We start from the raw sequence: 72,089 nt of genomic DNA, 5'->3' as shown, positions 1-72,089 counted from the left end.
CACTGTGACATCCACCTTCCTGATTCGCTGGCGTTGGTCATGTGACGCGACTGCTGAAAAACGGCGCAGACTTCCGCCTTGTATCACCTTTCATTAAAGAGTATAAAAGTATGAAAATACTGCAAATACTGATGTAAATACTGCCCATTGTGTAGTTATGATTGTCTTTAGGCTTGCCATCCTTCCACTTGCAAGTGGTAAGTGACGCGCATGCCCGATATGCACTGGGATCACACACACAGCGGCTCAGTCCCGAATCACTGCTCGTGCGCTTCACTCGCGCGCTCTGTGAGCTGCGCAGGGTCGGAGTGCGCACCCTCCAGAGGGCACTCGCTGTTCAGGGTGGAGTGATTTGGAGTGCATGATGCCTGCGGAGCCGAGCGTATCCGTGTATTGGCGTTGCTGTGTGCACGCGAATCGTGTATTGGCATTGCTGTGTGCACGCGAATCGTTTTAAAAACGTCAATCTGATGATCCGCTGATACGGTCTAATGTAAACCCCACCTAAAATGGGGCAGTCGAGCAGGAACGTTAGTCCAACACAGTAGCAGAGACGCTTTTCACATAAAGGCAGCAACAGCCACCGTCACATGGTGCAGGTGGAGTCTTGTTCTCGGACTTGACTCGGATCAATAGTGGACTCGAGTCGAAATTTTCTTTAATGACTTGGACTTGAACACTGGGGACTCGAGACTGGACTCGGACTCAAGGTTTAGTGACACGACTACAACACTGGCTACTAACCAGGAGGGTGAAGGTCATAACCTGCTTCGTTCCAAGGAACATGACACCAACCTTGGAACTGTTTGCTCGTGCAGCATCAGGGCGTGGCGTGCCACATGATCTCACAGACACTCATGTTTGACTAATGTCACTGTAATTGACAGAGGAGAGAGAGCAGGCCGACACCCTTCCCTCCCTCCCTGAGAGCATGGCCAATTTTGCTCTCTCCATCTCCTGGCCACAGATTGCTATTGCAACATCAGGATCAAACTCGCGATCTCTGGATGCTTCTCTGTTGCGCCATTCTGCAGATGTCTTTCTTTAACAAATAAATGTTTTCTCTATAAACTCCGCTAAATGGTGCTTCTTCATTCCATTTCCAACATTTTGGTCGTCTTTCTTTTCGAATTCCCATCTGACTCGTAGTTTTCCGACAGAGAGATAAAAACGGGCTCCCGAGGCCAAGCGGAGGCACTGGAGGAGGAAGACGTCCTTGGGCTCCACTGCTGGAGAACGATGGACAGGAAACACCTGTGATGTGACATTTACAGGATGATCTTACAAAAAATGACAGTTCATTTAAGATTAATACCGTGGCCCTCAAGATGTCTACACACACACTCGCTTCCATTCTCTCTCTCTCTCTCTCTCTCTCTCTCTCTCTCTCTCTCTCATACACACACACAAGCTCCATCTCAAAGGAATTCAAGTGCTCCATGTCAAAGAGTGGAGGCTGCAGGACCTCGGCTTTCATCCTTGTCTTTGGTGTAAGTTTAACCTTCGGGCAAAGTGTCTGTGGTTTTCATGCGGCACTCGACATCTCTCGAGAGCTGTCAGAAACACCCACAGTGATCTCCAGCACTTCAGTGGTCACATGTGTGTGCGCGCGCGCGTGTGTGTTTATGTTAATGTCAGAGTTGCCCTGCCCTTTCCTGAAATTCTCATTTGGTCAAAAGGTGTTGCAATGATATGATATCATTTTTATGGTAACAACCTACCAAGGGGCGTGTACAATGGATACACCGCTTAAACAGATTAAAAAAATGTGTAAATGTTGATATGGTGAAGTTTTCCATCGCAGCGCTTGAAGTTTTCAGACATTTCCGAATGCCTTCAGTATGGAGGAGGTTGTCTTTGTGCTTTTATTCAAAAAAGAGAGAGAGAGAGACCCTGTGTCTGAAATCGCTCCCAACTCACTATATAATGCACTATATGGTGAGGACGCCATTTTGTCGTGCTGTCCGAAATGATAGTGAGGATTATTTACACCCTACACTACCGTTCAAAAGTTTGGGGTCACCCAGACAATTTTGTGTTTTCCATGAAAAGTCACACTTTTATTTACCACCATAAGTTGTAAAATGAATAGAAAATATAGTCGAGACATTTTTCTGGCCATTTTGAGCATTTAATCGACCCCGCAAATGTGATGCTCCAGAAACTCAGGCTACATCTACACGACAACGGTAACGAGATGTTATTTAAAAATATATCGCGTCCAAATGGGCAACGATCAGTAAAATATCAGGTCCATATGGCAACGCAACGCTTGCTGAAAACGATGCAATATACATGCCACACCTCTAGGGGCACTGTAAGACGGTCCCTTCGGAGACACCAGAACAATAGAAGAAGTAAGGACGCATGCGCATAAACTATTATGCGCGAGACTTCATATTAGCCACAAAGTCAGGAAAATCTGTTCGTAAAATTACATTATAATGACCAAATACAAAGAAAAGTATTTTTCCAGTCTCACCTGTGAAAGGTAATCCCATGTGATCTCATTTGGACGGCAAACCTGTTGGTACAGTTAAACGCAGCTAATCTTTATTCTCCGCTTTGACCTATCCAATATGGCAGCGAGGATGATGTATGATTCTACGCGGAAGGCGGCGTCTTTAATGGTCCGGAATAAATTGAATGCTACACGTTGATGGATTAATTTGTTGTTTCTCACCTGTGAAAGGTAATCCCATGTGATCTCGTTTGGACGGTAAACCTGTTGGTACAGTTAAACGCAGCACATGAATCTTTATTCTCCGCTTTGACCTATCCAATATGGCGGCGAGAATGACGTATGATTCTACGCGGCAGGCGGCGTCTTTAATGGTCCGGAATTAATTGAATGCTACACGTTGATGGATTAATTTGCTCTTCTACGCCCTTTTTGAGGAATGTATTGTAGGACTTAAACCATCATCTGAAGAGGTGAGATCGCTCCTTTTTTTCCCTATTTTTGCTGGCGGGATTGACTCTGCCCTAAGGGCAGAGTCTCTCTCTCTCTCTCTCTCTCTCTCACTTTGCACCATTACACAATAAATATTCACAGTGAAAATATTTTGTAAGCGCATTTCATGAACCAAGTTATAGGATTTGTTGACAACTCGCATCGAGTTCGTTACACTTCTACCCGGCGTGAAGCACTCACAGTCATGTGGTTGTGACGTCATCGTAAACAAATCCGTTCTACTCATCCAGACGACTTCGCAACGGCAACGTTGCCAGATCTTTCCACTCTGGAACCCGTTCTCAAAAAGATTGCGTTTTGGGCACCCAAAACGCCGGTGCCATGTGGATGCCAGGCCTAAACGATAAACAATTGTATCGGAGTCACCTGAATCCGTTGCCGTGTGGACAGGGCCTCAATCTGCTCAAAGGAAGGTCAGTTTTATAGCTTCTCTAAAGAGCTCAACTGTTCTCAGCTGTGCTAACATGATTGTACAAGGGTTTTCTAATCATCCATTAGCCTTCTGAGGCAATGAGCAAACACATTGTACCATTAGAACACTGGAGTGAGAGTTGCTGGAAATGGGCCTCTATACACCTATGGAGATATTGCACCAAAAACCACACATTTGCAGCTAGAATAGTCATTTACCACATTAGCAATGTATAGAGTGGATTTCTGATTAGTTTAAAGTGATCTTCATTGAAAAGAACAGTGCTTTTCTTTCAAAAATAAGGACATTTCAAAGTGACCCCAAACTTTTGAACGGTAGTGTATATAGTGCACTCAAAGTATGCAACGATGGTCACTAACCAAAGCAATCTATCCCATCATGTATTGCCGTCACGCTGAAAGAAATCAAATTAAAAGTCTCAAATGTGATTTAATAAAAGGCAGCAGCAAAGAAGAAAGTATTCAGCCTTGATTTTAAAAAACCCTGAAAGCTGCAGGTACTTTGTATTGATTAATGTCGGAAATGCGCTCAGTATAATATGGATTTATTACAAAAACACACGCCTGTATTTATTATTTTAAAAACCCACCAGCCGACTGATCTGGCACGTTTTAATTGTGCGACAGTAATGACGTAAATACCAGCGTGACAGATTAGTGTCCGAAAGCGTTTTTTTTTTTTTTCATTTTACCAATGACCTCACGATGTAGTCCTCAATAGAGTAATTCCCTACCGGTATATAGGGAGTAGTGAACGAGTGAGCGATTTCAGACGCAGGGAGAAAGAGAGAGTGAGAAAGAGAGCCTTGTGATGGAACAACTGTTTATAGCTGCTGTAGCATAAGTGATAACAGGAGCTCGCTCCACAACATTACTACACGTACAGGCCTGTGGAAAAGTCTTACACTACGTTCAGACTGCAACCTGAAACGACCCATATCCGATTTGTTGTGAAATCCGATTTTTTTGTTAGGCCGTTCACATTACCAATTATATGAGACTTGTATGCGATCACCAATATGAACGGAAAACGACCCAAAAGTGTCCCGCATGCGCAAATTGACATGTAATAAGCACATCTACGTAATACGTAAACAAAAAAAAGCGCACTCTTCAAGTTTAATGATTTGTTTGTTTAATTATCTGGTTAGTGTTAAAGTGTGAGGTCTCGTGTGTGTTTTTGTTTCTGAACTGAAATGAAAACGTGTAGCCTGGTAGCGAGGGTTGACTCCTAAATGTCTCTCTAATTTCTATATAAGTGCACTACATGTTACTAGGAAGTAATGGATTTTTAAACTCTATATAGTGCACTCGAGCTTCAGTAGGCAGTCATTTGGGACACGGCCGCTGTATTACCAAACTCTTAATTCAGGCTTAATAATTTGCACATATTTATTTCGTCATATTAATAAACTTTTTCTACATTTTTATAAATATTTATTTAGATTGTTTATAGCCAGCTGAATTCTGCAACTTCTCTCAGCGCTGGCTCAAGGTGCAGAAACACCAGTGCAGTTTGCTATGGAGATGAGGCGAGACCTGGCGATGTGGTTTTTGTGGCGGCGGCGGAACTCACACAATAATCTGATTAATGCGGGCAGCAGACTAATGAGACCGAAGGTGTCAAATTACTGGAAATTTCCAGAACAATCTTATAATCTTGTAATACAGGATGGTTTAAGTTATAAATCAGTTATAGAAACTGTTTTATTTAATCAGGCTAACAGATCAACATCCAGGTCCCTACCAAATCCACCATTAGCTTGATCAATTCTATAAAAGTCTATTTAAATTCTGAAAACTGTACAAATGTTGTTGTTTTCCACCAAAGAGGCGGGATTAGCCAACGCAGAATAGTGACGTTTGTCTCTTGTTGATGACGTGTAGGTCGCATGAATGCGACCTGTCCGGTCAGACTGCAGTCGCATGTGAAAATAACAGATATGCATCGGAATTAGGACCACATATCCAAGTGGCCTGGGTCGCATGTGAAAAAATCGGATCTGTGTCGCTCAGATTGTCAATAACAAATCGGATACAGGTCGCATATGGGCAAAAAAATCGGATATGGGTCGTTTCAGGGTGCCGTCTGAACGTAGTCTAAGGCACTTGTAAAGAAATGCTGTCGACCAAGAATAGTTTAAAAAATAATGAAATGAAATGTTTCAACATTACAATAATCAGTAAGCCATAATAAATATAACAAAGTCAGTATTTGGTGTGAGACGAAATTCCCTTTGGTTTAGTCTCCGGTACAGTGAGTGCAGTTTTATGCGGAAATGAGCTGTAGGTTTTACTGAACATCTCACAGAACCAGCCACAGTTCTTCTGCACACTTTTGCTGTGTTCACACTTATACCGGTACGAAAGTGGTATAACTGTATCGATACAAAGTATACCGGTACAGTTTAGTGCATCTGTCCACACTAGCGAGAAATGTTTGCGGTTTTCTTTCACGGTAGTTGAAATGCGTGTGCGCGAAATGTTTCCGTGGTTACCGAGTAACTTCCTTCCGAGAATATGGCGGATGAAACAACGTGTGTGTGCTTTTTGTTGTCAATGTACAGTCTGTATTTCTGGTGGTCGTTTATTCAGTCGAATTGTATAAAACGCGTGAGGCAGTTGAGAAAGAAACAAAGAAAACGAATCTCCCTTTCTCCCCCCTCACTTTCTCCCTCTTTTCTTCTCTTCCCCTCCCTTTCTCTCCCTTTTCCCCTCTTCCTCCTTTCTTCCTCCCTCTTTCCCCCTCCCTCCCCCTCTCCCTTTCTCCCCCCTTTCTTTGCTCCATGTAGCTCCACGGTCATTTTGAGCCATTTTGACGTTTTATTTGCAGCTGGAAAGCACGTGCGTATTGTATTGTATGAATAACCCGGAAGACGTAGGAATGGTTCATTGCGCATGCGCATTATATTTGTATCGATACAGAACCGCTTCATCTGTCCACACTACAGCGAAGCGCTACAGTACCGATACCGGTACGAAACCCATACATTTGCGGGTTTCGTACTGATACAGTTATACCGCTACAGTACCGGTATGGACCCTTTTCACGTGACGTCACGACAAACGCGGCCGCCATTTTGGACATGTACTACCAGTAGTTTACCACAGCCAGCATTGAGGAACGGCAGCAAAGAAAGTGTTTATTTTCAGCAAGACTTCCATCATGCCACTATATTGTTGTGCACCTGGATGTAGTAACCGTCAACAAACAAGGCAAGGGTTATCGTTTTATCGGATCCCAGTAGATGCTGACCGACGGAGAAGATGGATAGCGGCATACCAGCGCTTGTGTAGTGACCACTTTGTTGGAGGTAAGACGAATAAAATTAGCCAGAAAAGGCATTACATTGCTGTTAACATTCCATTCTAGTTTACTGTAATTATGATCTGGCAGCTATTTACACCGGATCCAGTGTAAATAGCTGCCGGAGCCAACGTCCGAGGTTCCGGAGCGCGCTAGCTCGCGGCCGGCCTGAGCGCGCTCCGGCAAGCTCGGACGTTGGCTCCGGCAGCTATTTACACTGGATCCGGTGTAAATAGCTGCCAGATCATAATTACAGTAAACTAGTAAATACAGTTTTCTGCATCTCGCTCCTTTTTCTTTTATGTTTGTCGCCTTCCTCGCATTCAAACCAATTCGAGCCGAAGTCCACTACATGTCCAAAATGGCGGTCGCGTTCACGAAGGTCACGTGACTGAAAAGGGTCTATAGTTGCTAGTGTGGACAGGTGTTGCGGTACGAAAGTAGTTTCGTATCGGTACAAAATCCCTAGTGTGGACAGGGTATTTGTCACACTCGCTTCATTTTGCGCCAAAATTTTTCCATTCGCCTTCATTATGTTTTCTTTTTTAACCTGGAAAGTGCTCTCTTATGGATGTAATATGCTGCTCAGAGACAAACTTTTTTTTTTTTTTCCTGGAACATTTAATTTTGTGCTGGGGGAAAAAACAACGACGACGAACGTTTGGAACTCAACAAAATTGTTTTTGTAATGTTTTGACTCGATAATGTAGAAGTCATAAAATGGAAGTCTATAACAAGGGTGCCTCAGACTTTTGCACAGTACTGTAACCATAAATGGATAAAAAGTAAAAAAGAAAGCTTTGGGAACTTGTTGTGGTGGAAGAGGAATGTTTTCAGGACGTGCTGTTGGAGGAAAATAATGAACCGTAACTCATCACACCATCACACTTCATCATACCAACCAGTTGTCGATCACAGGCATGCGCTCTTATTGTCGCACCTTTTCGAGCTTGAGGTGCTTTGCCAGTTATGCCAGTCGCTGCTTTTCTCATTACAACCAGTGGGGGAAAAAAAGAGTAGTGAAAGGAATTAGATTGTCAGTGTGGCTCACGTTCGGGCAAAACACAGCCTCATCCAACCTGCATCCCAGACGCTCAGGGTCATTTCACTCACCGTAAACCTGTCATGTCTGATGAGGGTTCAGCAGCTGCATCTCTCTCTCTCTCTCTCTCTCGCTCTCTCTCTCTCTCTCTTTCTCAGCTAGCGGGTGATTGATGAGAGGCTCATCCTCACGTATTCCTCTGTTTCTCTCTCATTCCCGCACCCTGACAGCTCCATCACCCCGCAGACATTCAGGATCATTTGAGCGGCTTCCTCATTTGCCACAAGGAAGACATCCGCAGCGCCGTCACCCCCCAACATCACGGAGAAGCGGAGCGGAGAACGACATCCCACAAACCTTGACCGTGAAACTGTCACCGTTCATTAGGAACCTTATGAAACAAAATGCTTGTAAAAATGTAATGCAAAAGCAAGGCACCTACGATTGACATTCTCTTTCCAAATATTCAGCTGGGCTGTTCATACAAGACGCAACACTCCTAACTTCGAATATAAGGAATCATTTTTATCACACTATCATTGTGTAACAGTTTTAAAGGAGCCATTTGTGATTTTTTTTTTTTTTTTTTTTTTTTAATAGGTGGTGAGATGAAAACATTGACAAATCCGACTTTATGTTCTCAGTAGAAATTGCTGATTTGAGTTGCTTTTGAAGGAAAGGGATGGGGCGGGGCTTATTTCTGGCCCAGAAAAATGTCAGGTAGAAAAAAAAAAAGCGCCAGATCCGTTCCATATCAATATTGTGAATTGGTGTTTTTCTGTGGTGTCTTTTCAAGTATATGATTATTCCAGGTCGAGGATCACTTTTAAATATTACCAATTGAAGCTTTAAGTTTTCTGAACGTTTTCATCATCGAACTACTACTTTTAAAGTATTGCTTGTTATCAATCCACAAATACCTTGTTTATTTTTAATGTCGTGATGCACTAATGACGTTCAATACGTACAGTATCTTGTCCAAACAGTTAACCGTCTCAGAAGGTATCCTTGGCAATCGCAGTTATTTGCTCTTCGTGCACACCTTCACTTCGCTAAGGAATACATCAAGTTACTATGGCGACGTATCTTCAGATCTTTCACAAATAAAAGGACCAGGTTAATCATTGTGTCATCGTTTCTATATCGAGTATCTCATCTTTTTTGATGCAGGTCAAAGAATTGTGTGATTAGCGAGTTAGCGAATGCCGTGTGTGTTTTACGCAACAGAACAAAACTACTGGAGTAGAGTGAAGTTCAAATCTGTTTTGGACGTTACTTCATCACAATCACCAATTCTCTTTCCGATAAAAGCGTTCTATAAAGTGCTTTCGGTTTTCCAGTGTGTGGAATACGGAATCGGAGACAGCGTATCGTACGTTCAGTTCCGTTCCCATACAAGTGTGGTTGAGTCTTTCTGCATCTGTAACTTACTTTAGGCAGAGATTTAAAAAAGGAAACCTGAAACCCAGGTTGAATTGTCTGTGGTGAGGGAAAAAGTCCATCAGTGGCTCCACGAGGCACTTGATCTCCCAGTTAATGTGTTTGGCTGCAATTAGCAGCATTAGCATCTTCTGAAATCACCCCCTAACCGCTTTAAGACATAATTACCAACCATCCCTCTCACACTAGAGGCTGAAAGAAAAGAATAATAGTCTCGCAGTTTGCAAGTGTATTGTCAGTGAACAACCTCATTATGGTCGTTGCTTATGGGTCCATCGCCCCATGGTGAGCTTTTTAAACTGAGGAAATCTAACAATATTGCTCTTCCTTCTGGCGTCCATTTTTCACCGGATCTTCACAGGAAGGATCTCAAGCAAAATGTCTCTAATTATCTCAAGTCCCCTTTTCCTCCGCACGGAGTTCCAAAAAACACAGCACCACCACCACGCGTGCTCCGTTCCCGATGTCCCCGCGGCAGACGCAACATATGCCAGTCAATATAGCAGCACGATTCCTTCTCATCAGAGCCAGGCGCTGGCTAATTACCCAAACCAACTGGAACCGGCACACGGAATGAGCTTTAATGAAGAAATGAGAAATTTCCAACCTCATCAGCTTTCGTCCGCACTCGTGATCCCTCCGCCTGCGTGATGGACTTGGAGCTTTGCGGGCCCATTATTTTCTGGGAAGAGTTGAGGTTTTTCTGGATAATATTCCATCAGATGGATGAAAGCATGGACAAAATGTCTGCAGCAGAGGACTGGGAGCAGGTGATGGCCTTGTTTGTGGCCTTGTTTGTGTGGGTTTTTTTTTTTCTTTTTGGCCTCGTTTGTTCTGATAGCAGCTGTTATACTTCGCTAATGAACTTGATATTAGCTTGAAGCAGTTGTCCAGGATGGCTAATGGAACAAGAGTGGAAGTGAAGACATTTATGCACACACACACACAGTTTGTAAATATAATTAGTCAGCAGGCACGAGCCTGTCCTGGACATGCCTGAAAGCGTTGGAGCATCATGGCAAAGGCTATTTAAAACATGGAGGGTTTTTATGACGATCTCTGCATTTATACTCGGAAACACTTTCAGCACGCATCTCAGCCTGCCTCACCGACCTGTCAACATGGATGAAGGAACACCACCTACAGTTGAACCTATCCAAGACCGAACTCCTTGTGATTCCAGCTAAAGAGTCAATTCGTCACAACATCAACCTCCAGATGGGCTCTACCACTGTGGCCCCAAAGTCGCTAAAAACCTTGGTGTTATGATCGATGACCATCTGTCATTCTCCAACCATATTGCATCAGTCGCCCGGACCTGCCGATTTGTGCTGTACAACATACAGAAAATCAGACCTTACCTGACCCAACATTCAGCACAACTATTGGTTCAGGCCATGGTCATCTCCCGCCTGGACTACTGCAACTCCCTCCTAGCTGGTCTACCTGCTTGTGCAATAAAACCACTGCAGATGGTTCAGAACGCTGCAGCACGTTTGGTATTCACTCAACCCAAAAGGGCTCATGTTACTCCTCTATTTATCCAGTTGCATTGGCTGCCAGTGGCGGCCCGGATCAAGTACAAGGCTCTGACCCTTGCCTACAAAACCATCTCAGGAACAGCCCCAGCTTATCTGAAGGAAATGCTAAGGCCGTATGTTCCTGCCAGAGAGCTGCGTTCCTCCAACACAAACCGACTAGCAGTGGCCACTGCTCGCTCCAAGCGATCCCAGGCAAAACTGTTCTCGGTAATAGTCCCTCAGGGTTGGAACAAACTTCCAGAAGCAACTAGACTAGCATCATCTCTTTTAACCTTCAAGAAGCATGTAAAGACTCTCCTCTTTCATGACTATTTACTGCACTGATGCCTGAGCTGGCCCAGACCCGGGGTAGACTCTTAGGCACGTTGTGCGGTGTGTTTGTGTAAGTGTCTGTCTTTCTGTCTTGTCTTACTTGACCCTGCGCTAAAGTACTTTAAAAAAAAAAACTATTAACCCCAGTTGGCAATTACACCTATTGTTCTGTATATTTCCTGTGCACATTGTATCTGCAAGTGTTATATGCTATGTTTATGTCCTCTATTGTAAGTCGCTTTGGATAAAAGCATCTGCCAAATGTAAACAAGGTTCTGACCCGAGCCGTCCTGTGTCAATGGGCTGGTACTCTCAAGAGGACGCTCTTCCCTTGAAGGTTCTCTTGTAGAACCCTCCAGCAATGTGTTCACCAAAAGAATGTTTCAGGAACCCTTTGGGAACTCGTTTTTGACTCCCAAGTACCAAGTCAGTTGAGCTGAATTTTGAAGGTTCTCGGTGATGAGAAGAAAATAATCAATCATTTGGAGTTTATACTCCACAATTCCCCAATTCATACATTCATGCTTCAGAAAAAAACAATGTTTCTTCATGGGTTCTTCAAGGGTTCATTGGATAATTTAAAAGTTCCTAGCTTTCAGTTTGGGTTCCTACTGAGAACCCTGTCTCAGGAAAGCACACTGTTCGAGTGTTCTACAGAGAACCAAATCTCAAGACAGGAAAATAATCGACGACGGTGTTGTGACCTGACGTGAAGCAGAGTTTCTGTAACTACCCTAAAGTTCATTATTTTCCAGAACATTCTGATTCTACCGTACCATGTACCTCTTATAGCACCACAGTTTATGCCACCAATTGCATCTGTGAATCACAATAGTTTCTGTAGGTCCTCTTTACAGTCGTTTCCTCACACATCCTTGCGCTTCTTCTTCTTCTTCTTCTTCTTCTTCTTCTTCTTCTTCTCAAAGTTAATAAAACAAACAAAAATGCAGCTTGACATGTTACCGAAAAACCTCAAAGTATAAACCATCCTGAAGACTTTCCCATGTCGGAAAAGTGAAAGTTTCAGCTTTATCTCGGACTGTTACAAAGGGCTGGCACTGGAGACTCCTTCCACAAAAGTTTTATAAACATCGCTTTTCAGAAAACTTCGCCACATGGATGATTCCACATGATTTATGTCAGGTATCCACTGTTAAAAAGTTAACATAGAAACTGTAAGTTAATCACATGACCCATTAATACAACCCGTGACTTGCCTTAGAGCTAGAGGTACTGTTACAGGAAATGAATCAACCCCTTCTGACCAATCACGTTTGAGAATTCAGCATGATGTAATCAGTGTGTCTTATATGACCATACGATATGAGAACTACTGTACGACTCCACTGAAACCGTGTGTCCATCTGACGGGAAGTTATTTTATTTGCCCCCCACTCCCACCCCATGAGCCTCATCAGTTTGTTTGTCCAACCTCGAGGTGTGTAACCATGCCAGCTGTGTGTACGTGTGTGTGTGTGTGCGCATGCCAGTACCTGCCACACCTCTCTCTCTCTCCTCATCATCATGCACTTGCACCATATGGCGCTGGTGAAGCCACGTCCCGGCTGAGTTTTTTTTCTCCGGAAGGCCGGACGGATCTTGGGCCATCAGGAGTCAGCGCTCTGCTCTCCACTGACCCCTGCTTTGATTTCCAATATGTCCTACCACACGGACAGATGGTGGCGGAGTAAACGTTTCCTCAGCCGGGCGCTTTGGGCATGCAGGGTCCAACTCGGGCACAAATTGGAGGATAATCTAATAGAATATTTGATACGCCTGTGCTGGGCAGGAACAGGGAAAGGTGCCATGGTTAATGTCGCTGTGTTTGACCGGTGGTCCCACTTCTCCTTTCACACTTTCCTCCATTGCTTCCTTTCATCCCATCCTCATCTCATCCTCTGCTTGATGTCTCAGTGTATATATTCATTTCGTACTCAATGTTTGTCGCAGTTTATCTCTCTTTTAGTCTCATCCACGATCTGTCGTATTTAAACACCTGCATGGTGTTTGTCACTTTGCTTGCTGTGTCTCTTTTTCATCCTGAACTCAATCCCTTTTGTTTTAGTCTCGTACTACTTCATCTGCATCTTCACCATGTCTTTTTTTTTCTCCCTGTTTCTCCAAACAGGTCACAGCGCAAACATCCCGAGGGTCCTGTGGGTTCTCCAGGTTCCTCCTACCTCTCATGCCAGTAAGTGGATTGATGATTTAAAATGTCCCCTGTGACTGACTGAGTGTCATCATGTTTGATGGACTGGTGTCCCATCCGGGGTGGATTCTCACTTCATGCCCAGTGTTTTCTGAGATCAGGATCAATGCGATGAGTGCAAGTAGTTCAGTTTTAACTTCATACAGCTAATTATGTGTGTGTGTGTGTGTGAGGGAGAGAAACTTATATATTGATATCTTTTTATAGTTAGAAGATCTTATAGTCATTACTCTATTTGATAAGTCTTACTTCTGTTCTGTTTTACGAACTCAGAAGTAAAACATGTCTGACTTGGACCCTGATATCTTCTGTACAATGGTGTATTGAGGGCTGCTGTAGGAATAAAAAGCCCAGAGCTGGGGGAGGGGGGGTAATATTCCGAATTTCTGAATTAAAGTCGTAGATTTACAAGGAAAAATTCAGATATTCTCTGAGATTGTCAAATCATAAATTTGGAAGAAAAAAAGGAGAAATTTATGAGGAAAAAAGTGACAAGTTTGCAAGGAACAAAGTGACAAATTTACGAGAAAAAAAGGAAAAAAATACGAGAAAAAAGAAATTTTATGAGGAAAAAAGGGAGAAATTTATGAGAAAAAAGGGAGAAATGTATGAGGAAAAAGAGAGAAATTTACAAGGAAAAAGCTACAAATTTACGAGGAAAAAAGGGAGAAATTTATGAGAAAAAAGGGAGAAATTTACAAGGAAAAGTTACAAATTTATGAGGAAAAAAGGGAGAAATTTATGAGGAAAAAGGGAGAAATTTATGAGGAAAAAGGGAGAAATTTACGAGGAAAAAAGGGAGAAATTTATAAGAAAAAAGGGAGAAATGTATGAGGAAAAAGGGAGAAATTTACAAGGAAAAAGCTACAAATTTACGAGGAAAAAAGGGGGAAATTTATGAGAAAAAAGGGAGAAATTTACAAGGAAAAGTTACAAATTTATGAGGAAAAAAGGGAGAAATTTATGAGGAAAAAGGGAGAAATTTATGAGGAAAAAGGGAGAAATTTATGAGAAAAAAGGGAGAAATTTACAAGGAAAAAGCTACAAATTTATGAGGAAAAAAGGGAGAAATTTACAAGGAAAAGCTACAAATTTATGAGGAAAAAAGGGAGAAATTTATGAGGAAAAAGGGAGAAATTTATGAGGAAAAGAAGTGACAAGTTTGTGAAGAACAAAGTGACAAATTTACAAGAAAAAAAGGAAAAAAATTACAAGAAAAAAGGAGAAATTTCTGAGGAAGAGGGAGAAATTTACGAGGAAAAAGTGACACATTTACGAGGAAAAAAGGATAAATTTACCAGGAAAAAGTGACTTCATGGTCTAATGTCTTACATGTAATAGAATAAAATTTCCTTCTGAGAAACATTGGATAACATCGTCTTTAGTAAGATATTTTTACACACACACACACACACACACACACACACACACACACCCCTCACTTGTCTTATGCATCTATCACTGTGATAATCTGTATTTTTTGTTTCATCCTGATACGCGTGTGTGTGGGGGGGTTCTCTTGGCCAACAGGAAGTGAGGTCACACACACATCTGAGGCTCCAGGTGTGTCTCTATGGTGTGTGTGTGTGTGTGTGTGTGTGTGTGTGTGTGTGTCAGAGCCAAAAGTGACAGGAGGATCGTAAGGTGGCTGGTGAGAGTGTAATGTAACTCCTTCACTCCCCCCCCCCCCCCCCCCCCCACACACACACACACACACACACACAGCTGTAAATTCTCATTGCAGTAGCAGGGCGTCTTCATGAATTATGCAGCTTGAGTAAACGTACATGCTCCAGGGTTGCCGAGGAGACGACTTTCTGCCCCACAGGCACACGAACACACAGCCAAGTGTCCACTCTCTACCGACCTTCTCTAACCTCACACACACACACACACACACACACACACACACACACACACACACATATATATAAACACACACTCCTCTTTCTCATCAGGGTTTGGGTTTTTCATTGCACTCTGACATCACAGCAGTGTCCTTGGTGGTGTGTGTGTGTGTGTGTGTGTGTGTGTGTGTGTGTGTGTACAAATGTACAATATTTATACTGTGATTTTTAAAGCTTTTAACCAAAATAGTGTAAATGTATGACTTAAGAGCATTGTACATAAAATAAACGTACAGAGCTGGAAAAAACTCAGAATTTCTGAGATTACAGTTGTTAATTTATAGGAAATTTTTATCTCACAAAGGTCACAAGTTTACAAGAAACAAAGTTACTACTACATCCAGAAAGTAAAAACATCATGACACACAAACTTCAATCCCTGGAATGAGTTCAGCGTCATGAAAACGCCATGCCGAAGCCACAACACACTCCGACTTGTTTACGTGGTTTCTGGCACCCTGTTAAAGTTGATATTCACAAAAGTACCAGATGTTCCCTTGGGTGTGGATTATCTCGCATTTCTTGACACGTCCTCAGATAAATAAGCCAATTTTTTTAAACGTTTCCAAGTTTACTCTTTTCCAAAATTCGAATGTTTAGTCAAGAAAAATTAAAGGAGCGGTTTGTACAATTTTGAGCCATGTGCAATTCCAGGGAAGCTCATCAGGGAGAGCTGTGACAGCAAACCCAAACCTGAGACTTCAGTTTATTTGAGTTAACAGTGAGGTTTATATTTATCACACTTAGGAATGTTGAACGTGTTTTATTAACTACATTGCTGCGTGAGTGACGTGACGTGACTTGGAGTCTCATCTCATTATCTGTAGCCGCTTTATCCTGTTCTGCAGGCGAGCTGGAGCCTATCCCAGCTGACTACGGGTGAAAGGCGGGGTACACCCTGGACAAGTCGCCAGGTCATCACAGGGCTGACACATAGACACAGACAACCATTCACACTCACATTCACACCTACGCTCAATTTAGAGTCACCAGTTAACCTAACCTGCATGTCTTTGGACTGTGGGGGAAACCGGAGCACCCGGAGGAAACCCACGCGGACACGGGGAGAACATGCAAACTCCGCACAGAAAGGCCCTCGCCGGCCACGGGGCTCGAACCCGGACCTTCTTGCTGTGAGGCGACAGCGCTAACCACTACACCCCCGTGCCGCCGTGACTTGGAGTTCTGCGGAAAAAAAGATCAGCATGTAGTTCAACATAATTTGAGAAAATCGGAGCGTTAAAAACACTACAGGTCACAAAATTGTAGGTTTTTCTTCTTTCTCAGTGAAGAAACTCAGAGTGTACATCGATTTGCGTATCTGTGGCCGTCTATAAGCAACACGGCCTTCCTTCTGAGTGGCTTTGAGGCCTTTAATATGTTTACTGGTGAAAACGCACATATGAATTATCATTTTTTATTTGGAAAAATCTCTTTTTTAGAATATTGGATGTTGTCGCTGCAGCGTGGAAGTGGTTAAAAAGTAAACGTGTAAAGTGGGTTTGTTTTGTTAACCCCGCCGACAGTAGTCGGAGGGGTTATTATTTTCACCTGCATCAGTCTGTGTGTGTGTGTGTGTGTGTATCTGTCTGTCTGTCTGTGTGTCTGCAAGATATCTCAAGAACCAATGGATCGATTTGGACCAAATTTTGTACGTGTTGCCAATCACCCAGGAAGGAAACCATTAAATTTTGGAGGTCAAAGGTCAAGGTCATGGCAGAACTTCGAAATTTTCGCCCAATGTATTTTAATAGGGAAAAGGCGGGGTTTGCACTCGTTAGAGTGTCCCTGTCTAGTTTAATTTGAGTTTCGTGTTTCAGGCTCTCGAGTGGACATGTGACGAAGGGGAAAAAAAGGTGCTTTTAAAAGCATTTCAAAGCGAAATGGAAGAAAAATGCACTTTTGTCCGGTCTACTTCCTGTTAGCTGTGATTGCAAGAGATATTTGGATTTGGAGTGTCTATGTGGTTATAATACATGACACAGATAGACATCTTGTACAGAAGTATCCGGAACGTTCTCATAAATAGGACAGTGTCTCCGGTCAGTCACCAGGCTCGAGGCGGAGCTCTCCGTACGTCCTGATGTGCACTGCGGATTGGGATTGGGACGCTGTCCTACTTGGACTAATGGTCTAAAAAGACTCTGCTTCACTATGACAATGTTAGAGCGCTCTTAAACGCAGGCTGTCCATCATCTCTCAGGAATTTATATTCTTGGATGTCTCGCGAGTCCGTTTTCTTTAACACGTCATTTTCACATTCCTCTATTTTTTTTTCTTATATCAGCCATTATATTACTGTATATTTATGTATTTTTAACCAACCCTATAGCTCAGTCGTTTCTTTCGGAATGCCTCTAATGTGATTATAGGGATGACGAATGACTCTCCAGATGCCAAATTAAATGCATTTTGTATGTTTCTGAATTTAATTACATGCTCTTTGCAGTCCATCCATGCCATCTGTTTCCTTTAACTCCAAGAGAATGAGAGAATATTTCAGAAAAAAATGTATCTAGCAAAGGATTTGTTTCTGTAAATTGGCCCCCACAAGGGCAAACCGAGTAATTCTTACAATTTTCTCCTCTAAATGTTGACACAAATTATTATAATCGGAGGGGAAAAGTTGCCCGTTTTAGTTAACATGCAGATTTATGTCGACACGATGGTCTGCTGAAGTGTCGGCTATGACAACATGCATGTAAGCTTTCTCTCCTCTCTCTCGCTCACTCTCTCAAACACACACATGCAGGAGGATTCACACTGAGCCGTAGCTAAATAAAAGGGATTATTCACGCTTTCCCTGTCACCCTTTGCTACCAACTGTGGAAATCCTTAGAGCAACTTTGGAGTAAATTTATTAATATAATTTACATAAAAGTGAGCGGCGCTGCAGCTCTAAAATAAGGGGCCGTGGCAGAACCCATGTGTTAAACCCGGCAGGCCTGAGGCAGCGAGAGTCTCTGGGGAGAGCTGGCCTCAAAATGACACAAAGTGAGAAAAGAGCCTTGATATGGCCAAAAACGTTCACGCTTCCCCTCAGCGCGAGAGAGATGATCGACACGCCCTGTTGGAATGATGGTCAAGGAAAAGCTTTTCTACTTTGGTGCAATCGCTTTACATTGTGACCTGAAGAAGAAACAAATACTTGAGTACGATCTAATAAGCACAGGAGCTGCTCTCGTATTGTCGTGGAGTATTTTATATATATATATATATATATATATATATATATATATATATATATATATTTGAATTCTCGGTTCTGATTGGTCAGAAGATGTTGATCGCAGTTCTGCTTTATATTCAGGATTGTAACATTACGCATCACAATGAAAAAAAAAATCTGACATGTTCTGTTAATTATGCCCTGCACTCTTTGAACACCAGCGCTCCCAATCTGCGCCTCCCAAAGGGCTAAAATATTCAGTCATGTGACTGCATTCTTTCATGGAGAGTCTGCGATATTCACGTCTCTGTAATAAAAATCGTCTGCTCTTGTGAAGTGACTGATAGCTCAATCTTGCTGGATTGTGGTGACCAACGTGAACATTATGTGGTTACACAGATAATGTGAAAAGATCTGTTCATTCGCTTTCAAACAGCTCCATCGTCACTCCTGTGATCTACTGTGCACAAGAAAGAGACGGAAAACGGTCAGTTTAGCCGACTTGGAGCTCTATTTCTACCAGAGGGGAACCGTCAGGGCCTTCTCGACCTTCAGAGAAGCCCAAACATATCAGCATTTCAAATGTTATAATAGTTTAATTTCTTTCATTCTTTAATTGCTTTCATAATTTCATGATAATCATTATCTTTTCATTCTAATTTGGCCTCATTTTCTATCAAATTTGCTTCAGAAATGAAAGGGTTACTGTCCTGAAAACATTAAAATCGAGTTATCCAACCAGTGAGATTGTTTTTGTTTGTTGTCTCGAAGCTGAGAAGAGTTTCGAGCTGGCTGACTCATTGGTTAGGAATTCATTGCTGAGACAGAAGGCCACGGCAGTGGATCTTTATGTAGAAAGTGACAGATGACTGATTAACCAATCAGATTTTGATTTGTCGTGGGAGGGACCAAAAATGTATTGCAGAAGGCCAACGCTAGCGGTCAAGCCAGTGCTATCGAAAGCAAGTAGCACAGGCTAATGAAGGAGAAACTAAGATTTCTGTCACCAGACTCTTCTTCCACACACGTCGCCATGTCATAATTTCATACCAGTAAAGTTGCTTTTTTGTGAACGTCCCCAAGTTCCTCTATTGTAAAATATTAATTTGTCGGGTTCCGTTAATGGTTCCACTGTTGTTTCTGATGGGGTGTTAATTAGTGTAACACACCTGTGGACATTATTGTGTTTGGGATGTCTGGAAAGGAGTAAGCTGGCTTCGTGAATCCTGCATGGACAAGATTCCTTAATACAGTGTGTGTGTGTGTGTGTGTGTGTGTGTGTGTGTGTGTATATATATATATATATATATATATATATATATATATATATATATATATATAATTTTTTCCCCCCAAAGTATGATGTTTATTTTTTGATGTAAGAACGTTTCGACACACATCTGCTATTTGTATCGGATCAAATATGTAAATTAGTCCCCTAAAATTCCGTGTGAAAAGTTGAGTGGTTATCTGAGTAGCCCTTTGGCTGGGTGCTACTTAACTGGTGTATTGTGTTGTCGGGACGCCAGAATTCTTTCCTCTGTCTCCATGTGTGTTGATCGCCCAGTCATTCATTATTTTCCAGAGTAAATGCTGACAGATAGATGAACTCTTTGCCTCCTCGACATCATCTATTTGCCACACAGAGACTTTGTTATTATTCGAGTAACTGATTGGTTATCGTCAATTCCACACACTCGCCCCAGTATTTTTCACTCAGACTTAAGTATTCATTTCCCTGTGTAATTTACTGAGTTACTTTTAAAATCAGCATCGACAACGACACACAACGGCGTGACCTGGCAGCCTGCCGCTAATCCCTCGCAAAATCCTTTGCCCTGTTGCTTTTATGGTGTCTGGCAAAGTTTTGGCTGAGCTCAAGTCCCAGCTCTAACAGTAACGGTTCACCACTGATTTCTACGACAGCACTTATGTTTCCGTTGATAATTTTCTAAGTCTGTAGGTCAGACGTTATTTATTTATTTATTTATTTATCTCATCTCATCTCGTTATCTCTAGCTGCTTTATCCTGTTCTACAGGGTCGCAGGCAAGCTGGAGCCTATCCCAGCTGACTACGGGCGAAAGGCGGGGTACACCCTGGACAAGTCGCCAGGTCATCACAGGGCTTTATTTATTTATTTATTTATTTATTCAATTAAAATTTTTGGGGAGAATTTAAACACATGGTGAACCTGTTGTATGTTTCCAATATTTAACTTCTGTTTGTTGTCATTTTTTATTTATTGAGACAAAAAAGTTTAATACAGAATTTTTCTTCTTTCGGATTTTCTTTGAATTTGCTGAGAACTGAATCTCATCAAATCGTGACTGCAGTATTGTAAATCCAGTTGAATCATGACTGGAATGTGGTGTTATTTCCCTGGTTGATATTAATGTCTTCATTCTGATCCATCATCATTTCTATATTCACAGCTTACTCGAGGGGATTGGTGTTATGGACGGTCTACATCAATAGGTCAAATAAAACGTACTGTTGATGCAGTAAAGGAGATGTTTATAGAGGAGTCTTCAGGGTCTCAGCACGTTTTTCCGTTCGGATTTTTGACGCTCTCTGATTTTGCTTGGTTTGGAAATTACAAGCTGCTTTTTTTTTTTTTAACTTGTGCAGAATCTTTGCAGCGACCAAGCAAAAGAGCAAAACACAATAAAAAAGATGCTAAAACATCCAGCATACACATGAACACGGAGCTGAAACAATGAAAAGTGCAATCGGTGCACTTTCCCCCCCAAGTACCATTTAAAAAAAAAAAAAGTCATCACCTTTTTTTCTTAAGAGGATGTGAGGTTTAAGACGTTCAATAAAACACCTCTCCTTTCTTTTGTCTTCCTTCTTGAAATCAAACTGCAAATGCGTGGATGAGGAACATGAGCACATCCGTCCATACGAGAAAGAAATCTAGTCCCAATACGTTCATGTAATTAATGAGCACCAGTACATGCAGTCTCATGTCTCACAGGAAATTGAATTTTATATATAATATATTTAAAAAAAAAAACCAAAGCAGGATTCATTCCCACCTCAGAATCTGCGCGATATTTAATATGCGTCCTGCATTTAATATGCACAGCGCACGGCTTTGTTTTCAGGGCCCGGCCATCGTGTCAGCACTAATCAAGCCTTAATGCCCACAACAACGCGTGCGCTGATCAATGGAGGGGAAAAAAATAATCATGTTCACTTGCAGAATTTTAATTTACACTCCTTCTCGTCGAGGCTCTTTGTGCTCCTGTCAAACTGTGAAGAGGACGGTCTAAATCCTGTTAGAACGTTTAAAACATTAGGGGGATGCTTAAAATTGGAAACAAGGCCTGAATCCCATCTGGCTCCGATACGCTCGATCGAAATGCACTACATACGCTCTTAGGGGAAAAAGAAAAAAGCGGAGGGTTCTTCAAGGGTTCTGAAGGAGCTCGAATTGGAAGTGTTTCTGATTGAGAAATACTTGTTTTAGGTTCCGACGTAGAATCTTAAAGGATTCGCCAAGAAGGACACTCGGTTGAAGTGTGTCGGATATGAAAGAGCATAGCAGTTCATACGCCTTAATGTAAGTCAGTCTTGCTTGGGATTACGCCAAGCTGTTGCGTTAGTTTACTTTCTGATTGGTCTTTTTTTTTTTTCAAATGTCTTTTTCTGTCTGACTTTTTGTCAGATTTCTCTTCAGATGATAGCAGGTTTGTTCCATGGAGGATATATAAGGAAACGAGTATCACACTTGGGAGGTTCCTGCCATAGGAAGCTAATCCACAACTCGTGACCACCCTGATTTGGAAAACTTGATTATTTTCCTCCAACAGCATGTCTTGTGGTGTTTTATTCCTCCTACACAACAGTTTGCCAATGATTCGAAGCAGAAACAGACTTTATTTTGTCACTTACATGTTACAGGGCAAAAAATTTCAACCTCTGTGATTTTTTTTTTTTTTGGACCTGGGTGGAAATTTTTTAACCTGGTGCATAATTTCCAAACTCAGTAAAATTTTGGATTATCAAAGATTCTTAAAAGGGAATGTCCATCACTTCTTTTGTCTCTCTTTCTTCCATCCGTGTCCTCTCTGTCTACAAGAACCCAGTATTTCCTCTTGTCCGTCTGTCTGTCTACCTCATTCGCATTTTTTTAAATATCTTCAATTCAATTCAACCTTATTGTCATATGTACTCGAGACACTGCCACATGGTACAATGGAATTCTTATTCTGTGAGTCCTCCAGCAACATAACCTGAACATGAAGAAACAAGAGAAAGTAATTAAAACAAGAAGACCTGGTCATCACTATCCCCTGTCACTTACACTCTTACAGTATAAGCCCATTGCTTTAATATTGACTTCTGATGGCGTAAGTGCTATGACGCCTTCATAAAACGCTACCCGGCTTTTCTCAGTAATATGAGCACGCAAAGTTTGATTGCTGTAGCTCATGTAGTTTCTGAGAAAACTTGTCCAGACTGAGTCCACTTGGACAAAGTCTCATAATCATCATCAAGTTTATTTGTACAGCGCTTTTAACAATAAACATTGTCGCAAAGCAGCTTTACAGAATTTGAACGACTTAAAACATGAGCTAATTTTATCCCTAATCTATCCCCAATGAGCAAGCCTGTGGCGACGGTGGCAAGGAAAAACTCCCTCAGACGACATGAGGAAGAAACCTCGAGAGGAACCAGACTCAAAAGGGAACCCATCCTCATTTGGGCAACAACAGACAGCCTGACTATAATATTAACAGTTTTAACAGGTATAACCCTCAACTGTCCTCATGGGGCCGTCCTTCACAGGAGTGGGGCGATAAAACTCCGACCAGACACAGGGCACCAGGATGGATCAAGCAGGTCCGAGGGGCAGAAGAGGCCAGCATCTCAATCCCAGGATCAACATGTAACTCAATCATAACAAAAATCAAGGGCCATAACTCTGAAAATAATAATAAATTGTAAACGATTTTCAAACTCAACTTAGATCATGAATAGTAATATGAGCATGCGAAGTTTCATTGATGTAGCTTATGTAGTTTCTGAGAAAACTTGTCCACATTGAAATGGACATATGTACGGACTCCATTCCTACTGTATATCCCCCTGCGCACTTCGTGGCGGGGGATAATAAAGAAAAAGTTAAAGAGATATCAAGTAATTAAAAACAAGGACATAAATAGGATAAAAAGATGCAGCAAAGTGTGTAAATAAATGGGTAGTTCAGTCTTTTTTCATACTTAACCAGGATTCAAACTCAAAACCTTCTGATTCTTAACCAATAGACCAGTGACGACTGCAATGGAAGGAGTGAGATGTATTTTGAATTTATTTATAAGTCCAGTCTTATTACATCATCAAGTAGCTTAATCCAAACCCAAAACCTAACCTGAGATATCGTAAGTCTACCTTACTATATACAAACAGCAAATTATGAACTGGGTTAAAAATTCTAGCCTGGGATAAAAAAAATTCCACCTGACCTGGAACATATCCATTACAGCACGATGAAATTATTTATTCGTATATAATTCAGGAAGTTGGGAGGCGGCATGGTGGTGTAGTGGTTAGCGCTGTCGGCTCACAGCAAGAAGGTCCGGGTTCAAGCCCCGTGGCCGGCGAGGGCCTTTCTGTGCGGAGCTTGCATGTTGTCCGCGTGGGTTTCCTCCGGGTGCTCCGGTTTCCCCCACAGTCCAAAGACATGCAGGTTAGGTTAACTGGTGACTCTAAATTGAGCGTAGGTGTGAATGTGAGTGTGAATGGTTGTCTGTGTGTATGTGTCAGCCCTGTGATGACCTGGCGACTTGTCCAGGGTGTACCCCGCCTTTCGCCCGTAGTCAGCTGGGATAGGCTCCAGCTCGCCCGCGACCCTGTAGAACAGGATAAAGCGGCTAGAGATAATGAGATGAGATGAGGAAGTTGGGATCAGAGCACAGGGTTAGCTATGATGTAGCGGAGAGGGTTAAGGACTTTGCTCAAGGGCCCAACAGTGCTGGGACTTGAACTCCTGACCTCCTAATCAGTCACCCAAAGTCTTAACTGTTGAGTGGAGAGTGTCCAAAAATTCCAACGAGATCTTGATTATCAAAGCAGAACACGTCAGATTTTTATGGCTCCTGCCTCATAGAGGCGAAGTGAGGCGGAGCCATTATGCCATCGTGTTGTAAGAATGAGTGGAATAATAGTGCATACGCATTCCAGTCACCAGAACGGCGAATCGTGATCCCGTGATACGAACAGTTGATCGCGTTATCAAAGAACGAGAGGTGGAGCCACTATGTCATCGTGTTGTAAGAATGAGTGGAACAATAGCCAAACTTCGTAACCAATCAGCACTTGATGAAGTTTGGTTACCTGTTCTACTTCTTGAGAAACTTCGGAACCAATCAGAACCAGAAACGAAATAAGAGAAACCTCGTTATAACTTCATAGTCTCAGAAGATAATCGGCAGATAAAAAGATAAACGAAATTCACCTCGTGGTTCGCCAAGGCTGCTGATTCGATATCAAGTAAGTGATGTTTATTTGAATAAAATGTACCTTTTTGATTATCACAGCTGTTGTTTGGTCCTTCTGAAAGGTCAAATGAAAGCTTTTGCAAGTTTTTTTTTTTAGCTTTTTGGTAGATATTTACGCCAAGAATTCCAGCCATTCAACAAAAAACTCGAAGGCAGCGAAGACAACGTTGGAATCTTTTTTGAGCGATCCGCTCGGTTTGCAATTACAAAAGTCCCATGTGGGAATAAATCCACTCCTTCGTGAAAACTAAGTAAAAGTTAAAAGTGTAATTGGTCACACTTCTGCTATTCACTTTAATATTTTTTTTTAAATTTGAGGTTCATTACACTACATTTGTGAAACAAAATGTGCTCATTAGTACTAAATAATGCTTCTAAGACAATTCATGAATGAGTGCTTTCTTTCTTACTATTTTGAAAATCGATCTCGTTCACAGCACTGGATTTAGAACAAAACGCAGTAAACAAAATCAGTAACCAAAATACTCCAAGCCCTGATGCTGCTCACAGCTTGGTGATGCTTGTAAGAGATGAGGCGAGTCTCATTAATAACGTATATATGCGATATTTACTGTATGGGGGCGGCATGGTGGTGTAGTGGTTAGCGCTGTCGCCTCACAGCAAGAAGGTCCTGGGTTCGAGCCCCGTGGCCGGCGAGGGCCTTTCTGTGTGGAGTTTGCATGTTCTCCCCGTGTCCGCGTGGGTTTCCTCCGGGTGCTCCGGTTTCCCCCACAGTCCAAAGACATGCAGGTTAGGTTAACTGGTGACTCTAAATTGAGCGTAGGTGTGAATGTGAGTGTGAATGGTTGTCTGTGTCTATGTGTCAGCCCTGTGATGACCTGGCGACTTGTCCAGGGTGTACCCCGCCTTTCGCCCGTAGTCAGCTGGGATAGGCTCCAGCTTGCCTGCGACCCTGTAGAACAGGATAAAGCGGCTACAGATAATGAGATGAGATTTACTGTATGGACATGGGATCAGAAAATAATTTTATTTAGAAGCAGTAACCACATGGACCCATAGGGTACCGATTTTTTTTTTTAATCTGTTTATAGTTACAGTACGTTACACTTATGGAACATCTGCGAAAAATTGGTTCATGGTTGGTTATCACTTACATTATAACGGTTATTTTTTAAAAAGTGACGTTAATATAACCAAAAATGCAGCAGAAAATACAGACGCGTAAACGACCCTGAAGACTTTCCTGTGGTGGAAAACATAAACTTGGTCTGACTCTTACACAGCTCGGTCACTGGAGACTCCACCAGACAAGTCCCTGTGGATTAACTCGTGCGACAAAATGTTTAAAACGTGTTCAGTGCATGAATATAAACCTTTCAAGCTGTTTGAAGAGAAAAAACAAAAAAACAACGAATCAACACTTTCTGACCAGTCAGAATCATGAACTTGTACAATTCGTCCAGCACCAGTGTGGTGTAAGACAAAAATATATATACTGTGAGATTAAAAACAGTGCTTTTATCACGACTTTAACACCAGTGACACAAATATTCCTGAAGTTATTCTGCATGGGCGGCACGGTGGTGTAGTGGTTAGCGCTGTCGCCTCACAGCAAGAAGGTCCGGGTTCGAGCCCCGTGGCCGGCGAGGGCCTTTCTGTGCGGAGTTTGCATGTTCTCCCCGTGTCCGCGTGGGTTTCCTCCGGGTGCTCCGGTTTCCCCCACAGTCCAAAGACATGCAGGTTAGGTTAACTGGTGACTCTAAATTGAGCGTAGGTGTGAATGTGAGTGTGAATGGTTGTCTGTGTCTATGTGTCAGCCCTGTGATGACCTGGCGACTTGTCCAGGGTGTACCCCGCCTTTCACCCGTAGTCAGCTGGGATAGGCTCCAGCTTGCCTGCGACCCTGTAGAACAGGATAAAGCGGCTACAGATGATGAGATGAGATGAGATTATTCTGCATGCGGGAATCTTCCCTCTCAAACCTCAAATCATGGATTTAATGACCAGCGAGATCCTCTTCACGTTTTTCTGAATAATTATTAATGCACGCAACAAATAAAGCAGGTGATTGACTGACTGACTGAATCACCGAGGTGATAAATCAGAATTTGCCTGAGATGACAAAGAATCAGACAGTCACACACCGCTCCTCGAGTTGAATCCCAGACTACTTCTGGCTTTGTCTCCATGTCTGATTCTGTGTCTCTGGAAAGAAAAGCTTGTGTTGTTCATCACTCCTGCATGGTGCCACACCTGGGGGTCAGGGTCACGCGTTTGGTCGTGCATATAAAACAGCAGGCTCTGTAGAGTGGAGCAATACTGAACTCTAGTGTCCAAATAAATCGGCTCGGAAATATTTCCCACAACGCAGTTTGGCATTCAGGGAAGAAACCATATAGCTCTGATATTCGGATAATTATCACGTCTGTATTAAACGTGTCTTCGTGCAGGTGTCATAGTATATCAGGATTGTTTACTGATCAGGAAAAATTGGATTCAGGAAGTCCTTTATTCCTGATGAATTTAAATGGGATACCTTGTCATGCATTAATAATAATAATAATAATAATAATAATAATAATACCTTGTACATTCTGCAGTAAGCCTGTATAAATGCTCATAAGTGTTAACGTTACATAAAGCATAACCTCATATCTTCATCCATGTCAGGTTACAGAGCATGTTAGAATATTTTTTACTCTATCCAATTTCACTGGATATGAGCAATCTGATTGGCTACTCGACTACTAGGATATCAGCTCATATCCCGTGAGGAGAGAAAAACAAAATGGTGGCGCGTGTTGCCGAACCAACCGAGGACGAAATAAAAACTCGACTCGAAAACAAAACCACAAAAAATACAAAAAGAAGTAACAAAATATGGAATGAAAGTATTTGATGATCAGAACATATCTCTTTATTTTCAAGAATTATTATTATCATTCTTCTCGCATTTTTCACAAATTGCTCCTGTCATTTCGCCGGTTTGTTTACATTCTAAGCGGAAATGATTTTGTCGGACGTTTTGTGTAAAGTTTTTATTCATCGAATTTGCAAAAAATAAAAATGCTCCATTTCTCAAAATCCAGTGACCGTGGATCGAATAAAACAGTTATTCCACTCAATCTGGTCGTACACGGCTTATAGCTATCATCTCACGTACAACTCGATTTCGTGCAATGACTGTTCAATAGCCTGTGTGATGCTGCATTACGCCATGAGTGCCTACATTGTCCTGATGAAGAGATCTGATCATGTGTTATGTAGCCTGACGTTATGATGTCATCGTACAGATGATGTGTGTTATGTCGCTTGACATGATGCTTACATCTGACACAGTGCTATGTACGGTATGTACGTCGCGTATCTTCGTAATGCGTTATCAGATATTATATATACACTACATAACACATTATTAATGTTTAATGCTTTGTAATGCTTAATACAGGAAGTGCTGGAGATCCTCCTGTGAGTCATTCGAACCCAAGTGCAAGCTCAGAAATGAAGCCGGTCACAAGAATCAAGAAAATAATAATTCGAAGGTTTCTTTTTGATGCTTGTTTTTTAACATCCACATGGCGTTCTTCTGACGATGGGTGATTATTTGACATTTGCACACAAGGAAAAGTCTGTTTCATACGAAATGTGTCACCTCATGCTGGAAAACTGCGTGATGGTTTGCGTTCCGTTGTCTTGAACACGCTTGACCCTGATTAAAAAGCAGGCAGAGTGGTTTAATGCAATTGGAAACGGGATCAAAGCCAAGTTCACTTTTACTTATTCGCTCTCTTTTAAGTGTTTGAACTGCAGCCGCAAAGCCCCATGAGGCATTTATCAAAGTGCTCGGCTAATGTGTGGGATTCGCTTAGGAGGTGAAATTACGTGCATCTTATTCGGCTGTAATAGCCAGGTTATAATACGTGTAATTAAGACTTCACTAGGAGTAATAATAATAATAATAATAATAATAAATATCTCTCTCTCTCTCTCTCTCTCGCTGAGATATTTCCTATGACATATTGAGGTAATAAAAAAGCTGTTCCTGAGGGAAGGCCACCACACACTAATTACACACTTCCACTGCGACCTTATTGCGGCAGGCAGTTACCATAGCACACTAATACATCTTCTGGGCCCCGTGTCAAACCAGATTTCCCTTCTCCAATTTGCAGGGAGGAAGGAGGGAAGGGGAAGAGAACGGGGGGAGGGAAGTTGCAAGGTCATTACCGCACAAGGCCCAATTACACTAAATAATCTCTGCTGTAAAAATGAGCTGTATTGAGCGTCGGTGCGGAGACATAGGATACCTCCAGTCAAGGGAGTGTGTGTGTGTGTGTGTGTGTGTGTGTGTGAGAGAGAGGGAGGAAGGAAGGGAGGTGTTGCGTCCCAGGCGTGTGGTCAGAATAAGCCTGGAGACAGTGATGATGTGTTCAGGGAGGAAACCGGAGACAGAGTTTGATTTGTGACACAGAGAACAAGAGTACGTGCAGCGCTGGTGCAAAAAACGATCGTGTAATGAAGAACTAATGCAAAACACGGTATTATGTTACACTGAGCAGGAACTTTTATCCAAAGTGACTTCTGAACGTGCACGGAATCGTGCGTAAGGATCTCGGAAATTCCCACAACCTTAACAGCTAACGTGAAAGTATGATTGTGAGTCATGGAGTAATCTAATGTCAACTTTATCACCTTCTAATAATGGATGTGATGTGATGTGATGTGATGTGATGTGATGTAGCGCTGTGGAATTCTCAATTCACCTTCTGTCAGAGGTTAATTTCATGGCTGCAAGGCAACACGATCATTTTTAGCGCAGGAGATCGTTCACAGGGACTTGTACGGTGGATGTTTTAAAAAACAAAACGCAGGCTTCAGAATGCTTAATTCGTACAAGTGAAGATGGATGTGACGGTGATCTGTCCCTCTGAGTTGCATGTCGGTCCTGGGATCGAGATCCTGATCTCTTCTGCTCCTCATACCTGCCTGATCCATCCTGGTGCCCTGTGTCTGGTTGGAGTCTCATCGCATCGCTCCTGTGGAGGAGGACGGCCCCATGTGGACAGTTGAAAGTCACACCTGGAGGACGCTCGGTGTGGCACGGTGGTGTAGTGGTTAGCACTGTCGCCTCACAGCAAGAAGGTTCCGGGTTCGAACCTCACGGCTGACAGGGGCCTTTCTGTGTGGAGTTTGCATGTTCTCCCCGTGTCTGCGTGGGTTTCCTCCGGGTGCTCCAGTTTCCCCCACAGTTTAAAGACATGCAGATTCGGTACAATGGGGCCACTGTAATTGGCGCAAGCTGTTGTGGTTTCCCATGCCATGATGTATGTACATATATAGATAGATAGATAGATAGATAGATAGATAGATAGATAGATCTTCCTATGGCAAAAGCTAAATAAATAAATACATAGTTGACTTGCTAACTTTAGGACTGCAGTTGTCATGAACAGTTTTGCACTCAAGTTTCCATCAGTGAAGAGTTTATAACATCAACGAAACTGACTTCATGCTCAAACTGTTAATGTTATAGTCATGTTGTCTGTTGTTGCCCAAATGAGGATGGGTTCCCTTTTGAGTCTGGTTCCTCTCGAGGTTTCTTCCTCATGTCGTCTGAGGGAGTTTTTCCTTGCCACCGTCGCCACAGGCTTCTCATTGGGGATAGATTCGGGATAAAATTAGCTCGTGTTTTAAGTCTTTCAAATTCTGTAAAGCTGCTTTGCGACAATGTTTATTGTTAAAAGCGCGATACAAATAAACTTGACTTGACTTGAAACAACAGTCTTGAGATGACTCACGATACTCACTGCTGTTTCATAATGGGCGTCGTGTATGAATGGTCCAATCACAGGCTTTGTCGTGGACTGTTCTTTTGTCGCCACGACACGCTGAGCGAAGCCTCAATGATGTCTATTTGCCCCTCAATTCTATTGTTTGTAGAAGTCAGTCGTATGATAAATATTAAAGGGGAACTGGAGGCAAATTTTTTTATTATCAAAATTCTATTTCTCTCATTTTATTAAATATCGGAATGCATTTTTGATCACTATTTTGTCGCTGCTATAGCAAGTGATGAGTGTTTGAAATATGCTCTGTAATATATCAGTCCATATGTGAAAGCAATGGCTGTAAACGAGATTTGTTGAGACCTGTGCGAGACATCGTAGGACGGAAGTAAAATGTACAGCGGAAATCAAAGTGACCGACATCTGCCAACGTTCCCCGTGTCTGAAATCGCTCACTCGTTCACTACTCCCTACTCACTGTAGAGGGAATTATTATATAGAGGACTATATAGTGAGCTCATTGGTAAAATGAAAAAACGCTTTCGGACACGAGTCCATTGCGCTGGTATTTATGTCATTACTGTCGCACAATTAAAACGTGCCAGATCAGTCGGCTGGTGGGTTTCAAAATAATAAACACGTGTGTATTTTTGTGATAAATCCATATTATACTGAGCGCATTTCCTGTATTAATCAATACAAAGTACCTGCAGCTTTCAGTGTCTTTTTGTTTTTTAATCAAGGCTGAATACTTTCTTTCTTCTTTGCCGCTGCCTTTTATTAAATCAAATTTGAGACTTTTAATTTGATTTCTTTCAGCGCGACCGCAATGCATGATGGGATAGATTGCTTTGGTTAGTGACCACTGCTTTTCGTGATGCATTGTGGGATACTTTTTAAGTGCACGATATAGAGTGTAATAATCCTTACTATCGTTTCGGACAGTGCAACAAAATGGCGTCCTCACTATATAGTGCCCTAGATAGTGAGTAGGGAGCAGTTTCGGACACAGGGGTTGTCAAAAGATGCGCGCGCCCTCTTTTGAACGCTGATGTAATCAAGCTGGAAGTTTTGTTTGTTTTGATAGCAATCAGGAAAGTTTGAAAAAAGTCGGCAGTAATCATCATTTAAACTCATTTTTGTGCAATACTTCGTTTGGAAAACAGTTTTCAAAATGGCGGCGCTGACACTTGACGTTTCGAAGTCTCGCACAAGTCTTGTGAAGATCGCGCGGATCAGCGACGCCTGCCGTGGATCAAACAAACTAAATTCAACATGGCTAAAAACCGAATAGGCCGATAAGTATAATATTTACTTGCGATTAGTTGCCAATACGAATCACGATATAAGGTTACTAAAACCGAAAACGTAATTGAATAACACGTTAATTAAGAAATAAAGCAAGTTTAAAAATGACTTCAGTTCTCCTTTTAGGATGAGACCTTAAGACTAATAGTAAACACGTTGTTGTTGTTGTTGTTGTTGTTGAAACAACAGTGTGTTCCGATCCACTAATTTGATTGGTCGAGCGGTGTTCCAAGAGCACTGACATTTTGCGATAACAGCACTGGGAAGTTTCACTGTATCACTCCTCTCGTCCACGTAAAATTCCACTTCCTAGTTTCAAACAGTTTCTCAGGTGATCTTAGTGACATCATCAGCAGACCTGGTAACAGATCATTTTCAGGAATGTAACTTTTGACTTCAAATATGAAAGCTCGTCAGATGAAGATGGAAAGGAAAAAGGGACACTAACTTTATTTATTAATTTATTGATTGGGTTATTTGATAGGGACAGTGCACATTCATGAACAATAGTCTAAAATACGTGATGTAAATATACCAGAGTTAGCATAATTGCGAATTTTCATCTGTGGTCTTGAAGCAGGTGACATAAAACATTAGTCCTGGGTACGACTTTAAACTGCAGCTGGTGGGGAGTCTCAGGTCCAGGAGGACTTGAGTATTATGGAAAGTGGAGTTACCCCTTAATCACCATTGCTCCCAGGTCTGCTCAGACCTGCCTGGGTTCCAGCTATGGGTTAAATAGTACATCACCAATAAGGCGCTGGCAGCAGGGCACTTTTTGGTGCAGTGTGGCAGATGAACTCAACAGGGCCAATAGCGCACTACCAGATGGCATGCAGAAGAGCCGCTCAAATAGCCAACGGATGGCATCACTCACTCGGCAAGTCAGTCGTCACTGCAGGGCAACTTCCATACCCGTCAGGTCTGTGGCACTTTTGTGCACCACTTGGCATCAGGTCTGGAAGTCCATAGAGACAACACGATGGGGGCACGACATCATTTGTCTTACCTTACTGTGCAAGGCACTTCGTTAGGAGAGCCCTTATCACAGCCTCCCAACTTCGTTGAGCTGGACACATCTGGCGCATGCCTGACGTGCTGTTTTCTACGGAGAACTGAGCTGAGGACAGAGGAGACAAGGAGGACATAAACTGAGGTACAAAGATGTCTTGAAGAGGAACACGAAGAATGCCGGAATTATCGATCAGACGTGGGAAAGGGACGCCTCGGATAGAGCAACATGGCGACGCATAGTTAAAAGCTCAGTGTCTGCAACTGAAGACAAGCGTCAGAGGGAGTATACAAGAGCTCACGAAACCAGACATTCCGTGGGAGCTCAACCAGGCTGTTCGTGCCACCGCTGCTGTGGACGACTCTGTCGCTCTGGTATGGGCCTCGCAGCCCATCTGCGTTTCTGCACATCCTCATGAACACGACACTAATTCAGGACAGATGCAGCATCACTATTCACCGTTCACAAGTCCAGGACAGTGACCGAACCAGCAAAAACAAACAGCGCAATACACAACAACATGGATGGAGACAAGGACAACAGCAAGGCACACGCTGAACAAATCCCGTCTCAGACAGGCTAGACTTAAAAAATAAAATATGTAACACAGTTCGAAGTGGTTGCTGTTCGGATTTTCCATGAGCCATAGTTTGAGATGAGTCTTGGATTGGTGATATGTCAGATGCACCCTTAGTCTAAGTGGTAGACAGTTCCAAAATTTGTTGCCCTTTACTGACGGGACAGTTTGTCGAAATGTGGTGCCCTTAAATGGTATGATACGGTCCCCTTTGGTAGAGGCCCTTGTGCTACTGCCACTATCGATCTGGGGCAAGCCCATGTAAAGCCTTATCTAAGCATGCATCCTTAAAATGTTTAAAATTCTCAAAGCTCAAAATATTGTTTTTTTTTCCAAGATGTTACAGTGATGAAATGATCATGCCTTTTTATAAAAAAAAATATATATATATATGGCTTTTTAAAAAAGTAATTCTATTGGTTTGTGTTGTTGTACTCATTAGTGACCAATTTGTGAAACAGTACTCAGTATGTGAAAGGACCGTTTTACCAGAAGCTAGCTGACGCGCTATGGAGTGATCCATTTCCACTTGCTAAGCAAAAATAAATGGAACATTTGGCCATATTGCATCTGAAACGTCACTTACCGTATATCGATATTAATTTCTTGTTTGTAGATCTGTTGTCGAAAAGCGATCTCGCACTCGAGGTTGCGTTGTCCGAATCACGGCTATACAAATATTCAAGCACAACAGCATTCCCTCTCGTGTGACGTCACTGAATTAACAAGAAAAATGTATAAATGTCGATATGGTCAAGTTTTCTGTCAGGCCATTTATTTCACATTTATGGAAAGAGTCTCCAGTGTTAACGCTCTGAACCAGTCGATACGTTATTCCGTTATGGGAAAGTTTTCAGGAAAGAGAACGGTAACATGACAAGCTGCATTGTTTAATAAAAAGAGAGAGAGAGAGAGAGAGAGAGAGAGACTGGTGAGGGAACAGTTGTTTTAAGATCAGCGATGAAAGGAGCTAATGTTTGTCACGGACGCTGCACAACATGTGCGGTGTAAAAGTAACTATAAACGGATAAAAAAGTGTGACGTGTCATTTCTTAGGGAGTTTTAACACCTGCCACTGAAGCTCTCTCTCTCTCACACACACACACACACACACACACACACACACACACACACACACACACACACACACACACATATCTCTTAGCCATATGTAGGCCATTAGAATAAACTGGCTGCAAAAACCTGCAAACCCACTGAACATCTGTTTACATACCATTAATTATGACAGCGAGGGAGAGAGAGAGAGAGAGAGAGAGAGAGATCGTGTGTGTGTGTACGACACCAAGATGAAAAGCTTCTTGGAGTTTTGTGTTTCAGTGTGAAGTCCTGATAATTATCAACAGGCGCAAAACTGTGAATTTGAGGGAAGAAATAAAAACAAAGCAAAACAGAAAGTAATTAAAAACGTGAAGTTTTGGAAAGATCTGGAAACTTTCAGTCTAATCTAAGCGCGGAGCCACGCAGCCTTGTGTAACTGAGCATTATCCAATCTAATAATGAAGTAGAACAGAACGTCAAGAGCTGAGCAAAACGTGATCAATTCATAAAGCTGGGCAAAATCCACATGGACTTCTGCAAAATCCGATCTAATTCTCGAGCTGAACAGAATCCAGTCCAAGCACAGAGCTCAGCTGAATTCCAATCCAACCACAGCGGAATACAAATCTGCTTTAATTCCTACTTTCTAGGAATTGAGCTGATCAGATTCAAAGCAAAGTGCTCAGCAGAACACGCTGAGTAACGTCACATAGTCTGAAATCCAATCTAACGATAGAGTTTTGCACAATCTAGTCTAATTATAGATCTGAGCAGAATCCAATCAAATCATGAAAAAAAGCAGAATCCACTCTAACCACAGAGCTGTGCACAATCCAATCTAATCACAGAGCTGAGCAGAATTCAGTCTCAGCAGAGAACTTTTGCATCACACAAAATACGCCTTGTAAAATCCAATCTAACCACAGAGTCACGTCAAATAACCAGAGTTGAGCAAAACACAAGCTGAGCATAAGCAGAGACCTGAGCTGAGTCCAGTGCAAGTAAACCTTAGTACAACACAAATTCATCTTAAACCTGAGCAGTATCCGATCTCAGCAAACGGCTGAGCAGAATACAATGGGGTTATTGAGCTGAACAATCCAATCTAAGCAGAAGGCAAGGTCGAATCAAATGTTATCACAGAGGTGAGCAGAGTCAAATCCAAGTACAGGACTGAGCAGTATTCAGTCTAATCACAGAGCTGTTCAGAATCCAATCTAAGCACTGGGCTGAAGAATTACATTTTTGCATACAGCTAGACAGAGTCCAAGCATAGAGCCGAGTCCAATCTCAATCCAGTGCTAAACAGTTTGGAGAAAAAGGTCTTGTTGAACCTATACATGAAGATGGAGTACAATGCCTCCACTTTCTCTCCGACTCGTTTACGTGGATAGTTACATTATCAACTGTTCATTTCAGGCAACTTCCAATCCAGCAGAATCCAATCTGTCTGATCCAATCTGAGCACAGAGCAGTGAGGGTTACTGAGCAACACAAGCCTCTGTAGAATGACTTCATGCACTTGATGCAATATCCTTTAGAACTTTTGAGTGTGTGTGTGTGTGTGTGTGTGTGTGTGTGTGTGTGTGTGTACACGTGCTTGCGATGGGTAACACTGAAACATGGCTTCATCAGTCACATCATTGTGTGTGTGTCCCATCTGGGTAGTGAGGGAAGCAATGAAAGTAATTTAATGTACATCTATAATTAATTCCCTCTCTCTGTGTGTGTGTGTGTGTGTGTGTGTGTGTGTGTGTGTGCGCACGCGTGTGTGTGCGTGCTGATGGCACTCGCCCCAGGCCTATGATGATGGAGTATATTTATTATGTGCTTTTGAAGGAGGGTGGGATTGAAGGGCGTGGCCCAGTGACACTCTAACGCTCTTCTCATCAGTCCTGCTGTCCCGGCCGGCGAGCAGGTGGAAATGGAACACAGTCACAAAGACATTCTCTCTCTCTCGCACACACACACACACACACACACACACACACACACACACACACACACACACACACACACGCATATCCACACACTTCATTTCTCTCTCTCTCTCACACACACACACATGCACTTCATTCCTCTCTCTCTCACACACACTTCATTCCTCTCTCTCTCTCTCTCTCTCTCTCTCTCCACACACACACCATTTCTCTCTCTCACACACACACACATGCACTTCATTCCTCTCTCTCACACACACACTTCATTCCTCTCTGTCTCTCTCTCTCTTTCCCACACACACACACACACACACACACACACTTCATTTCTCTCTCTCACACACAATGTACTTCATTCCTCTCTCTCTCTCACACACTTCATTCCTCTCTGTCTCTCTCTCTCTCTCCACACACACACACACACACACACACACACACACACACTTCATTTCTCTCTCTCTCTCACACACACACACGCACTTCATTCCTCTCTCTCACACACACACACGCACTTCATTCCTCTCTCTCTCACACACACTTCATTCCTCTCTGTCTCTCTCTCTCTCTCCCACACACACACACACACACACACACACACACACACACACACACACTTCATTTCTCTCTCTCTCACACACTTCATTCCTCTCTGTCTCTCTCTCTCCCACACACACACACACACACACACACACACACACACACACACACTTCATTCCTCTCGGTCTCTCTCTCTCTCCCACACACACACACACACACACACACACACACACACACACACACACACACACACACACACACTTCATTTCTCTCTCTCTCACACACACACACACACACACACACACACACACACACACACACACACACACACACATATCCACACACTTCATTTCTCTCTCTCACACACACACACTTCATCCCCCCCATACTAACAGAGTTCACAATTTTGGACTCTTCCTTTCTCAGCCATCTCCACCTGCACTGTAATGGCTCTAATGACCAGAAGGTTGTGAGTTCAAATCCCAGCTCTGCCACAGAGTCACCGCTGGGTGCCTGAGCATCAGAGGTGTGTAGTTTTCTCAGTCACATGTACTGTAGTAACTTTTTCCAAAAAGTCGCCCTACTCGGAGTCCTTGTAATGCATAACACGCCACTCTTACTCAAATACATTTATGATTAAAAAAATCTATATATTTGTACTCGGTTATATTACACTCACCGGCCACTTTAATAGGAACCTATTCTTGATTCTAAGATCCCTGTTCTTGGCTGCAGGACTGGAACCCAATGCGTTGTTCTGTTCTGCTGAGATGCTTTTCTGCTCACCACGGTTGTAAAGAGTGATTAATTATATAAGTTACTATATCCTTCCTGGCAAAAAAACTCAAACCAATCTGTCCATTTTCCTCTGACCTCTCTTATCAACAAGGCGTTTGTTTCCACCCACAGAACTGTCGCTCGCTCGCTCACTCACTCACTCACTCACTCACTCACTCACTCACTCACTCACTCACTCACTCACTCACTCACTCACTCACTCACTCGATGTTTTTAGTTTTTCGACCCATTCTGTGTAAACTCTCGAGACTGTTGTGTGTGAAAACTCCAGGAGATCAGCAGTTTCTGAAATGCTCAAACCAACACCCATGCCTCAGTGAAAGAAAGTCACACTTTACTGTGAGATCACAATTTTTCCAATTTTTTCAAACTCACCTGGGGACAAAAACATTGATTTTTGTTTCTTTTCATGATTTTGTATTGATGTGGCTCATCATCGAGTTGAAAGCTCGCTCCGTGGCCGACGATAACCTCCTGGCAGAGACGACCAGGTTTTGTGCCGAAATATTCTGGTACATGACAGAATCCACGATGCCATTAGACTTCACAAGAGCCACAAAGCATCACAGATCCACATCTGCACTTGACAGATGCTGTTCGGTGTTGTTCTTGGATGCAGCAGTTGTATGTTTGTAGTACAGTAATTGTAGTTCGAATGACGCTTGGTGAAGTTCCTTCTTGCATTATGTTCACAGAGCTGCTTGTTATGAAGTGCGCCGATAATTTTGGAAGACACCGTATGGACGTAAGTAACGATTTAATCATTGAACCTCTTGAATATTCAACAGACTGGTTTATGAATTTTCTGAACATTGAATGTTTTAAAACCCGAGACACATCAGAGTGAAGTGAGGAGAGAGAGAGAGAGAGAGAGAGAGAGAGAGCGCGAGAGAGAGAGAGATTGTGTCCCATTTTCAGTAAGAGTGATGAGGTGAGCGTTATCGTGTCACAAATACAGATTGTATTGCAGCTTGTGTTTTGAGTGTTATTTTTCTAAATGTTTGATGTTTCACTGGCAAATTGTTATAAATATCGCTTTGAATAGTTGCCAAGGATAAAATATAAAAACATGACGTTATCAGCACTGATAAATGGCGAAGAAATGAGAGAACAAAAGGAAGCATGACCCGCTTTATACTCTACTCAATCAAAGGGAATGAAATCTGCACTGAACTGGAGATTCAATGTGGGGTTTTCTTTTTTTTTTTTTTAACCTCACCCGGGACGGAGTCCACCAGGGGGCGAGGTATTGTTTTCGGTTGGGTTTGTTTGTTTGTAAACAATGTTACGAGAAAATGTCTGGACCAATCTTCATGAAACTTTAAGGACAGATGGGCATTGGTCTCAGATAGAACCAAAATTTTGGGGGTCATCCGGCCAAAGTCAAGGTCACAGTGAAAAAAAAAAAGCTCTGAGCTCAGACTGCCGGAGTGCTGCCTCGGAAAGACTCCGCCCACAAAGACGGATCACTACCTGTGTCATTTGCATACAATGCTGTCATTGGATGGTTTCTTGGTTCTTTTACATATGAAAAGGAAGGTGGTTTGGCCACGCCCACTTTAAATCCCAATAGATAGTTTTCACTGACGTCACGGCATTCCGGGGAACCCCCTCCAGCCGCCATCTTGTGGGGCAAACAAAACGGACCATCGCCATTACCGGCTACGTTATCTCGGACGAATTTATGAAGTTATATAGTCAGTTTTCTAAAATAAAGATCAATGTCGGCAAAATCAAGCAAACAGAAGTATATAGATACATTAGACGACATCTCACGACAACGGTATGCAGCCAAACTGGCCTTGATTGGGGGAATTGACCCCTACGAAGTGGACAAAGATGCATTTTCAAGTGACTATGCAGGGCTGCCAAAGCCTGAAACTGCCAAAGCCTGCTCCAAAGCCTGAAACTGACTACATCAAACTTTAAAGGCTGTCTGATATATACAACTTTATATATTCACAGCGCGCCTTTTGGCGGATGCCGCCTTTTTCACGGCTGAATCGCGCAGATCCGATTTTGTTTTTTTTTAGGGGGGGCGTTGGAGTGTCTGATTATAATTTCAAAGTAAATTCTGTATTAAAATTACTAAATAAGCAAATTCGTTACAGTCCATGAAACAGGAAGTACAAGGATGAGGAAAAAAAACAATTTAAATCGGAAAGCTGCGCACATTTGCGCAGTCCTGCACACCGCTCGGGCTGAGCAAATGTGCGCAGCTTTCCGATTTAAGCTGTTTTTTTCTCATCCTTATACTTCCTGTTTCATGGACTGTAACGGATTTGCTTATTTAGTAATTTTAATACAGAATTTACTTTGAAATTATAATCAAACACTCCAACGCCCCCCCCTAAAAAAAAAAAACGGATCTGCGCGATTCAGGCGGCATCCGCCAAAAGGCGCGCTGTTTGCATCCCAAACACAAATCAAATCATATCGAATAGACCTAAAATGTTTTTCAAAAATGACCCTTGCGTGAGTGAAGTGACAAGTTTCAAATAGAAACGTGACAAACGAGCGATATTAAGTGTACATTACAATGTAAACGTACACTCAGCGGTTCCAGTTAGGCATTCTCCAGGGATTGTTCACATGATGTTTTGGTTTCCAAAAACAAACTTAAACACAATTGATTGTTTATTTAAACAACTTACCACTTATAAAATGATCGGAGCAGACTTTGCTGTGTTTGGAAGGCTGATAATCCTTGCGGTTGATTCTTGCAAGCCATAGATTTCTTCTTTGTATGCTGAGTTTCTTTGTTTGCTCGCCTTCGTGCTCCCGTACAGTGGGAATTCCATAAAAGCTCCGCTTGACTTCATCATCTGACCTATTACGACAGCCGTGAATACAACAGGTGTGCACCATTGCTAGCTTTAAATAGCCTGCTTGGGTTCTTTTGAAGACTTTGTACTCGCGCGTTACAATGTGTGCTCAGTGACCCGTACGGTAAGCTTGACCCACAAGATGGCCACCACTAGGGAATCCCCGACTCTGTGACATCATGTGAAAACTATCTATTGATAAAACTTCCCCGCTCTGTTGATTCATGACTATAAATTATAAATAAATGGACCAGACTAAAGAAATCACTTTCAGACATGTTTATGCTTATTACAGACAGAAAGTGCGTTCCACTGAGCTTCCTCTGTCTGTACTTTATATTATTCTACTCTTACCTCTTACAGTTTTCGAACCTGAAACCTCTGAACCGAGGCTGACACACACACACTGTCGCAGGGGGCGACAGAATCAGAATCAGAACCAGGTTTATTGGCCAAGTACGTTCACACACAAGGCCAAAATCAAGGTCAAGGTCACCAAAAAGGTCAAAATAGTTTTTTTCGCGATATCTTCCTTCATATTCATCTTAAGTGTTACCGGGTGAAGTTTGTTTTGCCTGGCAACACCTTTTTTTTTTAAATCTGTAAACTTTACATTTAACTCTGTGTATAAAAGTCACACCAGACGAACGCCCTCACCCGTTCCTTCCAGGTGGTGTCATTTGTTATCCCCCGCTGGCCGAAAGGCCTGAAGGTAGATTACATCGTGGCGAAGTCTGACCGTCCGTCCGTCTGTCGTCTGTCCCGGAAAGGGTTCTCACCTTCTGAAATCAACTCCTCTCACAACTTTTGGAGGAATTTCATGAAACTTGCCAAAAGGCATTGTTATAGAACAGTAATACGCAGATTGTAATTTCGTTTGCGATATATCATAGCGGGGGATATTGTGCTCTCGGAGCACTCTTGTTTTGACAGCAAGACAATCGAAACCAAACCATTCTGTCTTTCATACAGGTTTCCAATTCACTGACGATGTTGATGTTCATGTCGCGGACAAGAGTGTCTATCGAAGTTGATGGTGGTCGTCCTCTCTCAGCGTAGCCATGGATTGGTCGCCAGGTAATTATGAGGCGTGCAGAACCTGATGTGTCCCTGAATTTATGACCAGTAAGTTTTAGATGTCGTTCCTTGATAACTTCTGAAATTCTGCTCAAGCTGCTGTAAAGTGTTGTGTTATTAACTTTGTCTGTCCAGTTGATGTTGTCCACCGTTCTGAGCATGCATGTACAGTATATGTGTCATGGAGTGATTTTTCTTCTTCTTCTTGTGTTCGTGACCAGGTGGCACAACCATAGAGTAAGATGGTTTCTGTTGTAACATGAAATAGTTGGAGCTTGATTGAGTTCGAAAGGTTGCTCTTCGACACTTTATTTCATACTAAACACTTTGTTCATTTTGTGTAAAGATTTCCAAGCTAGGGGCGGCACGGTGGTGTAGTGGTTAGCGCTGTTGCCTCACAGCAAGAAGGTTCTGGGTTCGAGCCCAGTGGCCAACGGGGGCCTTTCTGTGCGGAGTTTGCATGTTCTCCCCGTGTCCGTGTGGGTTTCCTCCGGGTGCTCCGGTTTCCCCCACAGTCCAAAGACATGCAGGTTAGGTTAACTGGTGACTCTAAATTGAGCGTAGGTGTGAATGTGAGTGTGAATGGTTGTTTGTCTCTATTTTTCAGCCCTGACATGATCTGGTGACTTGTCCAGGGTGTACCCTGCCTCTCGCCCATAGTCAGCTGGGATAGGCTCCAGCTCGCCCGTGACCCTGCACAGGATAAGTGGTTACGAATGATGGATGGATGGATGAATTTCCAAGCTATTCTTTTCTTTGTCACACCAATTTCTTAGATATTTAAAATCTTGGTCACCAGACTCAATTGACGCTTGTCTGATTTCTTCACCATCAGTTGTGTGGCGGGACGAACGCTCTGAGCATCCAAAATTCTCTCCTTCATAAGGTTTCAATGTGAAAGTTAATCAACCTGCTTGAGGATGAGCAGTCTCGTGTCGCAGTTCAGCTAAAAAGTCCATCACTATTGTGTACTTTGTGATAAAAGCATATAATTTGGTCCACTTAACGCCAAAAACATTCCAAATAAAACTGGATGTTGGATGTCATATGATATTGAGGACGTAGTTTATTTACAATTTATTTACCATCCATAGTCCTTGGGAATTTCCATTTTAATAATACAGATAAGTCATTGAAAATTCAAAATGGAGGATTTTCATGACTGGTATAAAAATTGTAATTGTAACACAGTTACATCGACGTGTCCGATATGGATGATCTCGGTGTCAAATCATCATTTATTTCTGATGCAGAATTTGATTTTGGAACTTTTCAATTGCCCCAAAACTTCCTTTTGTCTCAAACAGAAGCTGACTGCTTTGATATTTATTTTCTAAGTTCGTGATTATTCATTATCCAATTTTTGTGGGCTGCCTTTGGCTAAATGTGTACCAAATTATTTGTTTTTATCACAAAATGCACAATTGTTATAGTTACCTGTACCACAAGTTTGTCAGTTCTCTGACTTGAAAATTGTTTGGGAAAATATCCTCAATCAATACATGACATTTTGTCAGATTACTTTACTTACTTTTTTTCAGTTACTTTGAATTGTAAACTTTACATTTAGTAAAGTACAAAATCCCAAAGCTACATTTTAATAGAATCCCCAATATAAACTAAGAATGAAACCTACATTGCACTGCATCTTTTTTTTTTTTTTTTTTTTTACTGTAAACTTCACATTTTGGGGAAAAACTGAATATATACAGTGTTTGAGTTTACAAACCATTGACAAACCTGCTCGAGGAAAAAAAAACATCCTATCCTCAATCAATACATGACATTTTGTCAGATTACTTTACTTACTTTTTTCAGTTACTTTGAATTGTAAACTTTACATTTAGTAAAGTACAAAATCCCAAAGCTATATTTTAATAGAATCCCCAATATAAACTAAGAATGAAACCTACATTGCACTGCATCTTTTTTTATTTTTTTTTTTACTGTAAACTTCACATTTTGGGGAAAAACTGAATATACACACAGTGTTTGAATTTACAAACCATTGACAAACCTGCTCGAGGAAAAAAAACATCTTATAGTCTGCCTTCTGGACTTATTGTCTGAAAAGTACAGTATTCAGAATGCAGGTCAGTCGATTTTTTTTTTTGACATTTTGTCAGACTGCAATTTTGACTTGATGAACTTGACATTTAGTAAACTGCAAAGTCATGGAAATACAATTTGATGAAATAACAGACTACGTACATAATTTTTTTCTTTACTGTAAACTTTACATTTAGTGCATTTTGTACAAAATACATTTTCTGCATCGTAAGTATCAGGTGCCCCGCCACCAGAAATTTTGCCTGCTGAAAGTTAAGTAAAATAATCTCTATACACTTGTTATTGAAATGCACAATTTGAAAATCTTGCGAAAGGGGAAAAAAAGTAATTTAGTCTGGAAAAAATGGGCAGAATCCAGTTCAGCAAATACTTGACATTTTGTCTGATTGCACTGAGAATTCAGAGTTGTTGATTGCAAACTTTACATTTCGTAAAGTGCAAAATCCCAAAACTACAATTTAATGAACGACAGAAGTATTTTATTTTCACTGTGTACTTTATATAAGTCACACCAGAGTCTCAGACACCCGACCACATGAAATTCTGCCTGATTAGAGTTAAGAAAGCATTTTTATATACAGACATTGTTTTAATGTACTGATCAGTCCTATCATCGTCCATCCTATTCTACAAACACTACAGTATTGTTGATTTATAAAATGTGCAATTAAAGTTGAATAAAATAACACATAATGGAGATGTATTTTGTACATTATACATACATCGGCTCTAAAAAATTTTGTTCATGAGGTGAAGAGATCCTCTAAAGAAGTCCTGCACTGACGCATGGCATTTGATATAACACCTTTACCTGCCCTGTGGGGTTATATGGTCATCATGTATGCATCATACCATCCCATCCGTCATTAAATCCCTTGGGTCATGGTACACTGGGATGTTTTCAGTCTCTGATCTGACCCCAAGTATCCCAGAATCCATACCCTGGCTTTGTCCATCTCCTGCCTGCATTTGGTCACTAGTCCGAGTGTCTGCACGCAGGAGCTCATTGTGCACGTTCATCTCGGCTAGCTCAGTGTCGTTCTGCTGAGCACGCCGTGCCGCATCCTTCCGTCTGTAGTTGTAGTAGTTCATGACGAAGAGGAAAAGGCCGGCGGTGAGCATCACAGCACCACACATGTAGAACATGTAGCTGTAGTCACCGAACATGTCCACGAGTGCACCTGCAGAGAAAGAGCAAGTGTTTAACCCCAGGATTTCTAGGTGTAACTGTTACGCACAAGTTTGGTTCACTGCTAATGCACAACTAGAGACCTGTGCAGGTCTGAGCTCAGCCTTTGTCTGATTGGGAGATCGAATCTACGGTACATAAATAGAAAAACAGGTGTTGCCAGGCAAAACAAACCTCGCCCGGCAGCACTTATTCTATACCTATATGTTGATAATGGTAATATTTCTCAATCATCAGCTGTCAGGTTATCGTCCTGTGAAAATCCATGACTTTTTGAGTTTGACATTTCCGAGTCATTCAAGGTCAAAGGTCATGGCAGCAACTGAAAGCCCATATGGGACTTCTTATATGTTGATAATGGTAAACATCTGGCTATCATTAACTATTTTAAAGTTATAGCCTTTTGAAAAACCATGACCTTCAGTTTGACCTTTCAGGGTCACTCAAGGTTAAAGATCATGGTGCCAAAGGAAAGCCCATATGGCACGTCCTATAAGTTGATAACGGTAAATATCTGTCTACCATCAACCGTTTTCAAGTAACAGCCCTCTGAAAATCTGTGACCTTGGGTTTACCTTTCAAGGTCACTCAAGGTCAAAGATCATGGTGCCAAATGAAAGGCCATATGGGAGTTCCTATATGCTCATAATAGTAAACATCTGTCTATCGGCAAGCGTTTTTGAGTTATAATGGAAAATGTTATTTTGACCAAAAGTTTGACCTTTCCGGTGACCTTGACTTTCACCTTGACCCGATTACCTCCAAAATTTAACCAGGTAATCAACGGACCATTGCCCACCTACCCTGAAAATTTGAAGTCAGTCAGTGCAATCTTCTAGGTGCTAGATTGTTAACAGACAGACACACAAACAAGCCATGACTGATTACAATACCTCACCCCGCTTACTCCGTTGCGGGCGAGGTAAATAATAGCCCACTCGGAAATATGCAGAGGTCAGGATTTTGAACCGACGTTGGAAAACCCGTTCCTTTCCTGGACAGCGCTCTCGACTGCTCAGCCACGGAGGATTACATTACAAACTGAGGTTATTTAACATGGCACTTACATAGTCAGTACATAGTGGCGCCACACCGCAACTATGGAATCGCTACCCGAGGCTGGCACGCCAATTACATTCTGAAACATGCTTGAACTCGGTTAAACATACACATACGAAAACAGACAGGTGCCTCAAGAGGCTTCGGCCAAAGGCTGAGCCAAAAAAGCACCTTCAGATAATGGGATACACCATACAATGGATGACAAAAACTTAAAATCAGCCATTTTGGGTTTCTGGATTGTTCCTCCATTCTTGCTTGGCCTGCTCAAGTCCAAGTCTGATGCTGAAGATCCTGATACCAAGAACATCTCTTCCCAAATCTCAAGAACTCATTCATTGGTGGTAACAAGGACAAATTGAAAGATCATTCATTGCAACGCGTGGACATGTGTGCGATGGAGCTGGAGGCAAATCCATTTCAAAACATTCAAACCAAATCAAAACTTAGAATTTCTAACACCCTTGTAGTTGATGCACATACAAAATATTCAATTAGTCACGATCATCAGTAGGCGTCTAGTGAGAAAGCATCGGTTTAAAACTTGGCATCTTTCAGTGGTTCCTTCAGTTTAGAACTTGTTCAGATCTATAACTATTCAGTTCTGTCCACTCCTTTGCTGGCAACTGCAGGGGTTTGTTGTCAAATGAATATCAATGGCAAAGAAATGGAAATGTAGATAATGGGTCAAGAAATGAGTAACATCTCATCTCATTATCTGTAGCCGCTTTATCCTGTTCTACAGGGTCGCAAGCAAGCTGGAGCCTATCCCAGCTGACTACGGGCGAAAGGCGGGGTACACCCTGGACAAGTCGCCAGGTCATCACAGGGCTGACACATAGACACAGACAACCATTCACACTCACATTCACACCTACGCTCAATTTAGAGTCACCAGTTAACCTAACCTGCATGTCTTTGGACTGTGGGGGAAACCGGAGCACCCGGAGGAAACCCACGCGGACACGGGGAGAACATGCAAACTCCACACAGAAAGGCCCTCGCCGGCCACGGGGCTCGAACCCGGACCTTCTTGCTGTGAGGCGACAGCGCTAACCACTACACCACCGTGCCGCCTCGAAATGAGTAACATAGTCATCAAATATTTTGATACAAGCAACAGCTATTATTCAAGAGGCTCTGATTAGGCACTTCCAGACCGGAGGAACTTTTTATAGTTCTTAGAACTGTTGGAGGAAGTTGGCCTTTTTTTGTGTCTGCAACGCAGGACCTGAGATCGATAGTAGTTCTTCGGACGCCATTTTGAGGGACTTTTTTTAGTTCCTTCTTCTCTTTTAGCTCCTTCTAGGTTCTCTCCCAGCACAAGAGGAACCATGAGTGATATGAGTGTCCGGTTATTGGTCAAACACAAGCCAACGCAGTGCCGGCAACCGCCATTTTTAAAAATTTTGTCAAATGTTAGCTGTGTAAACAACAGCTCTCGATATTGGCATTAAAAAATGGAGAGAAAAAAACAGACAAATGGACTGACCGTGAAGTACAGGCTTTATTAAGTGTACACACGATGGAGGAAAATGGCATGATTTTGATGCACCTAAGCAAAATTTCAATATCTTTGCTAGCATTTCCTGCTTATGGCATGCTAGCAAGCCGGCTTACATCACTGTAGCGTTCCTCCTGGTCGTGCGAATGCAAACGGGGGAAAAAACCCTTGAAGGTATGGAGTTCTTGTGGGAGCTGCTCACTGGGTCATTCCTCAAAGGAAGAGTCTTGAATGGTTTGGTCTGAAAGTGTCATCATCATCATTTTCCCTTTGGAGGTTGTAACACCCCTAGGGTGCGTCTGTTAGGACCTGGTCCAACAGTCGCTGAAAATCAGGTCAAGACATCATTGTATGTCTTATTTGCTGAGCATCCATGCCCAGCAGATTTTCAATCCTTGTCCATTTCCCTGATCGATTCACGAACAACAGTTGCTTCTGAATACTGTTGTTCTCCATGAGGCTCCAATTAGCAAAGTTAGCCAAGTAGGAAGAACCTTCTCTGGTCACTTAAGGTCAGATTGCTATGCCTGTAGAATATATAATGCTAACAATGAGTATAGCAAAGAACATACACACCAGTCCTTTGTATTTATAGCCTTCTTGGCACGGAGTTGTCAGAACTATTTCATGCGTAAACCAGGAAGTAGAATTTGGGATGCAAATTTTCTACACAGAAAGCACAATTGTGCCCAAATCCAGAATCCAGGGACACATGTCTGCCCGGGGGCATTTTGAGTTATTGACAGATTCAGAAAGTACAGTTTCTAAGCTTTCCAATGATGCCTTCCATGTGGAGATCTGACAATATTTGAAGAATGTGTGGCCTTTTGAAAGTGTATACTTCTTAAAACAGAAAAGGGAGAAAATCGCCCTCAAAGTTTTCCATCTCAGCTACTCTGGGTGTAGGACGGGCACATAATGGTGCTAATTTGCATGATATTAAGGAAAGCCCTACCCCCTACTAGCTAGCACGATACTACTTTCATGTAAACAAAGATCACCACGTCAATTTTCCTTCCATGCAAAGTATGCCCAACACAATTATGAAGTACAAAAATAAGTCCTAAAGTATACTTTAACGTTTTGTGGTTGAAAAATTACTCACACCGTAAGAAAGATAGCACGATGATGACACAACTAACACAACGCTAATTTCATGTAAAGCCTCGGTCACGACCGGCCGTACGTGCTCCTACGGCCGGTCTACATGCAAAAAACGCAAGAAACGCACAGAGGGCGCGCATGAAACGCACGAGAGCGCGCGTGTGATGTGCTGATTTTCAAGCCGCAGACCGGCCGCAGAGGTTCTTTGTCATGTCAAACAAACTCTACGGGCACTTACATTTTTTTTCAGGTTGCAAGACAAACTTATGGCCAACGCGCGTCTTTCTCTATGAGCAAAAAAAAAACCGCAGCGATTTGGGAAACGCCAAAAATCACACGGCCAAAAAAATCATACGTCCGGTTGTGACCTAGGCTTAACCAAACCACAACACTCTCCGTTACATGCAAAAATAACCACACAGCCTTAGATTAATAAACTCACCCCATCAGAAAGAGAAATGGCGCCTTGCACACACCAATGCCTCCGATGGAATGTAATCCTAGCTTCCTTTTGGTCGGGTTTTTTTGCTAGAAATGGTTATCTCTGATGTAAATACCGTGTGTCTGTTTGCTTCGCGGTGTTTCAGCTCCTCTGCGCTCTGTTTAGTAACTCATTCCATAGTGAAATCACACGCCTGTATGCAGCTTAAGTAGCCACGAGCTCAGCTCGTATCATACAGCTGATTTGCGAAAAAAAAACCAAAAGACTTAAATCATCATGTGAATGGCCCATATGATAATTTACCCACACCCCCCAGCAGGCTACAGTCCTGACAAAAACGAGACAATTTGCAACAAAAAATGTATGCTTTTCCAACAAAACAATCTATTATCTGAAATACTGATTGCATTCTTCAAGATCTCAACTTGCACATGATGGAAAAAAAACAAAAATCACAAATTTCGAAAAAAAATGCTTCTTTTGCGATTATCTCGGATTCGTTTCGGCCGACATGCGTCCCTGGATTCGGTGAGGGGTCACAATTATATATTGTGTCTGTCCCCCATTTAGGCCATTTAAGTCTGAACAAAAAACAAATGTGTCACAAGAAAACACAATCAGTGTCCAGGCAAAATGGGAAAAGCGGGGCTTTATGAAACTCGAATAACAATTCACTAACATTTCAGAAAAACTTGACTGACGGCTCGGAACCACGTTTAAAGCTCACTGATAATGAAGTACAGGTGTAACAGATCAAAGGCCTCATAAATTTCTGGCGTAAAAATATTTCTAACGTCCTTCTGCCGTCATACAGATGCAAACTGACCAACAGGTGGCACCGCAGAGCCGAAGGTCAGCTTTCAGGGCAGCCAAACCAATTATTACCCTGCTCCTAATGAGTCCTTCCTCTCTGAAGACGATGATGGGGGAGTTTCACTCTGCCCCTCGGTCTCCAACACCCCAAACAGCATCGGTGCCCGTGTTTTGATTGATCGTGGCGTGCCGCATTTCAGGGGGATGGTGTGCGCTGATGTCCAGAATCCTCATTAAGTTAGGCGCTTGATTGGCGCGGCAGTCATTCCAGTCCATCTGTTAAAGTTGCCTTATTTTTTCCCTCCTCTCACATGTACTCATTGCTTAATGATCACACAGGGCGTCTAATGAGTGAGGGGATGAACCGAGATTCATTAAAATATGGGAAAGCGAAAGGCTAATTACTGCCATTTCCTATCTTCTTCCTCATTAGGCTGACCTCGAGGTTCCGGGGAGTGGCACATAGTCTGCACATAACAACGACATGCGCTACAGCAGGACGTAATAACTCTGGCGTTCCAGTGGAGTGTGAGGGAGGGAGGACAGGAGTGCACATTGGTGCTTATTTACTCTATTAAACACCGGTCTTGGAAGCAAGGTCTTGCAACAGATCAATGAGGTACAGATATTTCTGCCTCATTAAACTCGAAGCAGACTGAGTTGCCAGGTCCAGCGTGACAAAGTTTGCCTGATATGAATCAAAATGGCTGAAGAACAGAGGAACTTTGAACAAGAAACTGCTGTACGAAACACGACAAAGTTGCGAGGAGCGCTTTGCTTCCAAAAACCAGAGATACGTGCGTCGTTTAGTCCATACAGCGGCATTGTTTGAATTAAATTCACGACGCATGCCGATACAAAACACGGAGTTCCTGATGTTCCTGTGTTTCATTTTGATCAGCTGGTCTTTGTACTTCTGTTTGGTATCATGTCAAAGACGAAAAAACGACCACTTGGGATTGGTGTGTTCTTTTCTCCTTCTCCTTTCACAGCAAAATCAAAGTATGCCATTGTAGATAGGAGTCTTCGGTGCATTTTCTGGAGACACATGAAACATTTAATTATATTGTGCTTCAGGGAAGATGAAATCCCTCTCACACAAACACGGCAAGGGAAACGAGGAGAGCCCGAATCACCTTTGGCTCGGCTGTCTTTAATGTGTTTTCACCTCAGAGGGTTGGACTGTTGCTTGGAGGACGGACTGACCGCTGCTGAAGGAACATCACACGATAGTCTACAGTCTGAACACCATCGTCTTGGATATATATGAAATATAACATTCATTCATTTCCTTTTTTTAAATAGTGCACTGTTTTGATGCAAATTTTGACAAGTGTTGCCAGGCAAAACAAACCTCGCCCGGCAGCACTTATTTTTTGCCTATATGTTGATAATAGTAATATTTCTCAATCATCAGCTGTCAGGTTATAGTCCTGTGAAAATCCATGACCTTGAATTTGACATTTCAGAGTCATTCAAAGTCAAAGATCATGGCGGCAACTGAAAGCCCATATGGCACTTCTTATACGTTGATAATGGTAAACATCTGGCTATCATGAACTATTTTAAAGTTATAGCCCTTTGAAAACCCATGACCTTCAGTTTGACCTTTCAGGGTCACTCAAGGTCAAAGATCATGGTGCCAAATGAAAGCCCATATGGCACTTCCGATAAGCTGATAGTAGTAAATATCTGTCTACCATCAACCGTTTTTAAGTTACAGCCCTCTGAAAATCCGTGACCTTGAGTTGGACCTTTCAGGGTTTAGCCTTGGTCACAACCGGCCGTACGTGCTCCTACAGCCGGTCTACGTGCAAAAAACGCAAGAACCGCACGGAGGGCGTGTGTGTGATGTACTGATTTTCGAGCTGCAGACCGGCCGCAGAGGTTCTTTGTCATGTCAAACAAACTCTACGGGCGTTTACGTTTTTTTCAGGTTGCAAGACAAACTTCCGGCCAACGTGCATCTTTCTCCATGAACAAAAAAAAACGCAGCGATTTGGGAAACGCCAAAAATCGCACGGCCAAAAAATCATCCGTCCGGTTGTGACCTAGGCTTTACTCAAGGTCGAAGATCATGGTACCAAATGAAAGGCCATATGGGAGTTCCTATATGCTCATAATAGTAAACACCTGTCTATCGGCAACCATTTTTGAGTTATAATGGAAAATGTTATTTTGACCGAAAAGTTGACCTTTCCGGTGACCTTGACCTTCACTTTGACCCGATTACCTCCAAATTTAATCAGGTAACCTATGGACCATTGCCCACCTACACTGAAAATTTGAAGTCAGTTGGTGCAACCGTCTAGATTGTTAACAGACAGACACGCAAACAAACAAACCGCACTGATTACAACACCTCGCCCCGCTTACTCCGTCGCGGGCGAGATAAATATTCACAGATTCCCGATTGGAAGTGGCAGAAATGTGGATGTAAGCATTCCTCCACCTGGCTCTGCTGGATTTTCTTCCTCTGTCTACTCGTATAACCTTGTACCTCCAAACACACGCTCAGATCGAGGATATGATCAGCAGTACAGGTGCCACAGGCAGCATTAGCAGCTTCGCACCCATTGGCCGAAAGGGACCGAAGGCCGAAGTGAGCGAGAAGCGTAAAGAGACTTCATTACACTCTCAGCTACTTCACTTTGGAAAAACCTCACTGTGATTTGCGCACGGAGGCGAATCCTCACGCGGCCAGAAAGCCAGAGCGACTCCAGCCGATTTGCAGCACTAAATAACCGTGACCAATTATGGCCTCGCCCCCAATCCCTCCTGACGAACACACTAACACACACTCGCGTTCCTGAGGCCCAACATGTGCCGCCACGGTGCCTCCCTCACCAACCATAATCCAATTCTGCTGGAATGTCTTACAATAATGATACCCTGGAAAGCTTTCCCAGCCTGCCCTGTGTTCTTCCATTAGTCATGCATGCGAGAGAGAGAGAGAGAGAGAGAGAGATAGCAAACGCTGATTTATTCAAGGGCAATTTTGTTCCTTTTTGCCATCTTGAAATGCTGTGACCTTTCTCTTTGAAGGAAATGAGAATAGAATTAAAAAAAAAAAACAAGAAATGCATAAACACATTCTGTGGTTTATTGCTTTGTGAAGCACTTTGTAAGCATATCGAGAAAAGTGCCCCAGAGAAAGTTGCTTGCCTTTTTTACTTGCTCATATTCCCAGTAAAATGTCTTTGCGTCTACGAGGAGACGTCAACAAAGGATCGAAAAGGTACAACAATTTGCGCCACATTTTGGGTTGATTTTTTTTTCCACTTGATTTATTTCATTACCCAAAAAAAAAAAATGTAGAAAATTATTTGCTGCCTGAATCCAACATCCTATTTACTCTGTCCAGAAACGCGAACCAGGATATTCCTAACCAGCCTCGCAACAACAGGTGGGCAAAATGGCAAGAATATATCACGATACCTGACAGGATAAACAATATGTTTATTGAACAAGATACACAAGACCACAGGGCGGCACGGTGGTGTAGTGGTCAGCTCTGTAGCCTCATAGCAAGAAGGTCCTGGGTTCGAGCCCCGGGGCCGGCGAGGGCCTTTCTGTGTGGAGTTTGCATGTTCTCCCCGTGTCCGCGTGGGTTTCCTCCGGGTGCTCCGGTTTCCCCCACAGTCCAAAGACATGCAGGTTAGGTTAACTGGTGACTCTAAATTGAGCGTAGGTGTGAATGTGAGTGTGAATGGTTGTCTGTGTCTATGTGTCAGCCCTGTGATGACCTGGCGACTTGTCCAGGGTGTACCCCGCCTTTCACCCGTAGTCAGCTGGGATAGGCTCCAGCTCGCCTGCGACCCTGTAGAACAGGATAAAGCTGCTAGAGATGAGATGAGATGAGATGGGAGACACAAGACCACATTTTAGGTTTCTGGATTCTGGACCACATTTAATGCTTTGACAGAAATCTAATCACGAAGGAATCTGTGGCTTTAATTTGGCATGAGGATTTGGGCACCATCAATGTTTCCAACAGCTTTAATATTTAAGAGGAACAAACAGCTGATTGCAGGTTTGTTTGCTTGTTTATTTATTTGTTTTAAAGTAGAGGTTTTTTTTAAACTTGTTTTGGAATGAAAATCTTCTGAGTTTTTCCTATAGATGACTTGCAACCACGTGATCAAAATGTGCTACGTCATGAGCGTCCGCCATGATGGTGGATCTACAAAGCGACTCGGACGGCAGCCGCTGAAAGCGTGTCTGTAAGCAATACTGGATTTTCTCAGTATCGCCACGATTTGAACGATCGAGCAAAGATTCGATACAAAGAGAAGATAAATGTGTGTGGTTTTGACCCATATTATTTTAAAAAAGTCAGACTTTTCTGAAGATAAGACGCTTCTAATGACCTTCGAGTACCCAGATATCACATTCTATCTGGTTCCGAAGAATCGAGTCTGACCTTGGATGAAACGTAACCTGTTTTCTGAGTGGGTGCCCAGTCTGGATTGTTTCTATCGTATAATTTTGCTGGCGCTCCTCAAAGTGAAATGGTAATACACGTGTTAAAATTCTAACAACGACTGAGTGAACCACGACAAAAGAACGCTCATTTTATTGCAAAATTCTAGCAACACGAAATAAAATTCTTCCCTGAAATTATCGAGAAAGCTTTTGAATCTCAGCTGAGATAAAATGATTACTGTGAACACGAGCTGTTTTGGTTTTAGTCTTTGTTAGATAGGCCCTGCCGATGTTGTTCAGCCATGCTCGTCTCCTCTCCGTACTAAGCCTCAGAGTTTCCTCGCCCTCTTTCTGAATCACGGATGGAATTCTAAAAAATCGGAACGTGCCACGGTCACGAGTCTTGTTGTGACCACAACCATATACAGCACAAAGATACGGCAGAGCTAAAAGAACGCTTAAAGCTGTGGAAAAACAAAGAGAGCCGTGCACGCGTGACTATGTTTTGTATGGAACGTCACTTGACCCCGCGTCTGTATCTCCACCAACATGGCCGACATCCGGGTTTCTCTTTTGCTTTGACGTCACTTGCAAGTCAAGGATTGTGGTTAGAAACCAGAATACCACCGTAATCAGAGGTCGTGTTCTTGAAATGCTGGCGATGCTGAGAAACCAATATCATGAAGCATCTTTTTTTCATGAACAATCCAATATTAATAATATATTACCCACCAATCCACTGAACTCACCTGCGATGGGAGGTCCAAGCAGAACGGGGCAGCATTCGAAGATCGTGACGAGTCCAACAGCACTGGAGAACCTGCTTGGTCCTACCACATCCATGAGGCACTCGAAGAGCAGGGCGCACACCATGCCATACACCACACCATAACACACTGCATACACCACCAACCCCCAGTAACCAGGAGCCAATGGGCACAGCAGGTGGCACACACCGTTGTAGGTAATGGCGAAGCTGAAGAGGTACTGGACCCTGGGCCTCACACGGCTGGTGTTGGCGAGCAGACCTGTGCCTGGCCGGGCAAACATGTCTACGAGCGCCAGTGCAGAGAGCAAGCTGGCAGCCGAGTACTCATCCATGCCACGGTGCTTCGCATACGGTGCCAGGAAGATCATTGGGGCAAAAAAGCCAAAGAACATTAGCATGTTTCCTATTAGGTAGATGATAAAACCACGGTGCCGGAAGAGAGACAGGTCCATGAAGCAGCTGCCACCATGCAAGCAGCGTCTCTTTGGTTTGGTTTGCACCTGGGTTCCATTTTCACAAGATTTTGGCTTCACGGCTCCATTTGTCTCAAGTCTGCGACAGCCACCTACTGATGGGTATCAAGAAAATATCGGTTGAGAAACCTCTCAGATGTATGCAAATGTGTGAAAGTATTTATTCTCATAAGATTTTCAAAATATACCAAAAAGGTGCCAAAAGAAGATAACGCTATTTTGAAAAAATGCTAACAGGAGTCCTGTGTCAGTAATCAAGCCTACTTGCGATGATGAACACTTTTTGAATGCAACCATTATGCATATTTTGTGCAACAGCAAAAATTCAGAATCTTTTCACCATAAAACTGACTGTTCACTAATTTTCGACCCATGACCACCTGCCAATGCTGTAGAACTTCTACTCCTGGTCGCATTATCATGTTTTGTCCCTTGTAGAGTTCGCTAAACCCTGAAAGCACTACAAAGTTTGAAGCTGATAAAGCTGGCAAAGAAGGATTTTGCTGTTTAAAGCTACAATCGTGGCTGAAATCTGAAACGTAACATTGGCTGGGTCATGGGGATGACAATGAGAGAGATTTGATAGGCAGGAAACGGCACAATAGAAGATACCAAACGCCTCAAGTGTCTCAGGATAGTATCGGCAAGATAACCAAAAGCCCTACCGTCATTCAGAGGTCTCATTAGTGATCCGGCCACACAGCAGTTCATCAGCATGGCCCCGAGGATAAAGAAGCTTCCTCTCCAACCAAAATGTTCAAACAGGAACTGGTTCAGCGGTGCCAGAGTGCAGAGGAAAACTGGACTTCCTGCCATGGCTATGCCATTGGCGATGGGCCTCCTGACCTGAAAGTACTTCCCAATTATAGTCAGGGACGGCTGGAGGTTGAAAGAAAGTCCGAGACCTGCGGGGAAAATTAAGATGGAAGTTAATACGAGCTCCATTTTCAGAGCCGGTACGGCCATTCACATTTGTACCGCTCTCCGTGATTAAATTAAGGCCAATCCCACTCAGTTCGCATTAGAGTTCCATCTCATTTCACATTACCGACTAAAAACTCATTATCGGAACCTGAAATAATTTCTCAAATGAATCTGCGAGGTAAATGGTAATAAATTAGACTCTCTTTACCAAAGAAAATCCAATTTAATGCTGTCTCATTCTCCAAACGAGCATCTTATTCATTGAACAGGATCGCGCATGAAGAAGGAGAGCTCACGGCTGGATTGATATATTCCCAGTCTTCAGAAATCTGCAGAATGAAGACTTGATGCTCCTTTGCTGCATCCTATTCATTAGAGTTGCTTTGTTGGCGAGCTAAGCGAAAATTCCACGAAACTTTTCTCTTTGGATTAAATTACGTTTTATACTTGGAGATTTGATGAAGATCGCCATGTATGGTTCAATACGTTTAGAAAAATTAACTCCGAACAGACCGGGAGGGTGTGGTTTCGTGAACAGGGTTCGATGCTGTGGGCTGGGAAATGTCAGTTATTCCAACAAATGAGAAGTTAGAACAAGCATCTGATCCGATGAGCTTGTTCTGCACGTTCTTCATGTGTGATGAAGTCTCGTTTCAAGGCAGGCAGTTCGATGAGAGACTTTAAGAGGTGGTAGTTGCTCAGCGGGGCGGCACGGTGGTGTAGTGGTTAGCGCTGTCGCCTCACAGCAAGAAGGTCCTGGGTTCGAGCCCCGTGGCCGGCGAGGGCCTTTCTGTGCGGAGTTTGCATGTTCTCCCCGTGTCCGCGTGGGTTTCCTCCGGGTGCTCCGGTTTCCCCCACAGTCCAAAGACATGCAGGTTAGGTTAACTGGTGACTCTAAATTGAGCGTAGGTGTGAATGTGAGTGTGAATGGTTGTCTGTGTCTATGTGTCAGCCCTGTGATGACCTGGCGACTTGTCCAGGGTGTACCCCGCCTTTCGCCCGTAGTCAGCTGGGATAGGCTCCAGCTTGCCTGCGACCCTGTAGAAGGATAAAGCGGCTAGAGATAATGAGATGAGATGAGTTGCTCAGCGGCTCAGACTTTCAGCTGCAGATCAGAAGGTTGAGTCCATTGTTGTGTTCTTGAGCACAGTGTAGCAAGGAGCTTTACAATTAACCAGGCATTTAAATTGAACAACATGGACTCAACAAGACAATGTTTTCCAATCCTGATGTAATTTGACGTACACTGATGGTCACGAATGTATAATTTGCATAACGAGTCTGCTCACGTCACTGAGATCACCGTCAAAACCGTGTAATTATCTATAACTTTCTTCACTTATACACTGTTCTTGTCTTGCCTTGCCTTGTCTCCAGATGAAATGAATGTAAAGTGTTCGTAAATTCAGACGACATCCTGGAGGGCATATGACTCTGTCTGTGATGAGTGTGCGAGAGAAAAAGTTCGAGGTTAAAACGAATATCTCAAAGTGTACGTCTCAGCTGTCCTGGTGATGGATGAGAGGGATGAATTCACCAGACCTGGAATACCTTAGCATGTGCCTGAGGCCGAGAACGGAAACTAATAAGCATCCCGAGCTTATCAAGTCATCACAGTCATTTTTAATAAAGACTTTTAATTTGGTCCGGTGTAAGCCTCGACCCCGTGTGGACCCTTGGCTGAAAGCATTACGCCATTGATGGTGACCTCGAAATAATAAAAAGAAACCAAGAGGGTCATCACGAGTCTCAGTAGGACTTCCATGCCCACTCCATCCACACATAAATCCTCCATGGCAGACTGACGCTGGGTAATGAGGCTCACTGGGCATGCGCTCTGGGTAACCAGCTTGGCACGTACAATCCTTCCCGTAGAGGGATGATCCAGGACAGTGCAGGCTTAATTACACCCAGAGAGAGAGACAGAGAGAACAATAGACAGATAGAAACTCAGAGGGTGGGTTGTGAAAGAGACAAAGAAAGACTGAGGGGGGAAAAGAAAAGCAAAACACATCTTGTGGCAACAAAGAAAGCAAGACATGGAGAATCAGAACAAAGGACAAAGAATTAGTGAACAAATGAGTGGTCCACAGAGTGATGGCGTGACCCAAGAGTGGAACCTCAGAGTAACTTCCAAGCCTACAGGGTGGAAAACCAATAAACAAGTGGTACTCTGGTCCTCCCTATACACACTCCAATTACACACACTCCAGAGAGCTCAACTTTGATGCTCAGATGGACAAATTCCTCATCCAGAGATCTGCTGGTGACCGAGCAGGTCCGTTGGTCTGGGGTTTCTCAGTCATCGTTTGAATTCGATTCAGTTTGACTTGTATAGTGCCAAAGCAGCTGGACGGAAAGCTCGAGGCAACACTCGGGGGGGACACCTTGAGATGACATAAATAGGACAAGAACCTACCGAGCAAAAATACGTCCTGGGAGGAAAAACAACCAACACATTGATGACGCGCATTTTTCATGATACTACAGCAATATTGAATTCTCAAATCCGATTGGTCAGAAGGTGTTGAGTACATTTATAGTAGTAAAAATAACATTAATCATATCAATAATATGAATATAAGCAATACCAGCAGCCCGACAGTAGTTTAGCTGCACATTACAAGCTTATTAGTTCATCGGTGCACCTCATTTCTCGAGTAACTCATATTAGGCGTATCAGACGTTCGCTGGCCGTGCTGTGAAAATTGTCCATGCAGACGCTCATCTAAGTTTCCAAACCTGTCACTCTTGAATATTTTCGATCATGAATATGATCATTAAAATATTGTAATGTCTGCTTTCCAAAGAAATTTATCTGGTTAAGATCTGTTCAGTACTTTGGGAGTAACAGCAGGGTGAAGTCGGTACAACAGAGTAAAAACTCTGCTCGCGAGACGTCGGGAAACTGACGATGCTTTTTTTTTTTTTTTTGAATCACGGGAAAGCAGTCAGGCTCTCTCTCTCTCCCTCTCTCTCTCTCTTCTGATCGGTTTCCGACTGGATTACTCGTGAAAATCAATCAGATAACTTTTATAGCGACGTTCTCTTGCTCTCACGGTTTCTGATGAAGGATTCAGCAAAATTTTTCCTCTGCTAGTTTTAATGTTCTGATTCACGGGAGACTTTGAAGTCAGTTTTCGTACCTTGACCTACTTATTTTTTCAAATCAAACTGATTCATGTAAATAAATAACTATTTTAGAATATAACTGGAGTTGTTTTGATGAAAAATATTGAGACCTTAGTGGTCGGAGTGAGATTTTCAAAAAAACAGAAGTCAGAAATGCGAGCGTCAGTTTCAGTTCAGTTAACGTGAATTGTTGATTGGATGTGACTCACAGTTTTTTCAAGGTTCGCCTTGAAAGCTGTGAATATTAATCGAAATAATCATTTATATCATTTCATATAAACATCTAGTAGGCCCTACTGAGAAATACAAAGGTATAAAGAGCACAAAGAGGGGATTAGAACTAATCTTGTATTACTTTTTTATTTTGATAGAGAATGGTAGATGAGACACATCCAATGCTTATTTATGCATATTTTATTATGAGTATTGATTTCTCCTTCGTTGTGATGTATAAATGAGTTAAGATCAGCTTTATATTGCACAAACAAAGCCATTTGGTGAAACTTTGAGGAAGAGAATGTACCAATTTAACGTTTTTACCCAATTAGCATAATTCATCCTAATTAAATGCTAATTTGCATACATTGTTTTTACGAATTTTTCAAATTTTGTATTCAGTATACAACCATCTATGTTCCTGCCAATTTCCATATAAATATCTTGAAAAATAAATAAAGTTATTAAGAAAAAATATTTGATCTCATTGGTTCATGAGGCCCATTTTGGACCATGTGATCCTTCGTCAATCTTTGATTTATAATGTCTCAAGAACGGATAAACATGTTTTAATTCTGTAAAATGCATCTTGTTTAGCATTCAATTCTGAATTCAATGAGAGCAGTTCAAGCAATTTGGATTGAATTTGAACTTTCACCTGATCGGACTCGTATTAACGACTTGTTTGGTCAACACTCCATGCAAACAGATTACGCACAATTCCTGTAACAGGTGATATGAAGGTTTTTTTTTTCTTTAAAAATATTTTCGGAAGGAGTCTCCAGTGTCAGTAGTTTGTAACAGAGTAAAGCTGTAACTCGGAGTTTTCCGACATCTTCAGGACAGAGGATTTGTGCTCGGTGGTTTCTTGGTAACATGACAAAGTCTATACTGTATTTTTTTCCAAGGAACTTCATCTGTGAGGAAAAAAAGAGGCTGGAGATGGAATGACTGTAATAACGTAATAGCTGCTGTAACAACGTAAATGATAAGAAGAACGAACTTGTTTTGTGGACGTTCCTGAACATTACATCAAATGCAACTCTAAATGGATAAAAAGTACAACACTGAGGTGGAAATACAGTAGAGTAGTAACTCCGTTTCCTATAAAACGTATGTGTTTTATTCCTTATTTATTATTTAAGTGCATTTTATAGCTGGAGTATAATTTTTCAACCTTGTTGGAATGCGGCATGTTAGAGCACAGTGAACAGAACCAAAGCTGGGAGGAGGGGGAGAGCGTTGAGTTTCAACAAAGAGGAAAGAGAGGAGTCGTGTGTATCAGTACCTCCAATGATCCCGATACATATGTACAAGTGTGTGATGGTGCTGCTGAACGAAGCTGCCACCATCGACATGCTGCACATGAGGCCTCCTGTGATAACCACAGGCCGGCTGCCATAGCGGTTCACCAACACGCTGCTCACTGGACCTGGACACAGACGGACAGAAAGAGGGTGAATTAATACAGGTTGGGCTGTCAATTAACCACACTGTAATCAGAGAGGATGAGGTGGAGCGAGAGCTGTAAATGCATAGCTACTTTCGCATTGGACGGAGGGGGAACTGATCCAGGATAAGAACAACACAGCACTTCATTCAAGTCAATGAGGAAGTCCATGGATTTCACCAAAATGTTGCCATTGTTTCTCTTGGTGAAGGGTGGGCGAGGGTGGGGGTTGGATATGAACAGGAATTTCCAGCATATTCCCAGGCAGTGCTGTCGTCGAGTCACTAAACCTCGAGTCCGAATCCAGTCTCGAGTCCCCAGTGTTCAAGTCCAAGTCATTCAAGAAAATTTTGAGTCGATTCCAAGTCTGAGTTGAATCTGACACAAGCCCCGCCCACTATCAACAGGGCAAATAACATGAGAGAGAGTTAACACTAGCTAGTTCATTGCTCAGCAAGCAAACCCCGCCCACTATCAACAGAGCAATGAGCATAGCGTGTCACTTCCTTCTCTGGATGGAGTCTCGCCAAACGACGATTGAAGTTCGAGGTTGTCCCTGTCGTCTCCTCGATAGTTCTTCGACATATAGAACACACAGCAGTGCATTTTTTCCCACTGCACGAGAAGTCTGTGTAAGCAGAGCGGACAATCCTAGCAGCGTTCTCTCCAGGCATTTTAGCGCCGTTAACGTTAGTTTGTTCCTGAACAGGTGAATGTGCATTCTCTTGCACGAAATTAGTATAAAAATTAATGTAGATATAAATATCTCATCTCATCTCCTGTAGCCGCTTTATCCTGTTCTACAGGGTCGCAGGCGAGCTGGAGCCTATCCCAGCTGACTACGGGCGAAAGGCGGGGTACACCCTGGACAAGTCGCCAGGTCATCACAGGGCTGACACATAGACACAGACAACCATTCACACTCACATTCACACCTACGCTCAATTTAGAGTCACCAGTTAACCTAACCTGCATGTCTTTGGACTGTGGGGGAAACCGGAGCACCCGGAGGAAACCCACATGGACACGGGGAGAACATGCAAACTCCACACAGAAAGGCCCTCGCCGGCCACGGGGCTCGAACCCGGACCTTCTTGCTGTGAGGCGACAGCGCTAACCACTACACCACCATGCCGCCCCAGATATAAATATATTATGCCAAATTATTATGGCGCGTTACAAAAAATAAAGAAAAAAATCAGAGTCCGAATCATCAGTGCTCAAGTCCAAGTCAAGTCACGAGTCCTTAAAATTAGGGCACGACTCGGACTCGAGTACTACAAGCCTGTTCCCGGGAACATCCCATCATCATATCCTCTGATCACTGTCAGACCACAAGAGGATTTCTGCTTCTGGAACAACTGACTCACTTTCAGGACAAGGCTACAGGGCCGCTCGTAATGGTAGTCGCGTTAACGATGAATGCTTGACACCAACCTGGACAGTCCGTACGGTACAAAACCTCTCAGATCCTTCAAACACATGATTGAAGACGTCATTGATGTTTTGGTGGTAGTACAGTAAGATATGAAATAATAAACGCAATTTGATTTCTCAGGTAAGGTGACACGCCCACTGATGAGACCGGGACTGTTCTGCTTTTGCTCCCACTGAGATGAATTATCTTGCTGGTATAGTCGAAGATCTTTGTTCTCATCAAGGTCACAATTTTTGGATTCCTTCAGGTCATCGACTAAAAAAGATAATCAACTGTAATACCGGTGAGCTTCATGCAACTGCTTGATCACATACTGTGGTGTATTATTCATTTAATTCCATGATTATTGGTGTATTGGTAATTAAATAATGACAAGCGAATTAGAGCTTGTTTTTTTTCCCCCCAAATAAAATAAAAGGTCACAAATATTTCTCAGGTCACGTTTGAATCCTAGCATATTCCACATGAACCTTTTTCTTAAAGTGAGACGGCCTTTCGATTTCATAAAATTGGTGAAATTTAGTTCCGTCTGAAATGTGGTCATTGTGATAGATGTTTATTTCTGTAATATCTTACAAAATATCAGGCCATTCTGTGGCTGGGAAGTTATTTAATTTGACGGGATTAAAGCAAATAACGTGTATGAAATTTCTCGCTTCGCGCAGTCAAGCAGACGGAGGAAGTCCGTGTGTGTGCGCATGCACAGGTTTACCTTTGAGCGTGCACTGACAGTTCCATCATTCTGTCGCTAAACGAACAGCTGATCACACCGAGGTGCTCGCTGAGCGCCGATATTTATTAGTTTGGTCCTGCGTTTCCTTTCCTTCGTATATAACATCACGTCTTTTCTTCTCGCTTTCTTTCCGTTACTGTAGTCGGTCTTTCACGTTTCATTCCCACACTCACGTCCTCCGTTTTTCTCTCCTGTTTCAAATTTGTATCTCACAATTGTTTGCCTTGCATGAACGGGGAAGGCCCACCACATGATGCATGACATAGTATCTTGTATTACATCATGGTGAAGCAGGAAAAAATAGCAGTGAATTTAGGGCCACGTGGAGATAAATTCATTAATTGTTAGATTTAAAAAAAACACATAAAATTGGAAGTCTGATTCGAATTCAGTCCACTGAACAAAAATAAGGTGTCGGGGAAAATTCTTTTTATGGCCTGAACTTGAAAAATCTGAAAGGCAGTACAGCTTTAAAGTTGAAATCAAAAATGGTCAAAAACCTTTGACTGGCAGAGAATTCTGTCGAAAGTTGTTGATGTCTAAGTTTTAATTAATTGTTCACGTGATGATGATGATGATGATGATGATGATATTGGACAAAGCTGTCAATATTGGCGACATCGAACATTGGCGACTTGACTGATGATAAATATGAAATATGATCTTGGTGATGTCCATTGTTGTGATTCTTTTATCAAGAGAATGAATGAAATGGAAAAGAGAAAAGACAGAAGGCTGAGTCTTATTTGCATCATATTTTGCATATTTTGATGAAAACTAGACTTTGTTTAGCAGCATTAAGCCCAAAATCTGCGACAGACATGATGGGAAACTGTGTCCCCGCTCATCTCGTCTCATCTCATCTCATCTCATCTCACCTCGACACGGAGTTTAGCAGCAAACACATTTGATGACGCCTATTAGATTACAGTCACGTTTCATATTGCTTTGATCTTGATGTAAAACAACTGCAGAGGAAGAAAATTATCAACTAAATTATCCACATCAATCAGCAAGTCAGTTTGTCTTTTCTGAAGAAAATCTAAAAGCGGATAAAAAGCCCCCGATATTAAAAGGCCATGTCATTACCGGAAGGACGTTCCTGAAAAGAGAGGGACCTCGGAACATACGAGACGGCCCTCGACGAGCCTGGAGAGTCTGTTTGCTATTCCGGGTTTGATTCAGAAGGTCAGTGAAGGTCTGTGCAATTATAACATGACTGCATGCAAATGGGGGAAAAGGGTTGCTTGGAAGGAAAGACCTTCCAGAAATAATTGTTTGTGTTGATGGAGCTGTTGTTGGAGGTTAGTCAGGAAATAAAAATAACAAGGAAAACATAAATGTAAGGGAAGGTAACAGCATGTTCAACTGAAAATCATGGGCTTTTGAGGTTATTTGGAAAATATTGAGTGGAAGAAATTAAGTTCAGAAAATAACGTTCGAATGGGTTTTTGATGATGATTAATATAATAGGAAAGCAGCAACAACAGCAAATTGATTGATGTAATTTGAAAAAAAAAGCATTTTCAATTAAAAAATCATAGGTCTGTTTCTACATTTGGAAAACATTAAGTTGGAAAATTGAACGTAACCAAAGGATGGAAGAATGTTCGTCTGTTAAGCTTAGAATTATCATTACGTTTTGAGTTTAAGAGGAAAACCTTCAAAAAGCATAACTTAAAATCATGAGCATAATTTTAACTTAATAGGAAAAAAATAGTGGTGAAATTGTCATGTAAGGGAAGAAAATATGATTTTCAACTTAAAACCATGGCTTTTGAGATGATTGGGAAAATATTCAGGGAAAGAATTAAAGGCAAGATCATAAAATCACACATTCAACATAAATTTCAGGTTTTCTTTGAGATGATTAGACTGTAATTGTAAAAAAAAAAAGTCAACTTCATGAGCTTTGTTTCAGATTATTTAGAAAATATTACTTAGAAAGAAAATTTAATGTTCAAGTTAAAATTATACATGAGTGGTGATTAATAGGAAAAACTACAAAGAGGGGGGAAAAACAAACCATTGAAAACGGTGAAATTTCCAACTTCAAATCATCGGCTTTATTTTAACTTTAAAAGATAAAATTCGAGGTAAAAATAATACTTTCATGCACTGTAAACCCGAATAAGTTGAGTTGACTTAAAAAAATTGAGGAAAGTGGTTGCCTTAAAAAAAATAAGTAATTATTAATGATTGAATTGAGTACCTTAAACTTACCAGAAGATTGTAAGTTTAAGGTACTCAATTCAATCATTAATAATTACTTATTTTTTTAAGGCAACCACTTTCCTCAATTTTTTTTAAGTAAACTCAACTTATTCGGGTTTACAGTGTGTACACGCACGAGAGAGCATGTTCAACTTCAAATCATGAGTTTTGTTTGAGATTTATTCTCACTGGAAAATATTAAGGATGTTAAAAATGTAAGATGAAGAAAACTTTCGGTTTAAAAAAAATGAGTACTCGTAATTTTTCAGTAAATGAAAAAATGCATGTTCAACTTAAAAATTAAAAAAAAAAGTTTTGTTTGAGATTAATCTGAAAAGTTTAAAATGGTGGACTTTAAAATGAAAAGGAAAATATTACTGGGGGAAAGTAAAAGTCAGCTTTGAAAACATGTTCAATCAGGAGATCAAAATAAATGTGCAATTTTTTTTAAGAAATAGTGCATTCAGTGTCAAATCATGCGTTTGAGTTTAATATGCAATCATTATTGGGGATTAAATTAAACGAAGCGAAGAAAAAGGAGCTCAGAATTAATTACTTTGAAATTAATGGGAAAATATTATCGGGCAAAATTATGTAAGCTAAAAAAAAATAATGTTCAACTTAAAATTGTAATTTGTGTTTTTTTAATTAATAGGAGGGTTTTTTAATTGTTAAAGGGAATGAATAAAGTTTAATCGCACAAAAATAAATGGATTCTCAGAAAATTGTATCAACTTAGAATGATGGATTTTTTTTTTTTTTTAGATTATGAAAAATGTTCAACTGAAAATTGTTTGAGATGATGAGAAAAATAATTCAGGTGAAAAAAAAAAAAGTATCTAATCTGAGAAACCAGTCGATTCCAGATGACTCATCTTGCACTGACGCAATCTTCGGCACCACAATGAACTAGAACTTGAAAAGATTAATCACACCATCGTTATGGGCTGTTTGTGCGTTTGTCTGTTCCCATGATGCACCGTGTGAGAGAAACGCTCTCTCCGCAATCAACAAGCTGATGATCAGTCGGCGAGATTATGCTTTGAAAGGATGATTTATTTCAGCTTCAGAGACGCTAATGGCCTGCTGTAATCCTTCATTTTGGGCACTCACACCCTTGTAAAAGTTTTATGATTATGTGGTTAGGCTGTAAATTATGTAGGGCGGGTCTCGCTTTCATGAGCATGGGAAAAGCACTAATCAACTCAGCGAGCGCTCGAGGAGACGAAAAGAGGAGAGGAAAAGAGGAGAGGAAGCGAAAAGGCACACGAGCAGAAGATGTTCTCTTCCTTTTGCTCGTTCAGAGACGAAAAACATGCGGAAAACTGTCTTTACAGCTTTTTTTTTTTTACAGTTACGTCAATCTCTAGGAAGAATCAACGATATTTTGTTCAGATGAAACAGTAAACAAAAAAAGGAAATATATATATAATATAAAGTCCTGTACAAAAATCTGAGGCACGTGTAAGACCAAAAATTGCTTTAAAAATAATGAAACTAAATGTTTCAACGTTAAACAGTCACCAGTAATCCATAATAAATCAATATAACAGAGTCAGTATTTGGTGTGAGACGAAATTCCCTTTGCTTTAGTCTCCGGTCCAGTGAGGTCAGTTTTATGCAGAAATGAGCTGTAGGTTTTACTGAACATCTCACAGAACCAGCCACAGTTCTTCTGCACACTTTGTCACACTCGCGTCTTCATTTTGCACCAAAAGTTTTCCAGTCGCCTTCATTATGTTTTCTTTTTTAATCTGAAATGTGGGGGTGGCACGGTGGTGTAGTGGTTAGCGCTGTCGCCTCACAGCAAGAAGGTCCGGGTTTGAGCCCCGTGGCCGGCGAGGGCCTTTCTGTGTGGAGTTTGCATGTTCTCCCCGTGTCCGCGTGGGTTTCCTCCGGGTGCTCCGGTTTCCCCCACAGTCCAAAGACATGCAGGTTAGGTTAACTGGTGACTCTAAATTGAGCGTAGGTGTGAATGTGAGTGTGAATGGTTGTCTGTGTCTATGTGTCAGCCCTGTGATGACCTGGCGACTTGTCCAGGGTGTACCCCGCCTTTCGCCCGTAGTCAGCTGGGATAGGCTCCAGCTTGCCTGTGACCCTGTAGAAGGATAAAGCGGCTACAGATAATGAGATGAGATGAGATCTGAAATGTCGTCTCTTATGGATGCTGCTCAGAGATTTTTTTTTTTTTCCTGTAACATTTAATTTTGTGCTGGGGAAAAAATAAAGCGAACGTTTGGAACTCTAAAATGTTTTTGTAATGTTGTGACGTGATCATGTAGAAGTCATAAAATAGAAATCTATAACAAAGTATGTATGGGAAAGAAATATATATTTCTATATATATTTGGGGGACTAATACTTTTGCACAGAATTGTATGTGTGTGTGGTACCATCTGATTGCAAGATACAAAATGTTTAGACAGAAATAAAGCCACTTTTACTTAATTTCATTACATATTCATATACAGGATCGGAGTAAAAATTTGTGCCCCCCCCCATGTTTTTTGAAAGGGGCGAAAAAAGAAATGTATGTTGCTTTATTTTAAAATGTATTTATAAACAATATATATATCAAGAAATTGCATGATATATAAATAAAAAAATGTGTATTTTAAATATGAGGACAAATCAACACAATGATCGGCTGAAAATTCTGAAATTTTGCTATGTTCCTGTGTCTGCTGGTTGGGCGTATGACAGATTCGACAAAATGATTTTTGTCAAAAGTAAAAAATATTTTTTAAAAAAAGGAAGTGTCAGTATTTTAATCTGGAATTGTGAACGTCTCAGACACCAAACATACAAATTCTTTTTGAATGCTGGAATATTTTTTTTCTTTGTTCTCAGGGTGCACAAAGTTTTGCTCTCACTATATACATCATTTCCATAGAAGGATTGAAAAAGAAAATGATGTCTTATATTTCGATCAGATTTTGTTCTCTTGTAGAACAAGTATCGTGGTGTTTCTGCCCACAGAACCCAGAACGTTTTAAAGGTTCTTCTGTTGAACCGAAATCTGTGTTTCTGTAAAATGGAACCTGCTAAAGAAGCTTTCTTTTCTATGCCTGCATGGACTGGACTCTGAGTTTTGGATAATTAAAAAAAAAAATAATAATAATAATAATAAACCACTCAAACGGCACGGTCGATGTGTGTTCTGGAAACCTGCTGAACGTGAGCGGGATTAGCGCGTGGATCTCGGTCCGTTCATGAGGTGACATTTCCTCAGGAGGGATTTCAATATCTCCTAAAATCCCAGTCACCTGAGGAAGATGGGGGTCATCACACATCACGCAGTTCCCACAGGGAGCCACGCTGAAGGGGAAAAATGCAGTGGTGTCCGTGTGTGATGAATTTCTGCTGTCTTTCTTCCTGTGCGTGCAGGGTGACATTGGGAAAGAAGCCAAGGGCGTTATGATGAAGGCCACGCCGTCACCATTCCACAGGGGAACTCTGTCTCTCTCGCCGTTAATGATGATGGTTCTGTAAAACCTTCGCACTCTGCACCTTTATCCCTTTTTATGGGACTATTTTTATTGCTCGTATAAAAGCGTAGCAATCTCAGAACGGGGACCCCTTTAGCTGTAAAAAATAAATAAATAAATAAATAAACAAACAATCCTTCAAGCCCCTCGGAACAGATTGATTTCATGAATGTAATCCAACTCAAATATTCGACTTGTTCTTTTCACGTGAAATAATATCGTGCTTTTTTTTTTTTTTTTTAAATTCCTGAACTTTCCACTCATGGAACTTTTTTTTAATCAAGCTCACATTATCGATCAAGAGGATCATATTAACGATTGCATTCTTATGGCTTTAACAACTTATCCAGTGCGTTTTTGGGGTTTTTTTTCAATGTAAGATTTTGTACGACGATAAGACACGGAAACAGTTGATGCTCATTTAATTTGATGATAATCTTATCAGGTAATCCTGTCACCATTCACAGTGGACCCATCCAAGACACTTTTACACTTTTATCATTCACTTTCTAAACGTAGCTTTTTACGTTTTTGTCCAATCAGCCAATCAGCTTTGTCAGAAGGTGTTGATTTAATGTTCGAAAGCAGCACTTGTGAACATAGTTCCGAAGGATGCTGCATGCGCATGTTTCGCAACATATACAAGGCCATGAAGTTACTTGTCTCGTGAATGTTATTCAACATTGGATGTAACTGTAATGGGATAAAAAACAAGAGTCATCAGGACATGACGTATCCCCCTGGGGCCCCCCACATAAAACCCCACTCCAAATTTTCCAAAGTTGAATTGGTTGCCGTGGAAATACAGAAAAAATAAAAATCGCAGAAATCCCAAAATGTCAAAAGGCACAATGTCAAAAGTCACGTAACATAACTGTGAGGTCTCATCTCATCTCATCATCTCTAGCCGCTTTATCCTGTTCTACAGGGTCGCAGGCAAGCTGGAGCCTATCCCAGCTGACTACGGGCGAAAGGCGGGGTACACCCTGGACAAGTCGCCAGGTCATCACAGGGCTGACACATAGACACAGACAACCATTCACACTCACATTCACACCTACGCTCAATTTAGAGTCACCAGTTAACCTAACCTGCATGTCTTTGGACTGTGGGGGAAACCGGAGCACCCGGAGGAAACCCACGCGGACACGGGGAGAACATGCAAACTCCGCACAGAAAGGCCCTCGCCGGCCACGGGGCTCGAACCCGGACCTTCTCGCTGTGAGGCGACGTCGCTAACCACTACACCACCGTGCCGCCCACGCTTGATGATGTTGGAGGAAAATAAACATTGTGGTGGGAACAGTCACTTCGTCACCTCACATCATCCCGCTGTTGATATTTTTCCTGGAACAGCACGTCCCGAAAAGTTTTATTCCTGACACTCTTTTATTCCTTGTACCTCCACTGTCAGGTGGTTTTATTTCTCAAGAGGAACTCTTACAGGTTTTATGTCGAACCTTAGAGCAGAGGATTTCTATTTTACTAAAAGTAGAAAGTTAATCATCTGGAGAACCTTCATGGAAAAACTGCTCAAGAGTGCAAATGAAGTACTGCTGGGATTTTTTTTTTCCAGATCTACATTAACATAATCCATGACCTTGTTAAACACTGATTGATTTGATTGATTTATTGAAGTGGGGAAAAAATCATGACTTTTTAGCCGTCATGATTAACTTCTCGGAAGAAAGGTTAAACTTTAACTTCTTGAAGGCTCTTCAGTTTGACCCTTAACGATTGGGGGGAAAAAGCTTACAGCAGTGTTTCTCTATCAGAGAAGCGTCCCAGTACAAACCCCTTTAGAACCTGAAGAACGCTTCATGACTGAAAGAACTCGAAAAACAACACCTCGGCACATCCATATTTTCAAATCGAACCAATTTCTGCACTCGACAACGTGCACTTACCGGTATAACCCAACAAACGTGCGGCTTTTGTTCTTTCTCATCTCCCACAAATGCAGGACGACGCCCCGGACCTGTGCACGGACGCACACTGCGTGCTGAATATAAATCCAGCCCAGGATCTTGCAGCAACCAAGCAATTAGCTCTTCCAAAGCGGTGAAGTTTAAAGCGCATTAGTATTCATTAGGATCAGCTCAAAAAACCCTGCAGTGCTTATAAAAGATTGAAAAGTCTCACTTACCTCCTGCATACATAACGGCCAACATGATGGAGGAAACCCAGGCGATCTGGCTGTAGGAAACGCCAAAGTGGCGCTGGATCTCCTTGAAGTACATGGTCAGGGCTTTGGGAAAAGCATAGGAGAAGCCGATGGAGATGAAGGCACCGAACACCACCACCCAGCCCCAGCCTCCGTCCGGAGGGCTGCAGCGTGAAGCTGAGGCCATGAGCGCTCGGAAAGAAGGAACACAAAGAAGAGAGAAGAGGAAGGTGAAAGACAGGGACCAGGAGCTTCCTCGACAGGTTGACCTTTGTACTTTTCTTTTCCACCAAGTCAATCAGTGCTTGACAGTGCTACTCAATAGCATGTGACATCCAGTGATCACTGATTAAAAACGTGTTGAGAAAATGTCGTTAATGGATATAGTGTGAAATTCAATTTGCACATTCTATTTGAATTTTAGTAGCCTTAAACTCCAAGAAGAAGAAATTTCTTTCCACAAAGCTTTCTGTCGCAATATGAAGATTTTTATTTGATCTCCAGCACAGAGATGGCTGTCTTCTTGATATTCGTCATTAACCGTTTCCTCCTTGTTCAAAGCGACCCAGTAATTTCCAAATTAATTCCCAACAAATTTGTCTCGAAGAAAGTGGCACGGGGGAAAAAAAAGTCACCAAGTCGGTCAAAGAAACATCCAAATGGTTGATCGAGCAATAATAAGATCGAAAGCAAAAAATCCCATCAAAATAAACTTCTCCATGACAACTGAATCTCTTCAAGGAAAGTCACCACTAATAGAA

At 42.1% G+C, this 72,089-nt stretch overlaps 1 protein-coding gene across 1 annotated transcript; it reads right to left on the bottom strand.

The window, feature by feature from the left end:
- Positions 1–44,637: 44,637 nt before the first annotated feature.
- Positions 44,638–71,515, bottom strand: LOC132874222 (monocarboxylate transporter 2-like). Its single transcript, XM_060910211.1, has 5 exons — positions 71,311–71,515; positions 61,130–61,273; positions 56,235–56,474; positions 55,077–55,661; positions 44,638–44,972 (listed from the first exon to the last, which is right to left on the bottom strand). Exons 1-5 carry the CDS (start codon positions 71,513–71,515, stop codon positions 44,638–44,640), a joined length of 1,509 nt encoding a protein of 502 aa, XP_060766194.1.
- Between the last annotated feature and the right edge of the window lie 574 nt (positions 71,516–72,089).

This window comes from Neoarius graeffei, chromosome 26 (genome assembly GCF_027579695.1).
Source record: "Neoarius graeffei isolate fNeoGra1 chromosome 26, fNeoGra1.pri, whole genome shotgun sequence".
Lineage (NCBI taxonomy): Eukaryota > Metazoa > Chordata > Actinopteri > Siluriformes > Ariidae > Neoarius > Neoarius graeffei.
The sequence above is the reverse complement of the archived record's forward strand: the minus strand, read 5'-3'. Positions and strand labels throughout refer to the sequence as shown.

Bases quoted from the DNA above. Each gene is read 5' to 3' on its own strand.
- LOC132874222 (XM_060910211.1), bottom strand. From the start codon at position 71,515: ATGGCCTCAGCTTCACGCTGCAGCCCTCCGGACGGAGGCTGGGGCTGG. The intron at 55,662-56,234 runs GTAGGGCTTTTG...ACCCATCAGTAG, and splicing joins AATGAGACCTCTGAATGACG to GTGGCTGTCGCAGACTTGAG. The intron at 44,973-55,076 runs GTGAGTTCAGTG...CTTTCTCTGCAG, and splicing joins GCTTGGACCTCCCATCGCAG to GTGCACTCGTGGACATGTTC.